Source organism: Delphinapterus leucas, chromosome 16 (assembly GCF_059928025.1).
Source record: "Delphinapterus leucas isolate spDelLeu-1000000601 "Yukka" chromosome 16, BTC_Dleu_Yukka2, whole genome shotgun sequence".
NCBI lineage: Eukaryota > Metazoa > Chordata > Mammalia > Artiodactyla > Monodontidae > Delphinapterus > Delphinapterus leucas.
This window is the reverse complement of record NC_143144.1, coordinates 18,066,901-18,138,989: the sequence shown is the minus strand read 5'-3', so window position 1 is coordinate 18,138,989 and position 72,089 is coordinate 18,066,901. Positions and strand designations below refer to the sequence as shown.

The 72,089-nt window shown below is 40.5% G+C and overlaps 1 protein-coding gene, 1 non-coding gene and 1 pseudogene across 2 annotated transcripts; 1 reads left to right on the top strand and 2 right to left on the bottom strand.

Moving 5' to 3' along the window:
• Positions 1-29,914: 29,914 nt before the first annotated feature.
• Positions 29,915-58,394, bottom strand: ZNF365 (zinc finger protein 365). Its single transcript, XM_022560632.3, has 5 exons — positions 57,883-58,394; positions 55,442-56,197; positions 42,704-42,884; positions 36,425-36,462; positions 29,915-35,689 (listed from the first exon to the last, which is right to left on the bottom strand). The coding sequence occupies exons 2-5, from the start codon at positions 56,182-56,184 to the stop codon at positions 35,425-35,427; spliced, it is 1,227 nt and encodes a 408-aa protein (XP_022416340.1). The 5' UTR covers positions 56,185-56,197; positions 57,883-58,394; the 3' UTR covers positions 29,915-35,424.
• LOC115804042 (U6 spliceosomal RNA) lies at positions 32,080-32,186 on the bottom strand. The gene has a single exon (XR_004024848.1). It is a non-coding gene; the product is annotated as a U6 spliceosomal RNA (small nuclear RNA).
• Positions 57,539-66,557, top strand: LOC149747229 (uncharacterized; annotated as a pseudogene).
• Positions 66,558-72,089: the final 5,532 nt, after the last annotated feature.

Genomic DNA, 72,089 nt, shown 5'->3' with positions numbered 1-72,089 from the left:
CAGTGAAGACTCATCAATTATAATAAATATACCACACTGGTGGAAGATTTTAATAATGAGGAGGCATGTGTAGGGGCAGGGGGTATATGGGAAATTTTTGTACCTTTTCCTCACTTTGTGAACTTAAATCTGCTCTAAAAATGTAAAATCTTAATTTTAAACAACAACAACAACAACACTGTGGGCATTCCCTGAGAAAGCATCTGAATATTTTCATTTGATAGAAAATAGGGAATCAGGAGTTGAGTCCACTACAGCCTGTCCTGGGAGTCATATTACGTGAGGCAGAGAAAAAGGTGTTTTTGCAAGGTTAAGGCACAAGAAAGCTAGGAGGATTATTTAAAAGTTGATCTTTAGGAGCCCAAAACAAAATCAATCCTCTGAATCTTTAAGGGTAATAAAAAAATAAAAAATAAAAGAAAGAATCCATCATTTCAGCACAAGAAATCAATAGCATACGCCAGTATCTCCCTCCACCCCATCTACCACCAAGTGAACACCTTTAAATATCCTTCTGATTTTGCACACAGATAATTAAAGAATGCAATTTGATTGCTCATCTCATCTGTTCTATAGTTGTGAGTCAATGTATAGAATTTACACTCCGGCTGTGGTTCATCTCTGAGCATTCATTTTGGCAGGGAAATTTTCCTTTTCTCTTTCTTCTTGGGGTACTAGCTCTTTAAATTCTATCCTTATTGGCAGGCTGTTGTCATGGAGAAAAATAACTTTAAGTAGCTCTTTGAAAAGCTTTGAGTTGCTGTTCCCTGCTATTTAAAGATCCCCCAGTAAAGTGAAAAGTGCACTCTGCTTCCATATAAGGCTCTGCCACTCCAAGGCAAGAGTGTCACCAGGGCTTGGTTCCATGTGTTCAGAGCAGAACAAGACATGTCCTGAGCATCTGGGGATCACATTTACTCAGCATGTCTACCCAGCTTAGGAAGACAAAAGAAAGTCAGGACTCTGCTATCCGAAATCTTTGTGCAACTAGGCTTCCAAGTCATTATGAGCTGAAGCAAATGAAACAAGCCACATTTTATAATTATCACCTATTTTGCCTCCCACCTGGAATGTTTGCTCTACATGGCCTTGAACCTAATTGCCATAATTCATTTCCCTGCCACCTCCTAATGAAATATTCAGTATCTAAAACTTTCTTCATTTTGCTTCACAAGCATTTGCTAGGCACTTAAAATATGTCTAGCTCCTTCCTAGCTAGACACTGTAAGGAATACTGAAGTATATAACAAGGTCTCCAAAGAGTAATATTTGAGAGATAAGACAAACAGATGAAATAGATGAAACATTAAACACAGATGAAACACCAAGTGATATAGAATATTCGTGATTCCCAACTTTGCCTGATGATTGGACCCAATCATGGAGCTATTTTTTTTTAATAAATTTATTTATTTGTTTGTTTGTTTTTGGTTGCATTGGGTCTTCGTTGCTGCATGCGGGCTTTCTCTAGTTGCAGCGAGCAGGGGCTACTCTTTGTTGTGGTGCACAGGCTTCTCATTGCCGTGGCGTCTCTTGTTGCGGAGCACGGGCTCTAGGCGCGCGGGCTTCAGTAGTTGTGGCACGCGGGCTCAGTAGTTATGGCTTGCGGGCCCTAGAGCACAGGCTCAGTAGTTGTGGCGCACGGGCTTAGTTGCTTCATGGCATGTGGGATCTTCCCGCACCAAGGCTCGAACCCATGTCCCCTGCATTGGCAGGCGGATTCTTAACCACTGCGCCACCAGGGAAGCCCCATGGAGCTATTTTAAAAATACATATTCCCAGGCCCTTGCACTTGACCTACTGAATCAGAAACTCTAGGAAGGGGCCCCAGAATCATCAAAGTTCTGCCCTATGTGCATGACTGAGTTCTGTGAGACCTCTGACAGGAACAGCCTCTTTCTGAGCCTCAATTTTCTTGTCTAGAAAAGAAGAGAGGTGATCAAGATGGCCTGTGAAGTCATTTCTCTGACACTCTATGATTTTGTTATTTAAAGTACCAATATGTATGGTTTAAATAATAATCAGTTTTAAAAAGAGGGCTTCAGGACTTCCCTGGTGGTCCAGTGGTTAAGATTCCACGCTTCCACTGCAGGGGGCGCAGGTTCAATCCCTGCTTGGGGAACTAAGTTCCCACATGCCACACAGTGTGGCAAATAAATAAATAAATAAATAGATAGATAGATAGATAGAGGGCTTCATGGACCGTGGACTTGGAGGTGCAAAAACAATTCCAATGAGTGCATAATGGCTCCAAGCATGGACTTTAGAATCAGACATCCTTGGATATGAATCTCAGTTCTGCAAACATACTGTCTGGATGACCTTAGCCAAGTAATTTAATCTCTTTGATTATCCATTACTTACCTATAAAATGAAGATAATTATAGTACCTATTTCTTGGAGTTGTTGTGAGGATTAAAGGAAACAATGTATGTAGTTACCCCATAGTTACCATATAGTTACCACTAGATTATTAGGAGCTTTAGCCTCCTTATTATTAGGAAGACGAGTGTAAGAAAGTAAGGTATTCCAGCTGGGGCAAAAGATCTTGGGCAAGACCATGGAGATTGTAAGGAACATGGGATGTTGCGCCAAGGAGAAAAAACTGGCTTGACTCTGTTAAGAGGAGAGAGATAAGTTTGGATAGCTAGGGTGGGGTTAGATCATCCAATTTGTTGTGCAAACTACTTGGCTAAAGAAGATCTCTTCACTCCCTCCAAACAGATGCTTCCTCACTTCTTTGAAACCACACACTGTTAAAACAGATTCCCCAACATCAGCTATTCAAGCAAGAGCTTTCTCACTTCCTGCATAGAAAGAATCCAGATGGTGCCTCTTTATACAGTTGATCTGGTTATCCCAGGATAGATCATATGTAGCATAACCCTATTTCCCTATTTCAGCAAAGCAGGAAAGCACAAATCTCTGTAACCATAGCTTTGAAAGAATTGGGGCTGTGTCTGTCATGGAGATGATTCAGCTTTCCACTTGGGTTGAAGAGGTGGGAACAGCCAGATTACACTTCGAAGAGGAATCTGTGCTTACCATTTTGTTCTCTATAGACATATTCTACCCCTGTCTAGAAAATGAGCTCATTCTTCAATGAACCAGTGCCAAATCAAGTTACGCCCAGGTTCTGAGGAGGAGTACATGGGGGAAAGTGTCAGAGAAGTAGACAGGAATATTTAAGGGGTTGGGGACCTAGAATGTTTTGACTTCATTTCTAAGTGCCCAAGTATTTTATTTTTTAAATTTTGTTTATTTTTGTCTGCATTGGGTCTTCATTGCTGCGTGTGGGCTTTCTCTAGTTGTGATGAATAGGGGTTACTCATCGCTGCAGTGCGCAGGCTTCTCACTGAGGTGGCTTCTCTTGTTGCGGAGCACGGGCTCTAGGCATGCGGGCTTCAGTAGCTGTGGCGCACGGGCTGAGTAGTTGTGGCTCGCAGGCTCAGTAGTGGTGGCTTGCGGGGTCTAGAGTGCAGGCTCAGTAGTTGTGGTGCACGGGCTTAGTTGCTTCGCGGCATGTGGGATCTTCCTGGACCAGGGCTTGAACCCGTGTCCCCTGCACTGGCAGGCAGATTCTTAACCACTGCACCACCAGGGAAGTTCCCCAAGTATTTTAAAAGAAATCTTATTCTTGCTTTGAAGTTATTTATATTTGAGACCAAGTGTATCATTTAATAGTTTGTCATGTTGGTTGTAAAAATATTTTGCCCACTTGCAAAAGGGACTTTTCTACTTTTTAAATGAAATATTCTGCCTCATCAAATAGATATTAGGTTTTAAAAGAATGACTTTAGAGACTATATCTGAGTTTGAGAGATTGTTCTATCTTTACATCATTCATTTATTCATTCTATTATTTACTGAATGTCTAGCATATACAAAATACCTTGCTAGGCACTAGAGCAATGATTTGCAAGTGAGCAAAATCACGGATTCCTGGATCTACCTTCAGAGATTTTTCTCTCTCGAGTTCTGGAGTGGGGCCCAGGAATGTGAATTCTAGCAAAGCTCCAGTCGGTTCTGAATAATCAGACTATACTTCCAGAGATACTAGTGTAGAAGATGCAAAGATGAATAAGGCAATATTTCTGGTTCAATGAATTTACAGTTATCTATCTCATACTCTTCAAGTAGCCAAATGCATTTTCCTGCTTCTAATTTTCTTCCCTCCTCTCTTCCCCAACTTACTCACCCATTGTCCATATATTCTCTGCAAGGCACAGGGCTGGCATTGGTATATATAAAGATGAAAAAGAAAGACCTCTGCCCTCTAGAAGCATGCATTTATGAAGTTCACAATCATTGAAATTTGCCATGGCAAAGTGAACATAAGCTACATCATGACATATATGCATCTTCTGTAACAGACCCATGTAGGGAAAGTTCCTTATTCCAATTCAGCAGTCTTTTAAATAAGAATCTGCAATTAATTTTCAAGAAGTTCTTTGGTGGGGGAGAAAGTGGTAAGAAAACAAAGAAAAAAACATGTAGATTGCATGTATTTATTTAGCTACTTCTTTGTATTACGCACTGGACCAAGTTCTCAGGAGTATCAAAATTAAAAGTGAGATGATGTTTCTGAGGGATTTTAATATTCGTACTGTGTTGGTTAGAGTCCCTTTGGCTCCCAGGAACAGTATACCAAATTAATAATGATGTAAACAATAAAGGCATTAAATTAAATTATATAATAAGAAGCTGGAGGATGGCCATTCCAGACCTAGTTCAGCAGCTCCACATTGTTAAGAGCACTGGGTTGACAACTCCAAGAGTCTCTTGGGCTTCCCATTTTGTTCACAAGATGGTTCTGCAAATCCAGATATTACATCCTTCATAACCTCATCCAAAGGAAGGGCAATAGTAGAGCCAAGGCCACAAGAGAGCCTCCACATATATCTTTTCCCTTTTGACATGGAGAATATATCTTTCTCGTAGGGTACCAGTATATTTCCCCTTACATCTCATTGGCTAGAACTGGGTCACGTGTCTCATTCCTAGCTGCAAAGGAGGCTGGCAAAGGAAGGGATCAACATTTTTTTTTCAACATAGAATGATTGAAAATAATGATTATAATAATCATTATAATAATTATTATAATAATATAATAATTATTATTATTATAATCATAATAATCCTAAGAATACATTATTTAATCAATTGCTCAATTACATTAGTGCTTCTGGAATAAGCAAAAGGAAGGAATACACGTGGTATGCAGGGATATTTAAAGAGAGAGACAGATACAGACTCATTAGAAGGTGAAAGATGAGGTAGACTTAAATTGATAGAGAATAAAGGGGGAAGGCCTTTCAAGTAAGAAAAGAAATTTCAAAATAGGAAATGACACTAGATGGTCTGTAATGACTAGAAAACATGTGCAAAAATATCAATAGCAGTAAGGTGATATTCTTACCAATATTTATATCAACATTAGGACAATTTCCTCACTTTCCATGCTAAATGACTTTAACTTTACATTAACAATATCTTTTGTGTGAAGCGTGTATATCTGTGTGTGTGTGTGATATTTCTTAAGAAGTGTTCCAACTATTTAGACAGAATGGATGCAAGCTAGTCAGTTACAGAAGTTTCCATTCTGTAATGCAGAATAGAAAGGAGACAGGCATATTGTTTCCATTTGATGACTCTCCTAAGGAAGCTTTCTAAGTATCTGGGAAAGATGTACTGATAGTGCTAGAGATCAACCATCAGTGATACTTCAGGCTTCCAAGGCACCAAAATGCTGAGTTACGAGAATTTTGCCAGAATATATGCAAGTGGAAAACAACCAAAGTAGGGCATGATGTGTCTCTGAAATCTGGTTATGTGAGAATAGCAAAGCCTTAGATAAAGTAATACTTGATCTAATGTGGTATCTCTTCTCTAACTCCAGTTAGTCTGTATCTCACCCTCACGTTGCTTTCCTTTATAGGTCTTGTTAAGGCTCACAGTTATCTTATGGATGTGTTTGTTTACCTGGTTTTTGTCATCTTTCCCCCTACAATAAAACCTCCATGAGGACAGATGTTATATTCTCGTTCACCATTGTATCCCCAGTGCCTGTCACAGGGCTTGTGAACTCTCAATATTTATCATATGAATGCATGAATAAATAAATATTCCTGTTTGTTAACTAATTTTCCAGACATTTATTTGAAATCTACAAAGCTGTCCAGCACTAGCTGTCCTTCCATCAGACCCATGTTGTGTACAACAAAAGGTGTGATACTGGGTGTGGAGCATGTTCAGCAAAGAAAATGCATCAAACCAAACATCACCAGGCAATCAGTAAAGAAGAAACATTATTGGAACACCTATAGAACAAAGCCAATAGCTTGTCTCACATTAAGAAAAGCTGATTCATTATCAGCTGTCACCCCCTAGTGGTAAAGAATGTACTTGTCAGGGCTCCACATTTCTGGTTAATTTCAAAAGAAAGGAAAGAAGCCAGAGGCCTTTTGCAGAACAGGGCTTTTGCTATCAATCTCACAGCCTTTGAAATATATATAATACATACACACACATACATATATGTAAATTTAGAATGAAAAAGGTTTATGAGTTACACCTTGCCTTAATAATCTGGCTGTTCGTTAACTTATTGGAAAACATAGCTAGAGCTGAAAATAACTTGCTTAAAATTCCCTTTGAACCTTGTCTGCTTCTATAATTTCACTTGCTTATGGAACCCGTTCCCAAGAAAGACTTAAAATAGCTATTTATTCACAAAGCCTCTTCAAGTGGAATATTGTTTTCCTGTTTAAAATTTGACATTTACTCTATGACATTAATAGGTCTTCCAGAAAGCAAGAAAACCATGACAGAGTTACCCTAAAGCTTGATATAGATCAACTTTTTTGGATGAATTTCAGCAAACTACATTTTTTTTAAAAAAATGGTTAAATTCAAGCCAAACCGGTACTTACAAATCATTAGTTGCAAAACAGCAAGTTGCTTAAGTGAATTCAGCATTTCCCTGCCTCCATTCAATCCTAGCCCCCAAAACACCCACAGACACCTATATTTGTATCCATGGGTATAGACTTGAGGAAGGCTTTTACAAAATAAAGCATCCAAAATGATCTCTAATTCTGAAAGCACTAAGAGAGCAGAGAACACGCTTTTCATCCATACAATTCAGTTTGGCATTTGATTCTCTCACTTAGCTAGAGAGAGTTTATAAGAGAGTTGGAAGTGAGACGATCATCTGCTTGTAGGTCTTGTTTGAAATGCTTGGGACGTGTGTGTGTGTGTGTGTGTGTGTGTGTACTAGCAACATTGTTTTTGAGCATCCGTTATATAGCATTCATTGAACTCAGCACATAACCTTCCTAACTAACCTATGAAATAGACACTACCATTATCACCATTTCACAAATCAGCCTACTCAGATATGCTAAATTCCTGGCAGAAGATGACCAACTGTGGGATTAGATCTTACTGGATTCCAATTAGCTATTTTTTCAGCAATGATTGGTACTACTTAGCAGGTGGGAACTGAGTAAGTACAATGGTGTTGGTCATCAAGGGTGCTAGGCAGAATTCAAAAGGCTTCAGGAAATATTTATCTCCTAATGACTAAAAACTGATTGATGAAAATCATTCTGTCTTAAGAAGCAGTGAAACTAATTAATGGCTAAAGTCTTGTAGGGCATCAAAATTATTCTTCTTAATGTTACATTTTAAGTGCCATTATTGATAACCTGAACATATTCTAGAATTTTCTCATTTAACCAAATCTCAATTATTAGTTATTTTGTTGCCAGTTACTTTTTTCCCCCTAAATACAAACCACCCTGTGGTTTCTTTTCGAATCACCAAAATAATAATAATTTAATTAAGGATTTTAGTTACTTTAGTATCAGTTAACTAAGATTTTGTTCTACTAAATTTGTATGGCCATTGGAACTTTCCCATCTATCTAGAAGAAAATTCCCAAGATCTGGAAAATTGGCTGCTGGCCTGGTAGAATTGACAAGAACATGCTAATTGTAGTATCTTCTGTGATACACCAGATGGCGATGGCTCCTTTATATGTATACAAGTGAACCTCAAAGATGTTCAGACTAGTGTGTCAATTAGACTGGTAAAGAAAGAAAAGTTACAGTCTTAAAGTATTACACTATACAAAACCAACCACCAAAGAAGTAATAATTTCCATGAGCCTCAGATATAAAATCTTACATTCTAAGTATCAAGGAAAAAGAAGTACAAGATGACAAAGGACTGTTAGAATGGGTAGCTTGTCTTGTACTAATGCTGAAAAATCACTTTTGATACAACTAATCTTTTTGGTAAATATTTCAAAAACAGCATCATATTTGAGCATAGCATTCATCCACTTGGCTTATGGGAAACAGGACAGAGTAGACTGAGTCACTATGTTTGAAAAGAAATGAGTTTCTTTGTTTTCTTGTTGTGGAAGGATTCAAGCATTGCCAGGCGTCTGGATGGAAATGTGACTATAAAGGTCCATGGTAAAAAAAATAACTTCCATACTAGTTAACCAAATGGATGAGAATTGGGACTGCTTTCATTTCTGGTGATTAAACTATTCCAGATCTTCCTTGATTGGAAACAAACCATTTTCTCATAGTCTTTGTCAGGTGAGGGAGGTTAAAATTCTATACCTCAGTATTATTGGCTTCCTGTTGTCCCTTAATCTTTTGAAAATGGGCTAAGATTCCTCAGCACTTAGGATGGAGATCTTCACACTGCTCCAGATCTCTAAACCTATTTCAGCACTTAAACCCCAGCAAGCAATAAATATAAAAGGACTCAGAGAAATATATCTAAGGTATCTGTGAGGCAAAAATAAAACCTCTTCATTGGGGGTATCATTCAGAAGAACAAGTTTATTAGAAGAAAGTTACCTCCAAACACTAGGAACCTGGGCTCTAGTCTCACCGTTCCCTTAGTCCTTTGTTCTCTCTGGACCTCTGTTATTTCACCCACCAGAAACAGAGACATATACTCATCTGGGGGTGGGTAAAAGTCATGTCTAATAGTCCTTCCCAAATCTCCTTAGCAAGGCCTACAGAGCAGGCTCCATACTTCACCCCTACAATCACTCTTTAAGACCACTTATCTGTTGTGTTTCCATCGTAACACTTATCATCCTCTAAAATGGTCTTATTTATTTGTTCACTTATTTATTGTCTATGTCCTCTTTGTAAGAGGGGGAAAAGAAACTCTTCCTCTACCCTGGGTTGTCCCTGGGGCCCTGGAAATTAAACTGACAAACGACAGATTAACAAGAGAAGAAGGTTTATTTCGTATGTATATGGAGGGCCTCAAGAAATGAAGTAAAAATCCCAAAGAAGCAGTTAGATCCAGGGGCTTATATACCATTTTAACAAAACAATAAATTTGTGGGAAAATGACAAAACAAAGGAAAAGGGGGTTAGGTGTTTAGGAGCAGTAAATTGTGAGATATATGGGGGAAACTAATGGAAGATAAGAATTATTTCAGAAAGGTTCGTTTGTGCAGGTTCATCTTGGCGCTTTCTCCATCTCAGGTGATTAAGGCTGTTTTTCTCCTCCTGGTATGGGAGAGGGGGGAGGGGACATCTTCACAAAGGGAATTTTATACTCTGCCTTTAGACAGATCGGGAGGGATAGAGAGCTTTTACCTGCATCTGCTGTTTCTTAATTCAGCACAAAATAATCTTTATGCCAAAGTGGCATATTTTGGGGTAGCGTATTCTGATCCCCTTCACCTTCTAGAATACAAGCTCTGGAACATCTAGAATACACTCAGGAACCCATCTTGTTCGCTGCTGTATTGGGAGGACATAGAACAGTGCCTGGTGCATGGGAGAACTCAATAAGTAATGTGGAATACATGAATAAATGAATTTCCTCAATAAATAACGTTGAGTACATGAAGGAATGAATGTATGACTTATGAACTTTTGCTCTTCTAAACAAGTTTGTTCCAGCGTCTCTTGTTAGCTGATGGGTTCCTGAAGAGATTAAAATTGCTCAAGGAGGCTATCCAGAGTTTGTGTTCTGCAATGGAGACACGAATTTTGTTCTGATTTCTAGTTATACTTCCTTGTGGGTGAGTCATGTCTTATTCCACCATGCTTGAACTGATGCAGACTCTCCTGCTTCATGTGGAAACAGTTCAGTACAGTTTTCTGAGTAGGTGAGGTCAGTGCCTGATTTCAGTGCTTGCCCTGCTTGCTGAGATTCTTGATGCTTCCATTCCATTGGCTTCAGATCTTATTAATATGTCAGAAAGAAAATTCAAGGAGGCTCTTGAGCTATTTAAACTCCAGGGTGAATGAATCGATCAGGCTCTTCCTGAGAGGAGGCATTAATTTAGAGCAGGAACAACATGCAGTTGATGAGTATCTAATGCTGACTGTACCCAAAACATCTTCCTATGCATTATAGTTTAGTGGCAGACCAGCCTCACCAATACCTCTCTACCTACAACGTACCTTGATTTGTTTTACATTTGATTCTTACTTCCCCAGTTTTGAGGGAGGAAAAAAAAAGTTTGGTGTTTTGAAAGATCCTTTGAGCAATCTTGGAGCTGAAAGATATCTTACTGATCAACTAATACAGTGTTTGCCAAACTTGTCCAAACATAAGAATCACCAAGGAGCTGGTTAAAATGTTAATTCTCAGGCCTCACCCTGCTGATTCAGATTCAATAGGCTTGGGTGAGGCAAGGGAATATCCGTAGTTTTAAAAAGTGCCCCAGGTGATCCTCATGTTCAAGCAAGTTTGGGAAACACAAATCTAACATACCCTTGCACTTATCAGATGAAGAAACTGAGGCTTAGAAAGGCCTGGCTGTTCATTTGGGTCACATGGCTCAAGAATCTTCATGTTCCTTGACCTGGATTCTTTGTCTTATGCCAAGCTGCCTCCACTAAATCACATCCTCCTAAAAAAACACAAAACAAACAAACAAAAAACTCTTAAAACACATGCAACAGGAGAACTGAGCACCCAAAAATGTCCTCAGTGTTTCCGATGAAAATGTTAGCTGACTTCTTTAAACATTCCCTCATTGTGAAACATCCCTCATTGTGAAACATCTTTTTTTCCAAAACTCTACTTATAATGTGTGTGTGGTCCAGATTAACATTCAGACTTTAAAAGCAAACCCTGCAAATGACATCTCAAGATGTTCTCTGAACCAGTTTTATGGCTCTTTGGAGTCAGCCATCAGTCTCTTAAATCCTTATCTGGTTTCTCATCACCTATCACTTGGTTTATCTGGTGAGTAAAGAATGTAGCAAGGTAGGTGTTCAGAGCAGGTTTTTGGGGGGTTTTTTGTTCTTTTTTTTTTTTTTATCATCAGGAACTAAAAACAATTACTAATCTGCTTTTACTAATGCAGTCCATCTGTGCATGAGAAATTTATGTGGTTTTTCCTAATAAGGACATCATATTCTCCATATATTTAAATGCTTAATATTCGCAATCAAAGAGACAGAAATATCCAACCAGACCCAATTCTTAAAAAACAGAGTTGAAAGCAGATGATTCAGCTGACTTTAGATGACTCAGCCCGCCTTGATAGCCAAAGTTGGTGAGTCATCTGTCTACTGTCTGAGGGAATTCATTTTAGGAAGCCAAATTCCAGCAAACTCCAAAAGCTCATTAAGCTCGTTAGTAACTCATTGGTTCTGTTTGAACTATCCTAGCCTTTTCCTTCACCCTGTTTTTATCCCTCCTCCGAGAAATCCAAGCTGAACTTAGCAATATCAAACAGTAGGTCCTACAAGGAACAATCTCACATCTAGGGTGAACATGTACTTTCTTCTGGTTTAATTTCCCTGGTGACCTGGGCTTTCAGGGGAAGCCCAAAGTGTGGAGTGGTTTTGCTGGGGACAGATCCTTAGATTTGCTAAACCTCATGATGAATGAAAAGTAAGTAGAAATAAATGCCTAGTTTAGGGGTACTGCGAGAGGGCTCGATGTAAACTTTAGAACTAATAATAAAATCTTCTGGGAACTGATTTTTTTTTAATACTATTTGAGATAAAGAAGTTATGTCTTCTATTTAGATTCTCTTCACTCTTACTGATATATTGGAAAGTCTTTCAGGCCTTGAACCTTATCTTGATTCACTATTGCAAAGTTGCTCAGCTTCTGTCACTATAATAGTAATAGTTACTATTGTTTCTTGAGCATTCACTTTTTACCTAGCATTGCACTAAGTTGAAAATATGGAAGTACTAATTTACTCACAGTGGTCTAAAAAGACAGTGGTCTTTAAGGAATTTTAAAATATTAATTATTTGTTTAAGTGAGGGATTTAGAAAGAGAATCCAGAAAATGTCAATGGTCAGTCTTTCTATGCTAATACTATGCTAATACCAAGGCACCCATTCAGTGAAATACTTTCTGAATATCAGACTCCAAGGTGAAAAAGACCAAAGTTGTTCAAAATATAGGAGCAACACTGACATTCTATCATCCCTAAGATTGTTTCTTACTATGGAAGATTCTGAGGGCTAAGTCAAGTAGAGTATTGGCTCAAATTCCTCCCGGAGCTGATGAACATATGTCTTGGGCCAAATCACAAAGGCAATGTGGAAAACATGAAAAACGTTCTCCTAAAATATCTTCTATTTGCCTCTCAGCATCCAGCAGTGCTAATCTGGGCAAAGGCTTACCTCCTCGTCAACAGAGCCCATGTTCAAAGGGCCATGACTTCCAGACTTGACCAGCATCTGCTCATGAACAATACTACTAGAAGCCTAAGTGGCAGTAAATCACACATAACTGTTCTAAAAGATAGTTTAAAGATCTTCCAACACTTTACAGACAGGAAGGCTGAGATCTCAAAAGGTGATTTGTCCAAGATCACAATGCCATTTGTGACCAACTGTAACATGACCTTGGGTCTCCTGTTCTTTCCTCTACATCAAATCTTCTTTTTTTTAAGTGTCATTTTTGGATCTCAATATCATTATTGGAGTCTCTGTTTGCACAGGGTACTAAGATAAAAAAGAAGCAACAACAAAAAAATAACAAATGCACTTAAGCCTCTCCAGTTAAAATGGCAGAATGGAAAATTTATCAGATGGTTCTTTTTGTGAAACCCTCTTTAAAATATTACCCATTCTTTATTCTTATATCCAGAAGCTCTTTCTCTGCTATGCTTTGTCCTTATCATTGAAAGATTATTTTGTGACACATACCCTTAGACCTATAAATTCATCATAAACATACACTCCAAAAAGTATCCTGGGATCTACAGTGTGGCAATGATTGAAACCATCAAAAACAGGATATATCCATCAGTAGGGGACCAATTTTTAAAATCACATTAGAGATATACATAGACTATGTTGCTGTTAAAAAAAAAAAAAGGAAAGGAAAGAAAAGAGAGGTTCAGGACATATTGTAAAGTGAACTAAGAACAGTATGCATGTATGTAGTCTGGATCCATGTGGGTTTGTTTTTAAGTGTTCATATACATACATATATCTTTGTTTCTGCGTAGAATATTCAGGAAGGATACCTAAGAGCAGTAGTGTTTTCCATTAGTAATACTATTAGCATCATTACTTGATAATAATTTCACAAGTAATAAGAAAGAGCAGGCAGGGGGAAGGCCATTGTGTTTTTCAAAATCTGGGGATGTTGGTCAAAATCAATAGATTTGTTGACCTGTTTGTAAAAAGTTAGTCCTCCTGGGCAGGGCGGCTGAAACTGCAACCAGGGAACATAATAGAGACAGACAGTGAAACACTTGACTTTTACCAACAGCTTTGGTTTTCCCCCTTGGCCAAACACATTAAGAGCCATTTAAAAAGGAAACACTATAATTACACCCTACATGATAAATAAAAACAGCAGCAAAATGATAGGATTAGACTCTTAATCCTTATTACCACCTACTTAGACGACGGGTGTGACAGCCACTCATTCGGGAATACACACGTAAGGCCACACCTTATTTGTCATATTACATCTTGTTTGTCAGATACCTTATGCTTGGTGTTCCAGCACAAAGGAACATAACCAGAGAAATTCCACCCAGCAAGCTCTCCAGCTTAGCTGAGTATCTGCATAGCCCCAGAAACTTTGCTGGCGCCTCTTCTTCCTTCCTATTTGGCAGCTTGCACTCTGGTGGTGAGTGATGCAGGATTGTGATGCAAGAACACTTCCTGTTCTCTCCAGAGCATTAGCTTTATGGCACATAAAGCTTAAAAGATACGAACTTCGCAAGCGTCCATTCCATTCTATTTATATTATATTAGTTATACTATATTATATATCTTAAAATAAGAAGGGCTTTCACCCTTGTTTTCTTGGGAGAATCTCATGGAAATACAATCTTTGAAAACATTTTTCAAAAGCAATTTCAGGTCTGTAAAACAAAAACCTTAAAACTGTCTTTACTTTTTTATCTAACAATTTTATGTCTATAATTCCATCTCGATCAAATCATCCAAGAGATAGACAAGATTTAGGTACAAGGATGTTCTTTAACTTTTTATTATCACAGTGAAATCATTCTTATGTTGAATAGTAAGAGTTAAATCAGCTACAGTAATTCATATGATAGAATAATATAGTGTCATTAAGAATATTAATGACAAGATTCATATAAACTATGCACAAACAATATCAGTCTAATTTTTTTATTTATAATGTTAACTGTTGCTCTTTCTGAGATTTGGCATGATTTTATGCTTTCCTGTACTTTGTAAGTTTCCTTCAATGACTATTTCTTTCATTACCAGAAAAACAAATGTAAAAATGTCACTGATCTTCATAAGAGTTTGCTCAGTTATTACCACCTGCCCTTTGAGAACTGGTGATTGGCTCCAGTCAGCCCTCACCTAAGAGTTGGCCCACACTCACCATAACCTTAGCGTCACCTCATTCTAAGCATGCCGGCAGAACTGAGCTGGAACCTGAGTAAGCCTCTATGGTAAGCAGTGCTAGTGCAAAAACACCGGCACTTTAACTTTTCCCCAGTTCCAGTTATGACTCCTAGTAGTAGGCAAAACATCCAGCTTCAAACTCTCTTAGTTTCTGATAGGCAAAAGAGAGACAACAGCCCCAAACCCATCGATAGGGAAGAAGTTCATTTCTCCCCCACATTATAAGCCAGCTAGTGAAACTTTCAGAAAGGTTAGAAGAATGGCACATTTGATGTTACAATGTCCCCAATAAATTGAACTGTGGAAAACTAAGATATGGATAACCAGGGAGTCACACACACATAAACACACACACACACACACACACACACACACACAGTTGAAGAGTAATAAATTGACTCCCAACTTGTCATTTATCTAACTAACAGTTAGATAAATTTGTTCATCTTCTAGTTTATTAAAAAGGTCAAAAGCTAGTTCTACTTGTTGTTTAGAGTAGATCCTCATTTAAGCATTTTGTAAAAGGACATCAGAAGGACTCAGAAATCCCTAAGGAAGTTTATCTTAAACAATTTATTTAAATGGCAAATATGCTTATAAGGTGTTACGGAAAGACCCAAACAAATTTTTTGCCCAACCCAATAATTCGGTTTTTAACACAAGCCACTTTGAGATCCCCAAGGCTAGGTGCTTGAGGATCAATATTTAACAGCAATCAGTATTTATTTAGTCAACACTAGCAATGTGTGAAACAGTATTTCTCAAGTGGGCCAAGGCTGAGATTGGGGCATACACTATTGGACATGCACAATAGGCAACATGATGACAAGCACTCCCACTTCTCACTCTGTGCATCCACAGGTTTACATGGAGGCTGGGGAGATTCCTGGGAGAGCTCAGTGTCCATAACTAGAGCTGACACACAGAGGCATTTCTGGTTGGAGACAGAACCAATTTCACAGAGAGACAGAGAATGCAGAAACGTGCTAGAGCCAGTTCCTACCAGTTAAAGAGAGCCCAGTGTGGGCCTCTCTTCCCAGCTCCCCATTCAGTGACTGTGCATTGGTAGTCATGAAATTGGCCATGGTGTGAGCATTTACACCAAGGAAAATGGCAAGTGCTATAAATTGGGGCCTTCCTCACCCCTACCCCCCAAGCCAGTTATAAAACATTTACTAGCACACCACTGGGAGAGCCTCTGAAAGAGAACACATCTAGGGAATGAGATTCTGGAGTGACAAGCCACATTCAGCATTACTCGAATGAGTTTCAGCCCCACCAATCCTGGAGACCACTGTGTGCTCTGGGAGGGCCCCTCTATGGGCCCCTCTAATGTTGGGCTGGAAGGAAAGGGCATGAGACCCAACATCTTTGAGTACATGTCTACATCCCATGGGTCTTTTAAAAATCTAATATTTCCAGTCTGTCAATAGTACTATCAGTGTTCTTACTAAAGAGCTGGGGTAGAAGAGGCCACATAAGGTGAATATCATAGTATCCATGTCTCAACATGTTTCCTGCTAGGTCCTGTCTCTGGAAAGACCAAGGGAATTAATCACATAGGATCAATCACAGAGCAAGCCTGGTGAGGGATAGTGTAAAAACTGGTTCTCTGCCTTAACCTGTGGTGGAAGCTACAGAGTTCCTGTACCACCCTTGATTTTCCATCACACTGACCTCTGTGATGTTCAAATAAAGTGAATGCAGAAATTTTTCATAAGTTTAAAATCATGGCTGATTTTTCAGCAACTCTGAAGACTGTTCTGCAAGAGGGAGGCTCTGATCTATAGCACTGGTACCTACCACAGCAACAGAGCCAAGGAGCTGCCTCCTAGCATCTGTAGAGTGTTAGCAGAGAGGGACGGGAGCCATTTCCCTCCTCATTTCATAGACTGAACAGGAGCAAATGCAGGGTGATTAGTGGGGGTCAGCATTCCTCTGGGGTAACACTGTGAAGTGAAATAATGCAGTACACAAATTACCAAGGCAGGATGTAAAAGGAAAATTACAAAGTGTTATGGGAGCACAGCGGGGAAATAGTGTTTCCTGCTGGGAGAAATCAGAAAACTTCCCAGGGGGAACTAATATTTGAACTGGGACTTAAAGGCTAAATACAGTTTCAATAATAGATATGGAAAAAAGGGAATGTTTGGCGAAACGTATTGTAGGTTGTGAAAACAGCATAGACAGAGTACTACTATATTGTTTATATTGTTCATTTTCTATATACTATGATGTTTGGACATCTTACAAACCTTTCTGGCTGAGTAGAGACTGCCTCTCCTGGGGCTAACCAGTAGAGATAGCAAAAGACCCAGCTGCGAGCAGGCCTTTGACATGCAAATTTACCAGTCCAGAGCCCTACCTCCTCTTCTGGCCCCTACACCCGCAGAGGCAACATTCTTCTGCTTTAATCATCTCAGGGCCAAGTGCCAGGCAACCAGGGACCACCATGAAGGCATAGAGCCTGCCAAAATTATTCAAACTAGCCAATCCTAAACTATCTCCCCTGGCCGGCCTGGCCTTTCCCAGGGAAACCCCTTAAAGGCTCTAGTTCTGGCTTTCCTCTGGCTCCTGTCATCTGCCGGCTGACCAAAACCTGGTGTTCCTCCCATGGCCCTGCCTGGTGTGGCGTGCCTCTGTCTCTAGGATCAGTCATTATAACACACTTGCTTTTCCTGAGCTTCTCCTGTGCCCCTCTTGTGGCCATACCTGACTGACCACCTCATAAAAGAACAACGAACTACTATAAAGGAAGAAAGTTCTGGATATGATTCAGTTGATCAGGAATAGATTCAATAGCAGGTTATAAATATTCCTGTAGGTATTTCTGATGTAACCAAGTCTAGGAACCACTGCTGCAGATATAAACATTGGTTACCAAGATGCCTTATGAAACAAGGGTTCTGTGGCCCAAAGTGCTCCTGTTCACAGTTAAAAAAATAATTATCCCAAGTTTATAAAACTTATTTTAACATGGAAAACATTTTTGCTGGATACCTGTAGTCATCTTGTGGTACTAGAGTGCCACAGAAGCACTTTGGGAAGTGAGATGCTAGAGAATAGCTGGTGGCGTCTGTGAAGGTTGACTTTAGTAGAATCTTTTCCAACTAATTTCAACCCAACCTTCTTGCTATATTACATTTAGAAATCCATCCTTTTGGGTCTTGGAAGTTTCTCAATTTCAAGAGTCCTTTGTTTTTTAAACTTACCCTACCTCACTTATTACAAAATAAATTTCAGATGGATCAAAGTTCTAAATGTTTATTTTTTAATCCTTAAAATTAAATGAAGAAAAAAAAGAATAATTAAAAAAATTTTTGGAGTGGAGATGGCCTTCCTACATAAGACAAAAAACCTATAAGCAATAAAGAAAGGGTTGATAAATTTATTACATAAAATTTAATACTTGTGTGCAGCAATTGTGTCTAAATATGACACAGCTTGCACAGCAGTCTAGACCAGCTGCAGAGCTTCTTTTATTCTAAGCGCATTCAAAGCGGGCAAACTTACAGGTCATCACCTGTACTGTGTCAGAACAGCACATTCAAATGTGGTGTATGTTGCCTTTAAAATCCAGAGAAACCCATCAAGCCTTCCTAGTGATAAGAGTATAAGGTATAGCAATTTGTCTTCCTTTCTTTAGGAGATAACCACATTTCCCAAGCCACTCAACTAGAAGTTTCACCAAGATGGCATACCTTGAATTTTCATGGGGTGTTTCTCCCACCTCCAGCTTGCAAGTATTTTACCAAGGCACCTAAAGTACCTGTTACTTCCTACTTACCTGGTCCAATCAGCATAAGTCATCCATGTAATGGACTAACACACTGTACTATAGAATGGTGAGACACCTTTGGTTTCTGTGGACTAGTTTATTGCAGAATGTTGACATAGCTCCAAATGAAGATGATGGAAGTATAGTGCTACCCCTGACAGATGAAAGCAAACTGCTTCTGGTGTTCTTTTGCTATTCAGAATAGAGGGGGAAAATCATTATCCAGATCAATAGCTAATACCAGCTGTTGTTCCCGCAAGGAGTCCACACCTGTAACATCTGCAGTAGTAATTGCAATAATCCACTGTCATTATTCCAGATTCATCTGTATTCTGCATGGACCATACAGATGAGTTAATGTTGATGTGAAATGAATCAATGGCCCTGCAGCTTTCGAGATTTGATAGTGGCAGTGATCTTTGCAATTACCTCAGGGATGTAGTATTAATTATTGTATACTATTTGGGGGAAGCAAATCTATGGACTTCTACTGGGCCTCTCCTATCACAAAAGCTTTACTGCAAAGGTGAGGATGCCAACGTGGGGATGTTTCCAGTAGCTGATTAAATCTATTTCAATCATACTTTCAAAGATTAGCACAGTATGGCTTTGCAGACCTCCTAGGCCAACTGCCATGTGGATTTAGGTTAAAATTCCGTTTTTCACCTCAACTCCAAAGTCCCTACTTTTACTGATAAAACTCAAGGGCCTTTTGGGTCCTTGGGGTTGTGTATCAGCTCAGAGCTCTGAGAAGTAAAAGAGACTTATTCAGAGAAGTCAGTCCTGAAGAATCTGGGTATTTTACTGTGCCTACTGTGGATTAACTCTGGTAAACAGCCACAGATTCCTGTGGGAAAGGCTAATAACAGATTTACGGTACATAATTGTGCCAGTGTTGCAGGATCCTCGATCAGGTTGACTAGATTCCCTTCCATTCACAGGGCCCTGTGAGCTGGCTCAGGTTGGAAACTGGGATGAGAACATGGTTGTCAATGACTTAGATCTCTGGTACCAAACAAAACGGCTGCCCATCTATTTCAGTCCAAGGGACATCAATAAGGTGCTACCAAAGGTGTCTGTGGGTAAAACCATTCTGATTACAGTAACCGCATATACTTTGTCTCTGGAAGTTAAGTCATCACACTCATTACTAAATTGTATTATTTTTGTCATTTGACACTAGTAATAGCAAAAAACTGAAATCAGTCCAAATGCTCATCAATAGTAGAGTGGATTTTTAAAATAGTTGTGGTGCATTCATGTAATAGAGCATCTTACAACCATGAAACTGAGTAAATGCAGCAAGTATGAATCCTAAATAAAGAAATGTTGAGAAAAGATTAATCACAAAAGATACAGTAAAACCTCATTTTTTTAAAATTTCTAAAACAAAACTAAAGAAAGTATTATTTGCAAGGACTTGAAAATTCCTTATAAATGTTCTGTATCTTGAGCTGGGTAGGAGTACCTGAGTGTTCATTTTATTATTTAAAAAAAATTATTCCCATATATTATATATACTCTTTTGTATGTATAATGTAGTTAACATTTTTAATATAAAATCTATTTATTTTTTAGTTATTTTTACTTGTTGAAGCAGTGTTTCTTTAAATAATTGCTAAAATTTATTGAGCTCTCACTATATACCTGAGATTGTGCTAAATTCTTTACGTGGATTATCTACATTAATCTTCACAGCAAGTCCTTAAGGTAGGAACCATCACTATTTGCACTTTATATATATGCAAATGAAAGCATAGAGAAATTAACTAATTTGCCCAAGGTGACATGAGTAGTAGATAGTGGATCTGAATTTAATCTGCCTATACAGCCCAAATCAGAACTAGTACATACTATCTTTAAGAATGACACAGTCTGAGATTGGCCATGAAACATATATTACACAATTTTTGAGGATAAATAGACTGCATCAAAGCAGCATACATACATTTGCTGCTGGCTTTCCTTTCATTAGAAATATTCATCAGCGTTGAGTCTTTCATCGTTATGTTTGAATATCACCACTGGAAAGTAGACCACTAAAAATCATTCCTAACTGTGATTATGTTGGTTTCTACTTTTCATTCCTTTAGTTATTTGTGAATTTTTGTCATTACTTTCAGTTTTACACGTTTAAGTTGGTTTTTTATTATGCAAAACATTTACATGATTCCAAAATCAAAATCATAAAACAAAGTAATTCAGGGAAGTCTTCATTGTATCCCTCTCCCCTCCTTCCTGTTCTCTCCCTCCCCTAAGAAAGGGAACTAATTTTTTAGTTTTTAGTTTATCTTTCCATTGTTTCCTTTTACAAATATATATTTCCTATTATTTCCTTTTTCTATTTGCACAAAGGTAGCATACAACACACAATATAAATCCTGAATCTGATTTAGGTATTTTTTTATAGAGAGATGCAGTGTAAGAGAAAAGTAAGTTTCTGAAGAAAAGTAAATTTTTTACTTGCTCTCAAGGAGCTTCAAGTTTAAGAAAATTAAGAGACTCAGATTGTCCTTCTTTCTCTGCTACTCTCTAGGTGATTCTCAGAAAGTCATGATATCAATCCATATCTCAGTTTCCCCAAGTATAAAATAGGAAGGAGACTAAAGATCTCTAAAGTCCTGTCCATCTTTAAGGTAAAAATGCCACAACAATGTCTGAGTTGTGGATGATGAAGCACATCTAGCTTAAGTTAGGTAAATAGTGTAGGGGTTCAGAATATGTCACCCCAATCTATATTGCACTTTGACATATTGATTATTTTGAGTAAAAGTACTTGAGAAACAGCTGGTGCAAAAAGGATTCTCCTACCCTTTTGTCCCCCTTAAAGATAAATCTTCCACGTCAAAGTTACACTCCCTGGGCTTCCCTGGTGGCGCAGTGGTTGAGAGTCTACCTGCCGATGCAGGGGACACGGGTTCGCGCCCCGGTCCGGGAAGATCCCACATGCCGTGGAGCGGCTGGGCCCGTGAGCCATGGCCGCTGAGCCTGCATGTCCGGAGCCTGTGCTCCGCAACGGGAGAGGCCACAACAGTGAGAGGCCCGCGTACCGCAAAAAAAAAAAAAAAAAAAAAAGGAAGAAAGTTACACTCCCTGTACCAGGAGGGTAAGAGGCATCATTGTCACCAGAGTCAGGGAATTTACGGCCAACAAGGCTGTATTAAACAAACCTTGTTACTACTTCATCATTTTACCACCCCTAGCCCAAAACCCATTGTCTTGTCAGTTCTCCACAAATTTATTGTTTCTTTGTGTGCTTTGGTCACTTCTTTGAGTCGCATATCTTTGTGGGGCTCTCATATCTATACGTAGCTGTATATGTATTTAAAATTGTTTTTCTCTTGTTAATCTGTCTTTTATTACAGGGGAGTCTCAGCCAAGAACCTAGAAGGGTAGAGGGAAAATTATTTTCCTCCCCTGCAGTAGCTCTGAAGAATATTAGCAAACGTCCCAAGGTTTTGATTGACATGAGATGATTTTAATTTTCTCTCACTTTCTATGCCAACCCTTTAAGGTAAAGGCTGCAGGAAATATCTTTAGTTGAATGAAACATGGCATTAGCAAAGAAATGAGATGGACATTTTGTTCATGTTTAGAGCAGTTTCTATTTATGAAAGACTAATGAATGTTTTATCCACTGGAATCATTACTAGTAATTTTTAAATGACTGCTATGGCACAAAGTACTAAAACAATCTACTCCAAGCTCTTCAGACAGGATGCACAGTAATAATCAGCATTAGGCTGATGTATGAATAAACATTATAATGACGCAAAATGAGGAGAAAGAATAGTATGTTTACCTCAAGTAGATTCAAGGAGTTGATGACCAATGTTGGAAATTTTTTTTTTTTTTTTTTGCGGTACGCGGGCCTCTCACCGCCGCGGCCTCTCCCGCTGCAGAGCACAGGCTCCGTATGCGCAGGCTCAGCGGCCACGGCTCACGGCACCAGCCGCTCCACGGCATGCGGGATCCTCCCGGACCGGGGCACGAACCCGCGTCCCCTGCATCGGCAGGCGGACCCTCAACCACTGCACCACCAGGGAAGCCCCCCAATGTTGGAAATTTTGAGGAACAATTTAAGTGGTCATTTGGTAAACAAAGTAAGTACATTTATTGAGGTTGATTCTCTTGAGTAGAAATACATATTTTAGGGCTTCCCTGGTGGCACAGTTGTTAAGAATCTGCCTGCCAATGCAGGGGACACGGGTTCAAGCCCTGGTCCAGGAAGATCCCTCATGCCATGGAGCAAGTAAGCCCGTGCGCCACAACTACTGAGCCTGCACTCTAGAGCCCACTGAGCCACAACTACTGAAGCCCGCGCCTAGAGCCCGTGCTCCGCAACAAGAGAAGCTACCACAATGAGAAGCCTGCGCACCGCAACGAAGAGTAGCCCCCTCTGGCCGCAACTAGAGAAAGCCTGCGTGCAGCAATGAAGACCCAACTCAGCCAGAAAAAAAAATAAAAAGAATACACATTTTAGTATTATTTCTAATAACTATTCTGCTAATAAAATAGGTCTATTAGATCTCAGATCATCTGAAATTCTCTGGATTACTGAGCTACAGAGGGACCTTGCCTTCAAGGGTTCATATAACTGGTTTGAAGAAGCACATCAGACCAGTAATAACCTCATACTGTGTGATTACTGCACATGTCTGTTCAACTTCCTTTTCTCTCTCTCCCCTTCTCTCTCTTATAAGATTTCAATGTGAATAGGAAAAGTTTATTTTGAGCTGTAAGTTGCCATCTAATATTTCAGGATCCGAGGCCTCTCAAAAATCTTTAATCCATTATTTTTCCTATTTTCTGTCATCAAGGGATTGGAAGTAATAGGCTCTATTTTCAAGATATCAGACGTTTGCTTTTTGGATTCAGTATTAGGAAAACATGGTGATATTTCAGATGAAAAGCATTCTTTAAATAATGAATATCTAGAGGAAATACTTCCTTTTCTTTTGTTAGGTGAACATTACTTATGGATACAAAAATCATTCTTCCACCAAAAGTGATTTCTTACATTTGGCTCACTCTGTGTTCAGCTTATACTGTTTTAATTTCGTAATAGTGTTTTCCTGGTAATCTTCCATCTGATCAGGTGGTAGCCTAAAACACTTGATCTGTGTTGGGAACCTCCGCTGGGGGAGGGATTGAGAGATAAGCATGGCTCAGAGCTGAGGGTGATCCAAGAAATAGCATCCAGAGTGAAACCAAAATGAAAAGCCAGAGAAATTGTGTGATCAAAGTGTCAATCCAAAAGGCGAGATAAGAATATTCAGTTCTGAGGGACTTTCCTGGTGGCACAGCAGTTAAGAATCCACCTGACAATGTAGGGGACATGGATTCAATCCCTGGTCCGGGAAGATCCCACATGCCACGGAGCATCTAAGCCCATGTACCACAACTACTGAGCCTGCGCTCTAGAGCCCGCAAGCCACAACTACTGAGCCTGCGCTCTAGAGCCTGTGCTCCACAACAAGAGAAGCCACCGCAATGAGAAGCCCGCACACCGCAACGAAGAGTAGCTCTCGCTTGCTGCAACTAGAGAAAGCCCTTGCGCAGCAACGAAGACCCAACATAGCCCAAAATTAATTAATTAATTAATTAATTAATTTGTAAGAAAAAAGAATATTCAGTTCTGGGTAGAATGGTATAATTTGAGGTTGACAAATGCTTCCTTCAAGAACAACTAGAAACACTGGATAAGATAAGGTCACCTGTTTAAAGACATCAGACAACTGCTGAATCAAAGAGGACAAGAATGGCTAAATTTCTCGGGCTTCCCTGGTGGCACAGTGGTTAAGAATCTGCCTGCCAATGCAGGGGACACGGGTTTCAGCCCTGGTCTGGGAAGATGCCATAGGGCAACTAAGCCCGTGCACCACAGCTACTGAGCCTGCTCTCTAGAGCCTGCGAGCCACAACTACTGAGTCCGCGCCACAACTACTGAAGCCTGCGTGCCTAGAGCCCGTGCTCCACAACAAGAGAAGCCACCGCAATGAGAAGCCCGCACGCCGCAACGAAGCATAGCCCCCGCTCGCCACAACTAGAGAAAGCCAGCATGCAGCAGTGAAGACCCAACACAGCCAAAAATAAAATAAATAAATTTAATTTTTTTTTAAATGGCTCAATTTCTCAAGAGGAGAGAACTTCAGCTCTCTGGCATCTGCAGTCACTTTTTCCCTTGGGGCATATGCAAATTATAAGAGATTGTCAATCTGAGATTTTTCCAGACTGCTGTGAGGAAGAAAAACCAGCAGAGATTTGAATGGTCTTGTGGGGCTATAGAGGTATAATTAAAGGCTTAAGGGACCTCAAACACAAAACCCTCAATACACCTGACATTTGCAAATTTCTGAAGTTGTGAGGGCAGGTGATTAAAAAGCTAAGCAGAAAACTTCTGAAACATTAACATGTTTTTCATAGACTTATGGTACTGGGGAAACAAGGAGTAGACTTCAGGACTTGCAGGCTATGTCAAAAACTTCTGAAAATCAGAAAGAAATTTTCTGCTGTTTCATAATGCTAAAGAGACACAAACTAGACCTGCCAGGAGAAGGGAGACCAGTGAACACACCAGACATTTACTGATAGTTGAGAAAATCCTGAAGGACAACATCTTAGTAACACAAACAAGTCAGAGGCAGGCTGAACCTTACCAAAACTAAAAGTCAGCCTCAACCGCAGTTCGTTCCCTGATTGGTTTAAGATGATCAATTTCAATTTCATCTGCCTAGCAGAGGAAAGGATAAGCCCACCATGAAGAAATAAAAAGTCATTTGGAACTATATAATTTTTACACACAATGACCAGCATTCAATAAAAAAAATTCTAGACATACTGTGATTCAGGACCATATTACTAAAAACCACAAGAAAAAACATTCAATAGGAATAGAACCACAGGTGACATACACATTGGAGTTGGCAGATAAGGACTTTAACTATGATTAATATGTTCAAGAAAACAGAACTTTAAAATGTCTATGTCTAATATGTTCAAGAAAATTGAGAAAATCAATTTTAAAATGGAGAATTTTTCAGAGAATTATAATCTCTAAATAGAATCAAATGGAGATTTTAGAATTTAAAAATATAATATATGATATTATGGGTTTAATAGAGCTTAGGAACAGAAGACAGGGGACTTCCCTGGTGGTCCAGTGGCGAAGACTCTGCACTCCCAATGCAGGGGCCCAGGTTCGACCCCTGGTCAGGGAACTAGATCCCCCATGCCGTAACTAAGAGTTCACATGCCAAAACTAAAAGATCCCGCGTGCCTCAACTAAGATCCGACACAGTCAAATAAATAAATATGGAAAAAAAAAAAAGAAACAGAAGACAGGGTTAATGAACAGCAAAAATGATCAATAGAAAATGCCTAAATTGAAGCACAAAGAAAATAGGAATGGAAAACATAGGATAAAGCACAAAAGATATGTAGGACACACTGAAAATGTGTAATACACATGAGCCCCAGAAGGACAGGAGAGGATGATGCAAAAGGAATATTTGAAGATATAATGGCCAAGAATTTTCCAGATGAAGAATGATAGCAACACACAAATTTATGAAACTCTGCTACAGATTCAAGAAGCAACCATCAGCAAAATAGATACAAAGAAAACCACACTGAGGCACATCATGATAATACTGGCTGAAAATCAAAAGGCAAGGCAAAGGAGAGAATCTAGGTTTACAGCAAAAGGCCAGAAATTGGAGAAAGGCCATAGAAACAGAAAAAAAGAAGCTGGATTACTTGGATGATCCACAGAGTGGTACAGTTGACAAAGTATTTCAGAGATAGAGGTGAAAGCTCTCAAGAATAAAGAGACAGACTAACTTTGAGTTTTACTTTTAGTTCACTTGTGCTAAGAAGCCTAAGAACAATAATGAAATCCCACGCAGTTTTTACACTAATTAATTTGAGTCACAACCAAGTTTTTTCTCTCTCTATTATATACAAATAAGTTCATTTGTATAATTTATTGTTTTCTAAACACTTTAAATTTCAGGAAGGGTTTGCTTCTTGCTGGGTTTCCTGAATCTGTGAGGACTGCTGTCCCCGACTCTCTCAGTCAGGAGCCCAGGCTTGGAAAAACGGAGCCAAAGAAAGGAAGATCCAAGACAGTATATCAGTACCAAGGGGGACTTTTCCCCCTTCTCTCCTTTTCCAAGAGTGAATCAGAAATTCTGATAGGGGATGATGAGGAAAGGGCCAGTAATTGCATATTGAATGGCTCCCCATGTATTTCTGTCTGCCTCCTCCCCACCCTTGCCCTCATTAAGAACCACTTCTCTATATTGGTTCAAATGAATCCCCCAGAGATCCTATTAAAATGCAGATTCCAACTCAGTAGCTCTGGTGTGGGGGGAGGGGATCTGGGATTCTGCATTTCCAACAAACTCCCAAGTGATGCAGGAGATTGCTTCACAGACTACTTTGAAAAGCAAGGTTTTAGGTGACCCCCAAATCATCTAAAATTGGCCACTCTGGCTGTTAAATGTGCACTGCCTTAAGACAGATCTGAAGTTCTCCCCAGAAGGTGGCTGGGGGTGGCAGCGGGGAGGCCAGCAGTCAGTGATTGCCATTTTGAAATGTTTACCGAAGTACATTCTGAACACTAACTACAGTAGTTGCAGAAGATGTCAATGCATGTTCCTGAGAGGAAATAGTTCCATGGCCAAATAAGTTTAGGAAGCATAGTACACTTTTTCCCTCTGAGAGATTCACGATGCACATTCGCATTTTAATGATTCTGAACCATCTGCAGTAGGGAAACATTTAATCTGATAATTTATTTAATTAACCATTAACACTCTGAGAACTAGTGTTCCATGGAATAAATTTTGGGATATGCAGCCATACAGAGCAGTAGCTATCAAACTTTGGTGTGTTTTGGAATTAGCTAGAGAGCTAATAGAGAACACAGATGCTGTTACTGAACCAAACTTTGGTCCACTCACCCACCATGCAGCAAAGCCAATTTACTGACACTGGGTTGTGGTAAAGTACAGTATTTATTGCAGGCACCAAGCAAGGAGAACAGGCAGCTCATGTTCAAAAGACCCAAACTCCCTGATGGCCTTCAGGGAAGGGTTTTTAAAGGCAACATTTGGGGTGAGGGCTGCAGGGTGCATGACTGTCTTCTGATTGGTTGGTAGTGAGGTAACAGGGTGGTGTTTTAAGAGTCTTAATCATCAACCTTCTGGTTCCAACCAGTCTGGGGTCTGTGTGCTTGCAGTCACCCTCCTCTACCAGGGCAGGGGTCTTAGTTTCTGCCGAACAACTCAAAGATATATATTAGATTGTTATGTATATTCCTTGAGGAGGAACTAGGATTCTGTCTTATCATTGAACTATTATCATTACTTATCTTGCTTAATTGCTTTTCCTTTGTTTCTGCATTCCCTCACTTCCCTAATTAGTAACTGCTTGTGTCTGGCTCTTTGGAACTCAGGGAAGGCCTAGGAAGCGAAAGCCTTTTTCTACAAACAAGAAATGGGGGACACGGGCCCCACAGGGTCCTGCTCAATTTCATTGCTTGGTGAAGTTGGATACATCCTAGACCTTTGTATTTTCACCAAATTCCCCAAGTGATTATTAGTCCCACCAAAGTTTTAGAATGACTGCTATAGTCATCTCAGAGGAGTTTCTGTTACCAGCTGGAGAGGTAGGGTTGCCTGTTAGCCCAGCTTCCCTTTTGCAGAAGCCTATGTTATCCCTGGGAGGACCAGCATTGGCTGCAAACTGCCTTCATCTAAGGAAGAAGAACATTTAGGCCAGGTGGGGCACCCCAAAGATTCCTCTCTATGTTCTGTTGTACATACTGCAGGGATTCCTCCAAGTCTTTTCACTGTAACCTCCCAGTCATCAGTGGCTATCCATTAGCCTTGCTCCAAATCAGAGCTCAGGAGAAGGACTTTCTCTCTAGAACCAATTCACTGATTCACTGAACAAATTTTCATCAGTCAGAATTTTGGCAGTATTCAATGAATAAGATGGACAGGCACTCCCACGAGGCAGCGGTAGGGAACAGACAATAAACAAGTAAATGAATAATTTCAGATAGTAATCAATGCTGTGAAGAAAATAATGTCACATGTTGGGAAGCGGAGATATTGAATAATATCATCTGAACTAAGATGGAACTCTGTGACTGAAAAATGAAGCAGGCAACTCCATGAAGTGCAATTATGAAGTTTATTGTGGGTAACTTACATTCAGACAGGCAGGATCAGGCAGAGAGATGATTCAGAGGCACTCGCAGCTGCACTCCGCACTGCCAAGGGGTACAGGGGGATATAAAGGGGCTAAGGATAAAAATAGAATCTGACTACCAAGTGAGAAGCATGTCCACACCAACTGGAACTGGGGGCTTTTCCTTCCCCCCGGGCGGGGGCAGGTGTCTCATGACCATTAACCATCTGCGTCAGCAAAAAGCACTCTTCAAGTTTTCTTATCAGTTGAAGGTAAGGGTAAAAGTTGATAGGGAACTCCTCTGGTTTGGTGCATTCCTTGTGAGTTAGGCTAAAGCTCAGTCACTCAGAAAAAGAGATGGGGTAGGACTGTGGGCCTAAGATGGAGCTGACAAGATGGTGCCAGTGTGGTTCAGCCACATATCATGGGACGGAGAATGACTGAGTCAGGGATTCCATTTAGATACTGTGGTCCTGTAAGACTGCAGAAGTCCTAGGGCCAGTCCGGGTAATGTAGATCCCATTCCAGAAAGGCCAACAGTGACTGGGATTGGCCTTAATGGTTCAGAAAACTTCACCAGCTACCCCAAATATATCTGGTTAGGAGGCAGCCTATATCCCTTGTACCTACTACAGTGACTGACTCATAAAGGGCCCCCAGTGAATACTGGTGAATGGTTGGCTGGCTGGCTGGCTGGATGGATGGATAAGTGGATTGTTGGATGTGTAGTTAGTTCCAGTGATTTTGACAAGATCTCTTTGGTGAGAACTTGAAGCGGGACTTGCTGAAGCTATTGGGCCAAACTGGGCATTCACTTTGATGAACAGCTCCCTTCTAAATGATAAGGCAATGGTGAGATATGCTATACCTGACCCTGAACATACGTGGTGTTCTAAGAGTTATGAGGCTGCCTTGGGGAAGTGACGACTTGAAATCTGAAGGCTGAGTAGAAATTAACCAGGAGGAGAAGAAAGAAAAAGGCATTTCAGGCAGAAGGCATAACCCAGCATAACTGTGGTGCAGCGGGAGAGCAGGATACTGGTGAGGCTCTGGAAGGAAGCTGGTCTGGAGAGGGGTGAGGAGAGGTGTGGGGCTAGAGGAGGTGGGAGAGGTAGGCCAGAGCCAGAGCCTGCAGGCAAGCTCAGGACTTTGTTCTGAGTCCCAGTAACTAACTGTGTGTCCACTCATTTGCCTTTACCCCCCTGTAAGCTCCTTTGTGTTTACGCTAGGGTGTCCCTCACCTAATAAGAAACCCAGTTCCTTCCACCAGCCCTGTGTTTAGGATTATATTAGTATAAGAAATTTCAGCTGTGGTGTCAAGTTACAGGCAGACTTAAGTAGGGATAAAAATAAAGTGGTACATTCTTGAGAATAAGGGAAATGGATGCTCCCCCTTGAACAAAGAGGAGGGATTGAGACATATAATCAGCTCTTTCTCTATGATATATCTGACCAAGGTAAATGCAGTGCCCCTCTCATCAGTCAGCAAACTACCAATTTGAAGTATCCAAAAATGTGTGCACTAAACTCTAACACACTTAGATCTGAAACTCTGGAATTCTTTGGCAATTTGGGGTGGCTCTGTTATAAAGCAGGGGCTGTGTAGAAATTACGGAGTGGTGATATTTATATCCTCCACAGTGGCTTGCATTAAGTAGGTGCAATAATTGATAATAAATACTAAGCTGAATTTTAGGACATTGAGAGCCACTGTATAATCAACAAATGCATGCATTTAGGACCATTATCTGGGACTCTTGTCAAGGAAGAGGCACAATGTTTTGAAAGAGCCCTGGCCAAGATTCATGGAGACAATATTCTGATTCTTGCTCTGGCTCTGTCATGAAGGAGCTCGTGGCCCCTGGACAACTCTTTCAAACCACCATAAGCCCCACCTTCACTGTAAAATACGGTGAAGTCATAAGTATTGTTACAAGAATGGCAAAAGTTAAGTATCATCAAAATTATCTGAAAAATGTGTGAGGAAGAAAGTGCCTGAGGAAGGCGCAGTCCTGCAACCTGACACACCACACCACCTCTTAGTAAGTCCAGCATTGCCAATTTCTCCCCCAGTGTTGGAAACAATTGCTGTTGACGCAACTGAACGCCAGATGAAGTGGTTGGCTTGCATTGAGGAGCCATGTTGTAACAAAAAATGTACCTTCTCTTTAAACACTAAAGCTACATTTCAGTGAGGTGTGATGCTTCCTGGGAAGCACCTGGTTCTGACTGAGGTAACACTGCCCACATGGATCTCTCTCATCTCCCCAGCTGCTGTTTCTGCATCTGTTAAGAGAAGAAAGTGATACCTCCTTGTCCCTACCTACCTCAAATGCATTTTATGAGGATAACTGTGGATACGTGTATAAAGTCCAAGTCAATGGGAAAAATCTCCAAAATCAATTTGTCACGTCAACGCTGTTTTATGCAGCCAACATTTACAATAATGCAGTATCACACAGGACAGAATCCCAGGGCTACAAGTGTTCTTCGAAGGATCCTCACTTTTCAACAAGGTGACCTACTCTGTGTTGCACTTAGACATTTTTCCTTTAATAACTTACCATCTGCTTCTTTAGAAATTTCACTCACTGTCTTAGTAATGTCTTTTGCAGCCATAAAAAATAAGTATTCTTGCCTGTGACAGCACTTCAGATTTTCAAGGAAAGCAGCTGTGTCTCCTCTTCTCACAGGACATGAGTACCAAAGCTTTCATTCACCATCCCAGATATATACAAAATTTATTTACCAACGTCCCTATTGCAGGGCAGACAGGAGAGCTGGGCCTGCCTATGTGTGAGGTTCCTTGAGTGGAAAAAACTCATTTCTGGTTTGGAATGATGGCTGCAAACCCAGAGTAAATGTATCATAGGGGAGGTTGAAGATCCCTTTCTTAAATGAAAATTTCAGATTTGTGCATTTTACTGATACCAAACACGGACAAAAAAAGAAAAAGAAGAAAAAAAAAATTCACCACCTTAATTCACCAAAAGGAATCCAATTTCTGAAGTCCGCCATCTTTTAAATATTTGAAATGTTTCCAGGGATTGTGTTTAGGTCATGCATGCATGCCATCTCTGGAATTCATTTTTCAAGGATCCAGGTTGAACAGAATTGAGATATGGGGATTTATTTATGTTTTCTAATGCCCAGAGATAATCAAGAATGCCACAGTTATTTCTCAAGAACAATATGACCTGGTGAACCCATTAACCTTTTTTTTTTTTTTTTTTAAATATGGAACGCTTCACAAATTTGCGTGTCATCCTTGCACAGGGGCCATGCTAATCTTCTCTGTATCGTTCCAATTTTAGTATATGTGCTGCCGAAGCGAGCACCCCATTAACTTTAACAGGAGTAGGCATTAAGAACAGACTGAGGTCATCTCCCTAACAACTCTAACAGCTTCTGAACAAATGGAATCCCATAAATTTTCCTAATTCCGTGGTTCTTAAAAGACCAATGGCTGAGTAATTCTACCAATGATATAATTCTGTTAAGTATCCTGATCACTTTCTGAGCCTTGTAATGACTAGAATGTATAGCACATATAGTCTGGGATATACACTGTGAAATCTGTTCATGGTTTTTGCTAAAAGTTGATAAGTTTAAAAATACAGTGTAGGAAAATTACTTATGGTTGTGGAGGGAGATGGGAGAAAAGTGCCAAATGAGCTTTTAATGAGGACTTCTGAGTGTGAACATATGTAAAAAGAACCTTTAGATAGAAGTATTATGATAAACAAAAAAGATCAAGCTAAGTTCTCAAGAAAATTTATAGGTACAAGATCATAGTGTTTATATGTACAATGAACAACTTATTCATGAAGAACTATTTTGTTCACTGTTAATAGACAAGCACACTTGGTTCCCTGGAAACACTTCAACTAGACAAAACATACCAACATGTTAGTCATAAATATAGCTTTATTATTATTTCATAATCTAAAAACTTTTTTTTAAAATCTGGGAACAGAACATTCCTACTTCCATACAACAGAATGACCCTGAAGAATACCGGTAACAGTGTCTACGTTATCTGAACTTTGCATTTAAGAATCTGTAACCTAGTTTGGGAAAAGAGAATGAAAGAAGGTTTGAAATAAAGATTTCTTCCTTACAAAGCAAATGATAAAATTAGATCCATTCTTCAGTTTAAACTTGAACATGTTTTCCCAGAAACTTTGGTGATTTCTTCAAAAAAGCAATTCTAAGGTTGACTGCCTATTAAGAAACAGAAAATATTTAAAAATAAGACCCAAGTTGGACATGGCACAAGACTCAGGCCAAGGCATGTAAATGGGATATCCCTTAGAATGAGGTGGCTCCCATGTCTCAAAAGCAAATTTATGTCTCTAAGGAAGCACAATATACATAATGCATCTCCTTATGTAAGAGTCAGAATTTAGTTAGAACTTAAAAAAAATTTTTTAATATAATAAACCTTAAAATCATTTCTCTTGTGTAATGTACATGGAGTAGATATGACATTATGGTGCTTTCTTAAGGTCACTGGGTACCACTGTCAAAGAGAGCTGTCATGCCCTCTAGGCATATTAAATGAAAATTGAAAATGTAAGTTACATTAAATAAAATGGGGAAAAAATCTGGCTTCTATCACCTTTAAAAGCAAACTGTTGTCATTGCACACACACATTATGGGACAAAGAGCATGCAATACAACAAACAAGTCAAGTTTTTAGTATGTAAAAGGCTAAAGTGCAATCATGGTATAAACATCAATAATAAATAAACTTGAAGGAGATTAATTCTCCAAATAAATAATTATTATAACGTTACAGTTTTTAGTGTTAGCCTAAACAGTGATATTCACAGCAATGTATTTTCCCACTTAATAGTTGCCTATACGCCACGTGAAAAGCCCACCCCCATGAGCCAAAAGTCAAGGTGAAGATTCAAAAATTAACATTTTCACTACGATAGGTTCAAAGCATTTGTATAAGTTACACTTTTCAATTTACTGGCATTTTAAGTAATTGCTTTGTTACCTATTTTTAATGCATTGCTAATCTGATGCTTATTGCAATAACAATCATAATTCTACTAATGTTAATTAGGTTACAGCTTTAATTTTTAAAATAAGAGAATTCAATTTACATGAAAATACATAGTTTAAAAACCACCCACCACAAACACACACCTTTTTCATGAGTATTTAAAAATAAATTATTAATATACTTGACATATATATTTTGTATGTGTTATGTGCTGTACATTTATACAAATAAATGTATATATTTGTGGACATAATTGTTCTTATTTCCAAAAGAATGTCAGCACTTGTAAACTCTGCAGGAGACCTGATGATATTGCTAATTTAAAAAAAAAAAAAGTAACACGGAAATTCATTCTTGAAGAAAATTGTAAAGCAGGAGGTTCGTAACAGATGGTTCTTTATGGAAACCAAGGCCATTTTAGGGAGGCAGGGCGGGGAGGACAATCTCAGATTCTGGATCCCACATGCAATGTTTATTTCAGAAATTACTTTAGAAGGCCGTATACAACAAATACATTAGATACTTGGTTGAAAGGTAAGAACATGTATTTTAGTCATAAAAGGGCACAGAAGCAGCAGGAGGTGGAAAAAGTTAGGCCAGCAAGGAGAAAGTCATGCCTACAGCTAACAGATAGGATGCTGACACCCCCCGGGAAGCAGGTCTTAGGAAAGGGCTGAGTAACATCTGTGGTGTCTCTGGGATGGCTCACAATGCACTAAATGTGCAATCCACTGGCATCCAACCATTCAGACCCTGAACTGGTGATGGGTGCCGATCAAAAGTGTTTTACTATCCTCCCCAACCATAGCAGTAGAAGCAGCTATTAAGATAGAGGCTGGCAGCTTGGTCTTAGGGTGCAGAATACTCAGCCAAAGAAGAGAACAGAGGTGCATCAAAATAAGAATAAACATGCATCCAGGGAAACAAAAACCTGCATGAAACAAACTAGAAAACAGTCTGTCGGAATGACAACTGAAGTCTGACAGAACGAGTCCTTGAAGCAGCCCAAACACTGAAATCTTGATTAATCAGAATACTCAGGGAAACAGCCTTATTTTGGAAGCTCCCAAATTAATTGAGGGTAAGGTTAAAAACAAACAAAAATATGTTTATTTCACTACTATTAACAGGACTTTACATTCCCATTCCTTGCCTCACAATTCACAGAGCAGGGGGCACAGGTTGAGTTTTTTTCCAGCGCCTGACATCTTCTTTGGCCTTGGGCCTGAGAATTAACCACTGCACAGAACTCCAGATGTGGAAATGGCTGGAGACGGGCTAACCATCTTAGAAGGTGGAGCTTCATTTTACTAAAAGTTTGGAATAAGACTGCTTGCATTGTTAAAAAATTCTTTCTGTAATTTGCCTCTTGCTTCCAAAAGGGACTTGTAAAAAATTCTGGTTCACCGAGATTTCCGTTTGTTAAATTCTGGTTAATCCAGGTGCCTGTATGGACATGAAATGTGTTTTATGATGGCTTGTGTCTAAAAGAACATTACTGACCCCTAGAACAACATTCCCAAAGCCCAGTGGTGGTTGTCCAGAGCCATCCACCCTTTTAGATGATGTTCACAATCGCTGTTGGCTTTTTTTTGGCCATTTTCGGCCTTATGTTTCCTTTCCGGGTAAATCCTAGAGGCTCCCCTTTCTTTGCTGGTCTGCAGAGTTCTCTTGCGGACTCGGCCTGTTCGTGCGTGGACTTATTAGCAGGCTGCATGCTGGCTCTGTCATCCTTGGCTTTTTTCAGGTAGCTCCTTCCCTTTGGATGGAAATGGGTCTTGAGATCAGGGTGGTTACACACAGAATGTGGGTGCCCTCGGCTTCTACAAATGGTTAGGGGGGAGGAAGGAGATGAGCAGAAAGAAAGATTTCTTTAAATCCTTAAAAGAATAAAATCTACTCATGGAACAATCACTCCTGCATGCTAAGGTGGCAATAATGCTGCCAATAAAACAAATAATATATATTGATATTTTTCTTCCAAAAATTTCTATGGCCTTCATGAAGTGATCTCATGATACTAAATTCCCAGGGAGATATTACTAGTCTTATTTACCAGTGATAAAAACTGAGGTAGAGAAAACTTAAATGACTATCCAGGGTAATACATACAGTGGTCTATGGAGAAGATGGGACCAGAACCCTTATCTCTTGACTCTTTAAGTGACTTCTAGGGGATTCAAACAAATCTGTAGTACAGCTATCATAAAGTATATGATTCACAGTATAAATTTATATATATATATATAAATTAGTGTGCACACTACATTAATAGTGCTATAGAGATATTACGACTACACTATAGCACAATAAGAGAAAGTTATATTATACAATATTTTAAAAAGACTCCTGCATTACTATCATACTGCCGTATACTCACAGACTATTAGCAGAGTTAAAAGTCACATCCACATTTTAGAAAGTTAGGTACACAAGCAGGTAAATTTTCTCCTGAAACTCTCAAATCCACTTATATTATAGATATCATATAAAGTGCAACAGGAACACATATTATGCAAACAATATCAAATAGCCTAAGTATAAAAAGATATACATACAGGCATTTGGATTTCCTATTTGAGGAGATATCTGTAAGCTGAAGGAAAACAAATAAGACAAAACATTACTTCACTTAAAGGCTGGATTCGGTTTTTAAAATCCTCGTTGCTTATATTTTTAAGAAACTGTATTCCCATTAAAGAAGCCGGTAACTGGTATCGGGATCACTGCCCATGGCACCATCCATCACCGCGGAGAACAAGAACGTTTCATGCTCAGCTCTGCTTACTCAGGAAGCCTCTGTGGCTCCCTGTTCTGAGATTTCCAAGAAGCCAGTATCAGCAGATCTCAAAAATTTCAAAAAGTTAAACAGCCCCTCAAGAGAACAACACTTGAAGAAACATGTTTTTAAAAACTGGAATGATGTGCCATTATTTCTTGATTGATTCAGGCTGTATTTGCAGCTAATTTACTACAGCTATGTCTGGTCACAGTGTATCAACTACGGGGAAAATTGGCATAAAATGTTTATTGCCTAAAATACATCATTTCTAAAATGAGAGCATACGAAGACCAACTCCACAAATGTCCTGAGGCCATCTATCTTTGAGGTTATTTTCCACTCTCAATAAAATATCTGCATGCACTTTTGTGGTTGGGCTCAGAATATCATTTGCAGAATAAATGATAATTATCATTTTGTGTTCCACATGTCACCAGACACTTTATAGGCAAGTGTATTTATAGCATATTCCCAACCTCCCTCATGCAGCCTTTACTGAAAGAAGTGGCGTCACATCTGCAAGCAGACTGACGGAAGAAGAGGACGACAAAGAGAATGTGGAGAAAGGGCCATCCTGGCGCAGCGTGGCCAAGACATGCATCCCTCTATACTCAAATCACTGGAGAAACCAAGCTCAGCATAACAGGATCTTCTTCCAGGTCTTCTGTGTGAAGCTTGAGCTTTAGTCAGGAGCAAATCAGGAAGCAGCTTTCTTCAGCAGACTTCTGAGGGTCACGTGCCTAGGAAGGTAAGATGGGACTCCTGCCTTCTGCCTTGGGACACAACTGAAAGTCAGCATTATTGCTGACCCTGTCCACGCTGGCTGGGTTTGGCATGAGAGTAGTAAACGTGAACAGAAAAAGGCACATTCCTTGCGTGAGGGTCATGAGGTCTTGCAATATACAAAGAAGGGGGAACAGATGGCTCCGGCAAACACCAGACTGGTAGTTTCCGGGAACCCCAAAGGCATCAGCATTTCTACCCTCTTTCTCCCAGTCCGCCTGCCCCCGCTCCCCATCAGCTGGGCTCCTTGAATGGGTTTTAGTGTGTATATAAACTCTAAAAACTTACAGGGTTTTCCTTCCTTTAAATACTTTCCCACTTAAAAAAAAATTATTATTATTGAGGCATGACAAAATATGTTCAACTTTATGTATGTATGCAAGCATATAGTGTAATGATGTATTGCATATGGGTACATAATTCCCTTTGGAATTTTATGCAAAAGTTGTGTGTGTGTGTGCTTCTCTCACAGGGAAAAGGCCAACAGTGATCTGCTAGATTATGAGACTTGGGGTGGAGGTGGGGCCGATATCACAGGCACCAAAGAATTTCATGTGCTCTCCTCCCTGTGAACACAAGAGGCCTCCACAGCCTCAGGCAGATGGAAATGCTCTTCCCACTTAGCCCAACTACCTACCTCCATTTTCTCCTGGTCCAGCTACTTTGTCTTCTTTTTACTTAGGGAGAGGAGGGTATGAAGATGGGGATCAAGAGAGTCCTTGGTCAAGGTTTCAGGTTGAAAAAATATAAATAACCTTGCACTGAGAGCCAATTTAAGTACTTAAAAGACAAATATGGTGTCTCAGGTTATTATAGGTTTTGGGAAACTGGACACCTAGCCCTCCTCCAACTTCCCCTCTGTTTATACTCAATTTTTGAGGCCAAAACCTTGGACTCGTTTTTGACTCCTCACTTTCCCTCGCCAGCTAAATCTAATCCTTCAGCAAGGCCAGCTGGTCTTGTCAATTTTCCTCCAAGAACATATCCGATACCCTTCACCTCTCTCTACTCGGTTCTACCCAAGCTGCCATCCCCCCTCATCTGCCACAACAGAAGAGCTTTCTAACTTGTCGCTTATTTTTGCACCCCTCCAGTCAATTCCCCACAGAGCAGCAGAGTGATTTTGCTAAAACACAGGTCACCTCCTACTTAAAACCTTCCAATGGCTTCCCCGTGTGCAGTGGAACATATGCAAACTCCTTATATGACCAAGAAGCCCCTGCCTGATCTGGATCCTTCCTACCTCTCTGACTTATCACCCACCACTCAAACATGCCAAGCTTGTTCCCTCCTGAGGCAGCTGCATTTCCTATTCCTTTGCCTAGAATATTCCACTTCCAAATTCTCACAGAGCTGCGTCCTTGTTATTCAGGTCACAGTGCAAATGTTGCCTCCTCAGCAAGGCTTTTTTTGAAAGCTTTTTGCTAAAGCTAAAGTGGCCATCTCAAACATATCATCTTACTTTTTTCTTTATAGTAGGATCTTCATTATACGAAATTATCTTCATTATCTGTTTGCTTATTGTGTGCCCCTCCTCCCTGAGACCAGGGACCTCATCGACCTCGTTCACAGCAGTTTCCTCAGCACCCAGTAAGCACTGCATCCCCAGTAAATATGTTAAATGAATTACTGCTAGTCCTAATTTAGCAACCTGCAGGAAATAAATGCAATGCTTAAAATAAGATTATCCAAGCTATTTCATGACCTTCCATTTGAGCAGTTCTGTGAGTGATTTTGGCAGATGAGATATTAGGTCACTTTGTGTCTAATTCGACAGCATGTTTCTGAGCATACAGACAAATTACCTGAGTAAGCATATTACATTTTTAGAAATCAGCCAGGTGAAAAAGAACATAAATGCTCAAGAGGATTAAGGGAAAGATACATATGCCGAAACATTATTTCAGAAAAGGCACTAAATATGAGGGGGAAGGAAATTCTTCTAGAGCACAAAAGAATCTTAAAGCTAGAAGACATCTTAGAAAGAAGCAATTTAACACGTCAATCTAGAAATGTCACTACTCTCTGGAGGTGGTAATGAGAAAAAGAGGGAAGAGGAGAGAGGGAGGGAACTGGGGGCTGGAAAAGAAGGGAGATGACAAGGCCGCACTGTTTCTGTACAGCAGCCTTGTTGGAGATGGCAAGAGCCAGCCAGGCTCCTGACAGCATTCCCCACTGTTCTGGAGGAGGGAGCGGAGGTGGGGGGAGTCAGTCAGAAAGTTCTGCTCCATCCTGGGGTGCACTGCGGCAAGGAGCTCTCCTGGGCGGGGCTGAGGCTCCAGAAGCCCAGGCTTCTTGGTGCCCTGCACTTTCATTCAGCTGGGCCAAACAGGTTACTAAAGATACGATTCAAAGGTTTTCCTGCTAAAAGAATCCAAGTTCTTCCATAGCCACAGATACCAGAGAGGCCAGACTGAGCAGTCTGATTACATCAAAGACGTGGTGAATGTATTTTATTATGATGAAACAGACTAAGTAAAAAGGTAAAATGGTCTTAGGGTTTGTAGACTGTCTCATAACGTGGTACACTATGGTCCAAAGTAGAGTTTAGAGGACTATACATGAAAACAGGGGAAACGACATCTGCCCATACTTTCAGAAATCAAACATCTCATTCTTGGTGTTCTCAGGGCAGTGTGTTCTCCCTCCAAAAGTCAGCTCACCTCACTACAGCCTGATCATGCCCTACTCACAGACAGCTCTCACTTCTAAATTCACTGCTACAATCTTAACTGCACTTTATTTGATCCGAATTAGTCAACTCTTCCTTATGTAGATCAAATCTGAAGAAGGCAGATGACGTCAGGTTTTGGGACATAGAGAACAAAAACAAATATTGATTAATTAAATGTCCTACCGTATTTGTATGTACATGTATATATATGTGTGTGTGTGTGTGTGTGTATGTATATACACATACTTATGTGTGCGTGTGTGTATATATATGTTATGTGTACACATACACACACATAATTTTATATCTATACATCTGACTAGAAGAGCTGAGATGCTGTTCAACTTTTGATTACATGATACAGCAGCATGAGAAGTAAGGACTGGCCATGTCTTTTAAAAGGTGTTCAGTTTCCAAGCTGGAAAAGTAAAGTCAGCAGAAGAAGTGAGCACAGAAATGTAAATAAAGGCGAGAACTAATGGGCTTCCTTTCTTTCTCATTGCCTTCCATTATTTTCTCTGAGACCTTCTTAGCTCTGGGTTACTAATAATTTATACATTTCTTAGTTCTGGGTTACTAATAAGACTAAATACTGAAAATATCATGGCTACATTTTAATTTTAGAATTCCTAACCACCAAAGTCAGGTGATGATCACAGAACTTAAGAGGCCAAAAGCCCTTATACAGCATCTAGTCCAACTGCTTCATTTTATAGAAGAATGATAGGCCCAGGAAGACAAACTGTCTCATCCAGTCAGAAGCAGGGTGGGAATGATCTAGAAGCCAGGCCCTCTCACCTCACATCTGGGCTCGGTGACCTCATGCCACAACCCTCCCCTGAGAGATGGCAAGGTGGAAGAAGGAGGCAGGAAAGGGCTCAGAGTGTCCCTCCAGCCGAGACTGCACTCTTGCATTTCCCAAGGAGGTGACAGGGGAATCGAGGAGGGGAATAAACGTTCCTTCTCAGGGGACCACAGACACCCACCTGGAAAATAATAAATACGTCAGGTAGCTGAAACTGCTTTGATGACAGTTACTGAAACCTCACAAACATGACACATTTACTTCCTTCCAGTCTACTTTGTTCCTGACTGGGAAGTTCTGGCGCTTGCCCAACTGTGCGGCTCGAAGGCTGAGGGAACGTTACTACAGTAGGCACCGTGTAAGATTCTTCATTTCTTTCCTTCCTCCATGTCTCTGTTCTTTCCTGCTGTCTCTCTCCCTCCGGTCTTCCTTCTTTATCCACATGCCTTTCATTTCATTCCTTCTTCGATTATTTAATCATGTATCCTGTTAATCTTGGCTTCCGGACTGCTCAACCTAAACTTTTCAATCCACCAATAGCAACCTTACTAACCTTTTGGTTAGCATAAGTGTTCCCTATTTTTCTTTTCCTCATATATATAGTCCATTTGGGGGTTAGTAAAAGAATCATCTTTAAATCTTCTGGGAAGGTGGTAATAAGCATAAATAAAATTCAATGGATAATGAAAATGTTATAAATAAACCACTTTAGGTTTTCAAAAATCCATTCTTTGGCTTTGTTGTTTATACCACCAAGGAAACTGTATAGAGGGCAAATATGGCCATCCACCTCCGACACCTACAGCATGGTTATTTGTAAACACCCCACCCTCTGAAGAGACCAGGTAATCTGGATCAAGCCACTTATGAGGGCCTTCCCTGGTGGCGCAATGGTTAAGAATCCGCCTGCCAATGCAGGGGACATGGGTTCAGTCCACATCCAGGAAGATCCCACATGCTGTGGAGCAACTAAGCCTGTGTGCGCCACAACTGCTGAGCCCACGTGCTACAACTACTGAAGCCCGCGCACCTAGAGCCCATGCTCCGCAACAAGAGAAGCCACTGCAATGAGAAGCCCGTGCACTACAACAAAGAGTAGCCCCCGCTCGCCACAACTAGAGAAAGCCCTCGCGCAGCACCGAAGACCCAATGCAGCCAAAAAAAAAGCCACTTATGAGAGTCTGGACCTTCATCCATATTCAGGGTTCTCACTTGGGCTCTAGGCGTTTTTTAAGTCCCTGAAACCATATGTAAAATTGTATGCAAAAATGTATTATAATATATCACCTGTGAATTTTTCTTAGTCTTTTTGAAAATCTACTTAAAGAATGTTTCACCTATAGAGACTACCAAATAGTGTTTTCCTTCCTATTAAAGAAAAAATGTGGTTAAATTTTGCTAACTAAGAAGCATGAAAGTTTTCAGAAGATTCCTTGAAGAGCTCCAAAACAGGATAATAACTTCCAATATACTTGACACCAAGGTAGGGACAGATGATTTCTTTGTATACTTCGAACTGTCATTCTACAATATAAAAATATTTCTACCAACTCAGCTTGGTGTGGAGCTGGAGAGTGAAGAAATGGAGACCGTGCGTCCAGGAATGTAGCTTACTTCCAAGCGTCTTGAACTCACCTGTATCACTTCCCCGACACAGGCATGGCCAGGGCAGTGCTTTCAAATGACGTCTAGAAAATTCCTGCAAATCATTCCCCAGTTCCCTTTTCTTCTGTCCTTGACCCCACCTGATATATCACAGCCCTCACACCTGGTGCGGGGCCTGCATGACTCACCACGTGCTCACTGGTGTCCCGGCAGAGGCCAGCGGCCTGCTGGCTGTGATAGTACTCCAACTGCTTTTCCGCCAGTTCTACCCGGTGCAGCAGGTTCTCAATAAAGTCCTGGAGCCGAGCTTTCCCCTGAACCTCCTTCTCAGCGGCTGCTTCCAGGAAATGGTTGAATGTAACCACTTCTCTGCAAGGCAAAAACATCAGAACACAAAATGGAGAAGCGAGACAGGAATTCATTCATTCAATACATATTTACTGAGTGCCTACTATGTGTCAGGTACTGCCCTAGGCAGTATGGCCACAGCATGATAAAAGAGATAAAATTACATTTTAAGTGATACATTTAGAGGCTACATTTTAGTAGAAGAAGATAGTCACTATAAAATATACAAATAAACATATATGTCATATGGTGATAAGTGCTAAGGAGAAACAGGGCAGGGGGACAGCGAATGATGGAGGAAGGGAAGGAGTAAGTGAAACTATAGAAAGCAAAGTCAGGACAACATTTTGGATGGGGCAGCATTTGAACAGACACCAGGAAGCAAGGAACAGCCATGCAGATAGCTGGGAAGAGCAAGCCAGGTGCTCGGTGGGAATGTGCAGAATGGCCTGAGGTACAGCAACGAGGCCTGCAAGGACAGAGCAGAGTGGGGAGGGTAGGACAGCCAGAGCAGGGACCAGGCGGGGCCTCACAGGTCAGTGTGCCAGATGTTATTATGAGATGGGAAACCACTGGCCACTTTTGAGAAAAGTTCTGACTTACATTTGAAAAGTCTGGCTATTGGGGAAGAAAAGACTACAGGGAAGGAAGTATGGAAGCAAGAGGCCACACTGAGCACCAAAGCATATAAAAGGAGTCACCATGTCCAATAGTGTGTATATATATATATATATTTTTTTTTTTTTGCGTTACGCGGGCCTCTCACTGTTGTGGCCTCTCACGTTGCGGAGCACAGGCTCCAGACGCGCAGGCTCAGCAGCCATGGCTCACGGGCCCAGCCACTCCACGGCATGTGGGATCTTCCCGGACCGGGGCACGAACCCGCGTCCCCTGCATCGGCAGGTGGACTCTCGACCACTGCGCCACCAGGGAAGCCCCAATAGTATATTTTTGAGCTAAGAATGAAACAGTCCAAGAACTGCCATCTTGAGGTAGATCCAAGGTCTGTTGGGGAAGCTACGTTAGCTGACATAGGAGAAGCAATGTTCAGGTTGCCCTTCCCTAAAAAGTTGAGCAAAATACCTTTACCTACATAATTCATTGTGATTCAGAAATCCAGAAAAATTTTAATAACTATATTACTATTTTATATCTTTTTATTTCTAATGCAAGTATGAAAATAATACTTTACTGAATTATAACTAAATAAGTTCTTTATAAAAAATTCAAACATATTAAAATATAATGAAGAAAATATCACCTGAAACCCCATTATCCTAAGACCACCACTGTTTACATTTTGGTAACCATCCTCACAAACATCTCTACATACACACACACACACACACACACACACACACAAATCAGTACTACCAATAGGTATACAGTATCACAATTCTCTCATTTGATTTGCCTCACTTAATAAGAAATCATGAAGATCTTTTTGGCCATCCCCTTTGTATGTTTTGTCACACTCACTGGAGCTACTGATTTCCATAATTTCACTACCTGTTGGATATAGTATTTCCTTTATGTGTCTTTGAACTCGCAACCTTCAGAGAGCAGTCCCTCATGTTTCTGGCCATGTTCTACTCACGCAGAACCAAGATTCTAAGGACTCTGATCATTGTTCCCCTAAACTTCATTCATTTTAGATTAAAAAATCTAAATGTTTTCTTAAATCTAACCTCATGCAGTTGTTCTAGAGAGTTCATTAAATTCATTGCCTTCTCTGAATCTTCTCAACCTCCACTTGATTTTTATTTTCTGCTAAGCTCCATAATTTCTTGAGAGTAGAACTTCAGGGCTGTTCAGCTCAGGAAGTCATAGTTTCAAAGAAGGTCTTTGCAAAACAGTTGGTGGTGGCTTCCAGATCCTTTATTCTGTACAACTGGTCAGGGAGCCACTTTTACAATTAGTCATGACTTTTCTCTCATAAATATATTACATCACACTTGGCCATACTGAAACTTTTCTGACACTTCCTACAGAGTCAAACGTCTCTGTAAAATGTTATATCATATATTTATAAAATTATATATTTATAAAAACAGAAAAGAGACTGGTTCTAACAATGATTCACTCCAAAAATTGCTCATCATACCAGTCCCCTTTTTTCTAGTTTCCTATCCAGATCAAACATAAACCCAGAGCCCATAATAATTCCATTATCTTTCAGGAGCTAAGAAGTAGTCACATATAGGAAATAAGAGTCCTTTTGGAAAGTTCTCTTTCATCACTAAGTTTCAAGTTTATTTCCAGATGTTTCCGTATGAGCCCTGCATAGAAGATGTGCACTTTCCAAGCTGTTGAAGCCACGGACACAAGCCAGTTTTCAAGCTCTGCCGTCATTTGGCTCTGACCTGCCTCCTAGGTAAGTCACAAACCCCAACCAGCAGCAAAACAGTGGAGGGTCCATCCAGGTGCCACATCCAGCCCTGTCATGGTTCTTAGTTACAACTGAGAACGCTTGGATGGGATATCTTCACACAGCTCAAAAGCACCACCGAAAACAAAGCCCAGGAAATGGCTGCTCCTTCCTCTTTCCAATATCAAGGCTTCAATTCATTTGGAGTCAAATGATGTTTAGTGGTGATGTTTGGTGACGTTTAGGATAACTGACTAATAAACCAGTCTCCAAATTGGTACTTACAGGGGAAACAACCAAAAACCCACAACCCTCTCGCCCACCAAAACCAAAAACATAGCAAAAAGAGCCAGTGTATTTTTTCAATTCATTTTGGTTTATAATATTTACTATATTTATCTCATTACAGAAATATTTCATGTTTATTATGGGAAATACAAAAAGTGACCTATGGAAGATCTAACTGAGCAGGGACTGAATCAGCTTTTTGTTCTTTGCTGTAAGCCCATCACTCAGTACAATACCTGACACATAATATTCAATAAATATTTGTTGTAGTCAATGTTTAAAAAGGACAGGGAAGAAACAAAAAATGACCCATAATCCTACCACCCAGAGGTAACTACTGTGAACATTCTGGTGTATTTTTTCCAGTCTTTTTTTTTCTCTGTGCATATTTACTATTCTTGAGCTCTCAGGCTGTTACTGTTTAGAATATAAGACAGCAATATTTGACAGCTTAATCCCACAGAATTAACATCTCAAAAGCAGGAAAACAAATCTGAATGCAATACAGCTTATGATTGTGGCTACATTTTTAAATCATGTGATGTTTTATTACCGGTTCCATATAAAAATTTTTAAAACATTAATGCCACTAGTTGATTGTGGAGTGTTATGTTGTAAAAATGAAGCATCTTTTTCTAACCTCCCTCATTCAATTATCTTGTCCCCTAAAGCTAAGAAGTTAATACCCTTTCTTCCAAACAACCTGGCACCAATGCTAACCTAATTTCAGCTTATGGATGTTTCACATCAACTAAGAAAAAAAAAAAAAAAGACATTTAAAACAGTGATGATTTAATTTTAAAAGAGAAGTTACACGAGACAAGGGCTGGAGATGTTCATACTGAGATTCTGTTTGGGTATCTGTATTAGGTAAAAACAGGAACAGAAACTAGTAATTAATTGTGGAATAGCACATGTACACAACTTCAAATCCCCCTCTCACATCCTGTTCAGTCTGGATTAACAATATCCAGAAACACGTCTTATTTTCCCAAGGAATCTTGTGAATTTCCTGAATGAAAAAGACAGAGATTTAACTACTTTGCATTTGTACTTTCTTTAATCATTATACTCCAAACAGTAAAATATCCATTCAAAGTGCAAGACAGACCAATGGATTTCAATGGAAGGGAGAAGGAAATGTTCCTTCACTGATGTGGTTTCAGATTCCACATTGCAGTTAACCTTTGAGAAGCTACCAACTGTCAAGCTCTGGCATAATATCAAAGCAGAATATCCACTATTCTCTCAAAAGGCTGTTAACATACCTCTCCATTTTCCTACCACATATCTGTGTGAGACTGGATTTCCTTCATCTACTTCAACCAAAACAACAAATTTGCAACACATTAAAGGCAGAACTAAGTTTCAGCTGCCTCCTATTAAATAAGCCAGGCATTAAAAGTATTCGCAAAACTTTGAAAACAATAGCACTCTTTTCACTAAATTGTTTTTGGGAAAATTGTTCTTTTTCACAAAAATATGTTAACAAGTAATGGATTTAATATCATTATTTTTATATGCATTAGTGTTTTTACTTTCTAAATTTTAATTTTTAATACAGTAAATATTGACAGATAAAACCCACACAGAGAAAACTTCTTGTGGTCCTCAGATTTTTTTAAGGGTGTAAGGGGAAGCAAGGCCAAGAAGTTTGAGAACTGCTGCCATGCCATGTACAGGGTGATCCTAAACCTCAGAACTCTGGTAAGGGTGGACGACGTGGGCTAGAACTCTAGTACGATGCAGCCACAATCCATACATTTATTTACTCCATTATTCAGGAACTCAACAAACATCTACTGAATGCTACAAGGTACTGGGCTTAGTGCGAGGGCATTCATGAACCGGTGGCTGTCCTCATGAAGCTTACTGTCTAACCAGGGGTCAGCCAACTTTTTCTGTAAAGGGCCAGAGAGTAAATATTTTAGGCTCTGCAGTCCATGCGGTCTCTGTTGCAACTACTCAAGTCTGCCTAGCACAAAAGAGCCACAGAGGCTGTGTAACAATAAAACTTAATTTATGGACACTGAAATTTGAATTTCATATAATTTTCATATATTATGAATTATTATTTCTCTTTTGAATTTTTTTCAAGCATTTAGAAATATAAAAACTATTCTTAGCACGGGGCTCCACAAAAACAGGTGGCAGGCTGGATCTGGCTGTCTTGCACAGACCCCTCACATAGTGGGGGAAGCAGACCTTAAAAGAAACAAATACTGAAATAAGTACAAAATTACAAAGCTGGGCTGAATGTGACTAAGAAAAAGAATAACACATGCTATCAGACAGCAGAGTAAAAGACCTGTGTGGTTTTATTTTAAGTTCTCAACCCTAACTCAGAATACAGTGTAAAGCTGGAAGGCCAGATGAGAAGATAAGGGCAAACGTGAAATTCAGTCCAGGTGTGGGTGCAGACCAGCTCTGGGGAAATTAACTGATTCTAGGCTGCTTCCAGCCCTATCTTTGACTTCTTTTTTTTTTTTTTAAAGGTTAAAAATGACTGAAATCCAGGTTTTAAGCTTCAGTGGAAAATATGCTTATTTAAAGCAATATCTGATACTAAAGGAAAAGATACCAGAATACCACTATAGTATAAGAAACTGGCCTGAAGTTCGTTATCATGCTGAATGATTTGCAGACCTAGAAATCTTTCAGTATCCTGAGATTCACAGGCATTCAGAAACAAACACAGTAGAAGGAAGCACTGAGTGAAAAAGCCCCTTCAGTACAATCAAAGTTTTATTGAGAAAAAAATATTTGTTCACTCATGCACTCATTTATTTACAGGATGGTTATAAAGGTCTAAAACATAGATAATATTTTATTTTTTACAGATTGAACCCCTTCAATTCCTTCTTCTGAGGTGGGTTAAAGATAGGTTAATTTCAAAAAAAATCGAAGATATACTATCATGTGAACAACACACTCTAGAAGCAGGTGTAGAGATAGAGGGAAATGCACGTTAATGCACTGTGGTGTTCATTGCGATTTTACATTGGCATTGAACTATGCATTGCTTTTGTTTGTTTGTTTTAAATATTTACTTATTTATTTATTTTGGCTGCGAAGGGTTTTATTTGCGGCATGCTGGATCTTCGTTGCAGCATGTGGGATCTTTAGTTGCGTCATGTGGACTTCTTAGTTGTGGCATGCAGACTCCCAGTTGCCGCATGTAGGATCTAGTTCCCCGACCAGGGATGGAACCCGGGCCCCCTGCATTGGGAGCACGGAGTCCTACCCACTGGACCACTACACCAGGGAAGTTCCAAACTATGCATTGTTAATGAGGGAGGACACACTGATCATATCACTCACTGTAATCTACTATCCACAAACCATTTATCATGTCTATCTCCCTACGTTTCCACCTTTCATGGACATCCTTTAGCCTTACAATCCCCTTGGGTCTCATCACTGCACATCACCTCCTTTCTGCTCCAGCATCAGTGAACTCCACTCAGCCTACAAGCCAGGTGCTTTCTTCTGCAGATGCTGTTCCCTCCCCCAGGGTCCCTTCCCAAGCCCCCACTCTAATGATCCCTCTAACCTGAGGGCTCCACTCGCCTAAATGTGGGCTGGGTGACCTGCTGTATTCTCCCGCAGACCATGCAGCCTATCACAGCACACACTGCAGGGACTCGTCGTGCCACTGACGCCGTCAATCACAAAATCAGTGAGTTCAGGGCCCTGGCCTGCTCCTACACTGTGATTCCCACAGCACCTAATGTTGAGCCCAGCACACAACAGAGACTCCACAAATTTCTGTTGAATGCATGAGATGTCTAACTACATCTCTAGACAAAAATCTTTCACTGACTAAAAGATACTTAGGTTTCCTTGTCTCTTTTTCCAGACAAGTATTGGGGCATAAAACCAGTAAGTAACCTACAACACAGGTACCTGCTGCAGAAATGAAGGTGGGATCTAAAATTGATGCCTCTCTCCTGTTCTTTTTTGTTTTTAAACATCCAGCACTTTTTTTTTTTTTTTTAAGATGTTGGGGGTAGGAGTCTTAGTAATTTATTTATTTATTTTTGCTGTGTTGGGTCTTCATTTCAGTGCGAGGGCTTTCTCTAGTTGTGGCAAGCGGGGGCCACTCTTCATCGCGGTGCACGGGCCTCTCACTATCGCGGCCTCTCTTGTTGCAGAGCACAAGCTCCAGACGCGCAGGCTCAGTAGTTGTGGCTCACGGGCCTAGTTGCTCCACGGCATATGGGATCTTCCCAGACCAGGGCTCAAACCCATGTCCCCTGCATTGGCAGGCAGATTCTCAACCACTGCGCCACTAGGGAAGCCCTCTCTCTCCTGTTCTTAAACAACACCTTTAACAGCTTCTTATCCCAAGGGCAAAGTTCTACCAAGTTATTTAAATTTCATTTTGCATTACTGATTTATGAACCTCTTCAGAAGTATATGAAACAGTAAAAATACCCCTGGCTAAAAATAGCCTAGCTACTGATCACAGAACACCTCAGACCGACTGTAATGTCAGCCACGAGGCAAATCATAAAGCTGGAGCCAACCACCTCCGAGCACTGGAAGCCAGGCTACACACTCAGAGCTCGGGGTCAGCTCCTGTATCCCTGGCGGGGCCCACAGGGTGGAATCGACACTTGCCCCACATCAGGAGCCATGTCACATTTCTACTCTTGTCAGCCCTTTGCCTCATCTCTCTTTTTTCACTTCCTGGAACACACCAAAAAGTGTAATATATGGTTCTAATTAAGAACTTAAAAAATAACTCTAAGGAGAAAGTCAAATTATTCTTACAAATAGATCAAAACCACATTCTAAGCCCCTCAGTCCAGACAGAAAGGGTAGTTTGGGGAGGGAGGGACAGACATGAGAGAGACAAATAGAAATTTTTTTTTGGGGGGGTCTCCAAATTTTACCAGATGCCATCTCTAAGAGGGAATATTTGACATCCAGTTTTTCCTACATTGGTTCGTAAGTCTGCATGGAACACAGCCTGGATAGAGAGGCCCCATTTACATAAATGCAGTAAAATGTGGAGCAAACAGACACCTCCCTGTCCCACTGAACTCTACATCTGACATTATTTTTCTCGGCCTGCTTCCTAGCTATGGATCAGTCTGGAGACCACGCTGTCCACGCACTGCTTTAGCTGATCAAAACCGGGAAAGACGTAATTAAGTGGCAAGAGGGTTTAGCTGTGCAAAGCAAGTTACCAAGTCAAACTTGTCCTTCAAAGGACAGCATTCTACAGCCAGCTTTGGATAGAAACCTAAATGGACATTCCTGGTTCAAGCCACCCCTCGATGTCTCTTTTAACATACCCCTAATGATGTTTAATGTCTAATTTATCTGCTTGTCTACTCCTGTCATGAAAGCAGGAACTGGACTCATTTGGTTATCACTGTATGACCAGAACCTAGAATAGTACCTGGCACTCAGCAAGCACTCAGTAAAGATTTGTCTTCTGGCTGACACCAGGCTGGGAACAAGTCAAATGATGAAGGAAGAAGGGAGAGATTCTATCTGTCATAGCTTGCAAGGGAGCAGGATGGAAATTAGAGATGGAATTACAAAGAGGTCCCTCACTGCCATCAAAGGCTGGTAGTGGCACGTACTCTACCCTGACGGGGAACAGACATCCAGAGGATCAAGTTAAAAGCCGTTGTTGGAAGTTACAAGTCCCGGGTTGGTGTTCCAGAAGCTTAATATCAACTATACTGATGATGCCACCATTTCCCCATTTCCCAACACCTTTGATGCCACCTGACATTTTCTTTAATCTCATCAGAAAAATAAATGATGTCACCATGGCAGCCCTCTCAACACAGCAGAGAAGCAAGCCATTCCAAAATGGGCCAGATTTGGTATTACCTAAGTCTTGATACTCTGGGCAAATAGCGTATTTTCAAAAGTCTGGCTGAAGCACAGTTAATTAATGGAAAAAGCACTCAGCAGAGAGATAGGGAACTTGGGTTCCTGTTTCAGCTTTGCTACTAAACTTTTGTCCTTGTCATTCTACTGTTCTGGGCTTTATTTTCCAAATCTGTAAAATGAAGGTGGGTACCTTCCAGAACTAAAATTACACAGTCTCCTCAGGGTTCGTTTACAACAGTCACCTCTCTGATATCCTTCAATGTCACTGTCCTCCAGCTACCAATGCAAATCCCGCCTTTCCTCCTCACTCCTTCAGTTTGGCCTCACCACATGGGAAAATGTGTTCTCTAATGTTCATCAACTTGAAACTGTGGCTTGTATGTAAGCACTTTTTCAAACTACCCTGAGTTTGAACATGGGTATGTTTTATTCTTCCTATGTAGCGTGTAAGTTCCTTAGGGAAAAAGACCAAGAATTTCATGTCCCCCAAACACACCTAGCACAGTGCTGGGCACATCACAGGTGCTCAGTCGGGGCCTTCCAACCTTACCAACAGATGAGTGTGCAAGTAAATTTAGGATTACTGCTATTACACTGATGTTCTCCAAAGCCCAGGTCACCAACTCAGCCAGGAATCAGCTACAATCTGTCCTTTCTTGTTAAGGGACACCTTACTGCAAGGTTGGCTGGGACTGATTTACCTGATCATGGGCAGTGCTACCCTACAAGCTCTGAATACTCCTGAACAAGTAAATACAAGTACCTGTTTCCATAGGACTTTTAAAGTTGCACAAACTTTGTGAAGACAATGAGCAGTTTCTTTCTTGGATTTGCACTCCAGAAACATAGACACCTCTCTGTGGAGGTACAATGAGACTCAGGACAAAAGTACAAAACACTGCCAGTTCAAACAGTCTCCTCTGTTACAGAGCATATGTATGACTTCTGTAATCCGAGTTGATTCAGCCTATAGATGGCCTCAAGGCAGAATCAGCCCTCAAGTCTTTTTTTTTTTTTTTCAGTATGAAAGAATTTTAAAGTTATGGGGAAAATCCATAAGCAAGAGAGCCTCATGTGAATGTCAAATACTAGGTGTTTGCTTTTTTTTAAACCAAAGCTACTATCTGTGTCTTAAAGGGTCCCCAGAGTTTAAGTCAATTTCAAATGGGACTGTAACAACCTACTTCTTCTCACAAATGGGCCTTGAGAGCTCGTTTGGAGGGGTTTAACAGGAGAGCACAACTCCTGGTATGTTCGCTGGCCAAGCAGGTCTTCCGTATATGAAAGGTCATCTCTTTGGTGGAAGCCTTAGCACTGTGAGGGAGTGGTGGAAGGAAGGAGCGTGGCCCAGCCAGGCAGATGTAGTCAAATCACCCTGGTTTCAGTAGTGTGACAGATGGGCAGCTGGCTTGCTCTGCTCCCCATTTTGGGGTGGGGGATTTAGACACTGTAGCCACTGAGGCTGTTGGCCACAGTTGCTCTCTCAGACCAAGAGCTCCACTGTCCTTCCTGGAAAGAAGACTCTTTCAGTTCTATTTTATGTACAGAAAGAGTGATTATTTGAGGCTTGAATACAGAAATTAATGGCACAGGCCAAATGAAGGCTTAACAAAATGAAGACTTTGTTTATTTTATGTTTAAAAGTTTAAGGCGGTTTCACTGAATTTTCATTTAAGGTGTTTTTTTAAATGTCATTGCTTTTTTTCCCCTGGTAGTTCAAAAATGTCATACTAAAAATCAACTCATAATGTACCCTCAGGTATACACCTAAAAACATGAATGAAGATATATGTACAAGGACGTTAACTGAGACATTATTTTTAACATCAGGAAAAATGGAACAAAACCATGTATTCATCAATAACAAACTGATTAGAATAGTATGTGTCATGATTCCACTTGGGAAAACACAGTAACTCTGTATGTGCATAAAAAGTATGTATGATTGTATGGACACAGGAAAGGTCTAGAAGGACAGTCACTGAACTAAACAGTGGCTGTCTCCAGAGGATGGGGTGGGGGATGTTTGGTGAGGAGGGAGGACTTTTAACACATACAATTTTACCCCATTAAATTTTTTTTTTTACAAGTATATTTAATTTTTTAACTGGTCCTCAGGTAACAGCACTGGATTAACCATATATAACATATTATCACTATGGATTCATGCATGGCCCACTTTTACTAAAGTTAGTTAACCAGTTATTTTTAATAATAAAGCACCCTTTGGGCTTCCCTCGTGGTGCAGTGGTTGAGAGTCCGCCTGCCGATGCAGGGGACACGGGTTCGTGCCCCGGTCTGGGAAGATCGCACACGCCGCGGAGCGGCTGGGCCCGTGAGCCATGGCCGCTGGCCCTGCGCATCCGGAGCTTGTGCTCCGCAACGGGAGAGGCCACAACAGTGAGAGGCCCGCGTACCACAAAAAAAAAAAATAATAATAATAATAAAGCACCCTTGAACACACCACCCAAAATAAAAGGTAGATCCTTGACAATAACCTACATCTAACCATATGCTCCTCCCTACCGTCACATTGTTCTCCCATACTCCAGGCAGCCACCACCCCAAATCCCATGTCCGTTATTACCTGTGTACTTAATAAATAAAACATGACAAACAAGTAAATGCACACAATTAATTTGGTTGCCTTTTAAATTCAGTGCTCATCAATCACACAGAAATATCACTAATTTAATTCTAGGCTTTTCTCTGCACATAGAGCAACCCCATGTGCCATTTTTTCAGTGGTGCAGTGTTAGTCACCCTGGGTGCTACAGCAGGTCAAGGCACTAGCTTCCCACCAGGGAACATCAAGAACCAAAAGAGAAACATTTTTCAATGGAGATCATCTCCCTAGGAGCAGGGTATCAGTAAATCAATGGCTGATTCAAATCCGTCCTCACTACATGATTTTAAAATCATCTAGTTGAGCAGAGCAGGCTTTCCCTCTAGGTAGGCAGTAAGCATTTAGTAATAGCAAGTGATGATCTCTTTAATATATAGAGTTTCTCAGCCTCTTACCAAGTAGAGAAGCTTTAATTTACTACATTTTAAGAGAGAACACAAAATAGAAGAGTGCCACAGGGCAAAGAAAGCATGAAATTAAGACAATCTGTATAATAGAACTCAACTTATTTGAAAACCTGCCTTTTAGGCTGTTTCAGTCAATCAATTTTTACGTCCTTTGGTTCTGTGAATTCTGAGCCCCCATTTAAAATTAAATCCAACATTAAGCATTTGGGAAATAACACTGCATTGTTACATATACTTTTCTAGTTTGGGTTGAATCCATACTCATTGATAAGGAAATGCTTTTCCAAGTGTGATAATTTTTAAAGTAATAGCTTCTCTGATCACCTATAACTTGTAAAAACCCGTGTGAACTCTTTGCAAGCAGGCATGACTTAGTCTAGTATTTTACAAAAAGAAAATTCTCAAACTTAAATCAGAAGAGTATGGAAATCTCAGAAGCTTCCTCTGGGTATCCTAATGTCTGCTTCTTCAAAATAAAAATTATAATTAACAGATTCTCTGCTATTGACATGTAATTAATATAGACAGGTAATCCAAAATGGCAAAGAAGCCAAAATTATTTATATTTAGAGTATACTTGAACAAGACAGCCTCTCATGTTCTTGATTTTATTGCCTGGAGACCGTCAGTGAGACGGAAAGGGTCCCCTAGTACTCCCTTTCTGCCTTCCCTCTCAGCTCCCTCCCACCCCCCCCTCCCCACCCCACCCACGACCACGGCCAGGAAAGGGTCCCATGAACAGACTGCACTACTCCTCTCTCTAAAAAAATTATTTGTAGTGGTTTACAGTTTCCAAAGTGAGAAGGAATTCGATATTTCGACTTTCATGTTGCTGAGCTGGAGACCACAGTGGAGAGGGTAAATAGTGTTAAAAGCCTTATGCCTCCTACATTCAACTATATCAATGGGAGATGTAGCCAAGGTACCTGCAAGTGATTAAAACCAAACCTTCCTTAACATTCGAGTGTAACTTGTGAGGGGGTGGGAAGGGCCTAAAGCAACGGGGTTAGCATCCTGTTTCAACACCACTTACTCTTCTTTCCTGAGAAGCTCCTCTTCAGATTCCGTCAGGCGTTGCCTCAGCGCTGCGATCATCTCCACGGCCACATCCACCTGTCTGTTCAGGGCCCGCTCTCGTCTCTGCACTTCCTGCTTTTTCTGAGTCAGCTGCACAAAAGCTGCCCGAACTTCCAACAGTTCAGCCGTTTTCTGGGCCAGCTCTTTGGTGAGTTTATCGATTCTCTTCTCAATGGTCCTGTCCACAGCCTCGACCATCCGATTGAATTTTTCTCTGACATGTGCCTCGAAAGCTGCTTTGGTGTCTGAGGTGGGGAGGCCAGGACTGGACCTCAGGCCATCCAGCGAGTCTGCACGTAGGTCTACCGTAGTGTAGGTCTGCACATAGGACACAGGCCTCTCTGCCACCACCTCGAATGGCTTCCTGTCCTTGCCGTGTTCATGCGAAATGCTACACAAGTTAACATAGCTCGGTTTCTGCTTCACTATGTTGCCACAGCTCTGCAATTTTCCCTGTTTCAGGGGTTCTGAGGAACTGACTAGGTCTGTGTCTTTGAGGGACGGAAAGAGGCTGCATTTTGTCAAGAGGGTTCTCTCCTGGTAGCTGTGACTGAATTCCAGATGGGCCCTCAATGAGGACAGGCTTCTAAATCTGGTATGGTCCCCACACCTCGGGCAGCGGAATGGCAGGCACACAGCGACATTCTCAAAGGACTCCTGCCAGGGGTATCTGCTTTCCTCAAAAGCCTTCTGTTGCATTACTCTCAAAGTCCTGGGCAGGGGAGAATAAAACAGGTAATTGGCACGTCTGTTTAAAAAATGCTACTGAAACGATTGTTGCTGATCATCTCCATGAGGACAGAGGCTTTTAAATTCCAAATGACTTTTGCATTTAATATCTTATTACTAAAATTAAAAACCTACAATCCATGGGCCAAATCCAGCCACATTCCACTCATTTGCATATTGTCTACTGCTGCTTTTGCACTAAACGATAGAGGTGAGTAGTTGAGACAGAGGCTCTACAGCAGGCTAAGTCAAAACTACTTACTACTTGGCCTTTATAGACAAAGTCTGCCAAACCCTGCTTAGGATAAAAAAGGTGGGTAACATTCCCTTTCCACAGATGAGAAGACTGGAGCAAGGAGGTAAAGTAATTAATCCAAGGTCAAATGGACAGTGTCAGATTCCGACGTGGAATTCAAGTTTCCTGCCCTCCTGAACTTAGTACAGTAACTGCAAAAAAGTGTCCTATTTTACTGATGACACTGATAAGCATGAATACAAAAAAAAATGAGAAAAACTCACATGAATTGCCAAAACAGGTCCTAAGACAGCAAGCTCAGCAGTCTTTCCTCAAGTCAAGGAAAGGTTATCACTCAAACTAGGTGCAGTGGCATTAAGCACACAATCAGCTGAAAAATTTTCAACCTGAGATTTTTGCCTTTAATTTTTTTTAAATTATTGCCATGATGATTTAAATCAAAGTGTTATCGTAATAATGATGCCCCCCCAATACTCCAGATTTACTGAAATCTGGATACCCAATATGTCAAATACTATTGAACGTTAAGTGGGGCCACAGACAAGATTTTATTAAAACAGTGTCCTGGTTGGATTTGTCCTGTCTGTTTTAACACGAAAACCTCTAGGATGGCAAAAGTTTGAACCAGGTGGGTATCAGCATAACTCTTTTAATAACGGGAAGTTCTTATTTCCTTGCAGACATTTATTATCTTAGCCCTAGCAACAGATGACTGCTAGCAACCCGATTCCACAAGCAGCGGCTATCTATTCCCTCCAGGAAGGGTTTCTTCTTAAATGTAACAAGCGCTGGGCCCCAAACAGAGGTCTAGACTGAGAAGCGTTGTTCCTAGGCCCCTCAGCCTCTTCAGAAGTAGAGACACCAACGGTCCCCACACAGCTAGGCAAAGCTTCCAGGTTAATAAGCCTCTGGCCCCCAAAGAGGGGACCCTCTTCCTGTGCTACACCAGGCTGTTGGACCACGGGTTTTCTGGAGACAGGATGCCAACCCTGGCCGGAAACTCAGGCCAGAGGTGAAGAAGGGGAACTCGGGATTCTAGGGAGCAAGGGGAAGGGGTGGAATCCCTGCATGGGGAAATGGGTAATCACGCACTCCGGGAGTACGCAAGGTTTCAATGGCCCAGAGGAAGCTCCAGTTCACAGGGTGGGCGGACAAGCCCGAATTTCCTCTGCCTACGACAGGGCAAGCTGGAAATGACTGTGCCTCGGGGGTCCCGGCTCTCCCCGCCCCTGCCCCGCAGCGTGCCAGCCCGTCGGTGCCAGAGTGGATACATGCGCACACGAGTTCCCGCAGGCGGGGGCCGAGAAGCCCAACTCCCCGCCGTGGTACGGGGACGGGACCTACTGCCTAGCCCGGACGGCCCCCTCTGCCGCGCCCCCTGGGCCGGGCCGCGGGCGCAGATGCCCACTTACCCGACTTGTTGCTGCCCCTGCAGCTGCTGCTGCCGCTGCCGCCGCCTCGCTTCTACTGCTGCGGGTGCGAAGCGGTTTTCAGCAGAGCCGTAAATCAGGCTGAGCTGGTCCGCTCCCACCCCCCGCGCACCCCCGCTCCGGGACGAGCGGCGTCCAGGGCGGAGCGTGGCGCGGGCCAGCGGGGGCGGCGTGCGCGGTCGCCGGGGTCCCGCGCGCTGAGAGAGCTTATGCCCTGGGGGTCCCGGACTGCCGTGGTCTCGCAGGGGACACCCCTGCTCTGCTCAGCTGCCGAGAGCACCGTCCGCCCTCCCCCAGCCGTGGAGCGGGATCCGGCTCAGGATTCCACTGACATCACCGGGAGCGGTGCTGGGATCGCTCCCCTGGAGAGGAAGGAGGAAAGCGTGCCAGCCTCGGAAGCGCTGCGCTTTCCGCAGGCCCTGGCAGGGTTTTTTCGCACTTCACAGTTATTGGGGAGCGGGAGAGTGTGCATCAGGATGAAGCACGGCTGGGCATCTTCTTTGAAAATCTGCCAGCAGGAAGATCCGGGTGTATATGTTAGGACCTCTTCATCCTAACATCCCCAAATAACTAACCTAGAGAGTCTACCCTAACCTTCCTGGCAAGTGTCCTCCTGCTAAGTTAACTGGCAGGACTAAATCTAGAAAAGTACAGGGTTGTGAATAGAGAAACGAGACCCGCAGCATTCGCACCCCCATCTCTGAGGGGCACCCTCCCCCCCAGCAAAAGTGAAGATTTATCACCCTAAAGGGAGGTTTCTTTCCTTCTAAAGGACACTGATGACTCAGCTTTTTTTTTTTTTTAAACCTCTTGGAATATTCCTAGTCTAACTGTTGAAATACGAAACCAGAATAAAAGTTACCATTGGGTTTTCTTGTCAAAAGGAGAGGTTTTGTTCATCTGCGGACACTTACTCTAATGAATCTTCTTGACTCCATAGGGTGTCTCTCTTCTCAGAACTTACTCATTTCAACCTTGATTTTATTTTAACTGTAAATATCTCAGTAATTGTCTTATTTTGTTTGTTTGTTTTTTGGTTTGTTTTGTTTTGCAAATGAATCATCACATCAATGTAATTAAGAGTCCAAACTCTGGAGTTAGGCTTGATTCAAATCCTAGTTCTAGAATTGAAATGTATTTTACAATATATTAAATATGGTGATTACATTAACCAAAAATTGACCTTAGAAGAACCGAACAGGAACCTTCTCAGATGTGAATACGCTCCTGAGAAGGGAACCCAGCTCAGTTCCTATACCTTCTCCATGTCTGCAACACTCATGTGTGTGCAGAGTCCCCTGCGTTGCAGAGCCCATAAGTGGCCTGAAGATCAGAGGCAGTCCTTTGGAATCAGACAAATCATTTCACACACCGAGTGTCAGGTAATTATGAAAATCCAGAGGTTATGAATGAACCTGCTCCAGACTGACTGTAAGGATTAAGTAGCATCTGCTGCTACATCTTCATCTCCCTAATGCAACTAATTGCATTCATGTTTTCTGTTTTTCAACCAGTGTAATTGTGTACCTACCACCTACCAGTACTAATCAGCTGCATCATTTAAGCCTCAGAGTCAGAGGTGTAATCTGGCTTTCAAGCCTCCACCAGAATAATCTACTAGAAAACTCTATTTCTGTTAAATTTCGTTGGCATGGCAACCACCACGCAACACCATGCCTTAAATCCCACAGCAGTCTGTTAGCCAGAGTGAGTCTGCAGAGAGCAGGCCGTATACAGAGGCTAAAAATAGACAATTTTACAGCGCGGTTTCCCCTCCCCCACTAGGAGGAGTGTGACTTACTTGCTCCCTTTGGTGAGGTCAAACGTGAGCCAGTTGAGAGAATGGGCTAATCTTCCAGTTTACAGATTTCTCCGCCCCAGTGCCTGGACTAGGAATGTGGAGACCCAAGGTCTAATACCAACTTCACTCCCTAATTAGCTGTGTGAGATTCAATGCAAGAGGGGCAACATCTCTGGGCTTCAGTGCCATCATTTGTAAAAGGCAGGAGCTGGAATGGACTAAGGATTTTCCAGTGCCACAGTCCTAGCTGCTAGTTCAGTTAATGTGTTTGTCATTTCCCTGCTAGTGTGGATGGGGTGGCTCGCAGAGAGGACATGGCAGGCAGGCGTGGTGCTGGTGAAGTTTGTCGTTTGTCAACAAGTGATTTGGCAGAAATCATTAGGTGTGATCTCTGGTAATTATAGCTGATGTACAGAGTGCTTATCACATGCCAAGGACGGTGCTAAGTGATTTTCACATAATATGCCATTTAACTTTCCTAATAAGGCCAAGAGAGAGAGATTACTAGTATCCCTATTTCATACATGAGTAAACTGAGTCATAAAAATAGTAGAATTAATAGATCGTTTTTACATAGGTAGTAAATTATATAGCTGAAATTTGAACCCAGGCTACCTAAATTCAGAACCTGCATGCTTGACCATTATTCCATTGTATCTCCAGTGCCCAGATCATTGCCTGCTCCCCTAAGGGCCCTCAAAAACTAATTGTTGAATGAGCAGTGAATGACCACTATGCTAGAAGGTTCTCAGTGCATATTATTCACAAAGCTTCAAAGCCCTTTCCTTTCTCAGTAGTTTATAATGTGAAGAGAAACCTTTGCGACATCCACCCTAAGCTAAATGGTTGTAGAGGAGGTAGAAAACTCGTTACTCTGGAATAAAATATACAGAAAAAGATACAGTTAAAATATGAGTATTGGTAGGTAATGAGTCTGAATCATGTAATTATGTGAAAAATGAATTGTGGAACTGATGCTCTGTCAAAATAGGGCCTGTTTCCTAGGACCTAGAATACATAAGCAATTTTCTCCTACTATTTTAGGCAAAAGTTATATTTGTTTTTAGAAGCAGAGAGGAAAAAGAGGGCACTTAGGACTATGGGCAAGCGAGAACTGAACTTGCGAATAACATATAGGCTATAGAAATAAATCTGATTGGGAAGAAGGATTCCCACCACCTCCCCTGTCTCAGCCTCCCACAGCAGGTCCTAGGTTCTGCTAAGACCATAAGATGAGATGAAAAGATAACTTCTTTGGAACAGTAGTATTATAAGGTGAAAATTAGTAGTGTTCTTCAGTCTCTACCTTCTAGTCTAACGTCTCGCTAAAAATGAGTTGTTAGCGTACTTTAAACTTTTTATTGGAGACGAATATACCTATACTAGTTTTTCATATCGTAAGGGAAAGCCCTAATGAATTTTCACAACTGGAAGCATTCGTGTGAGCAGCATCCAGATCAAGAGACAGCAGTTCCCTGCCTCAGAATACTCCTTGGTGTTCCTAGCAAGCACCTGTGCCCTCCTCCACGAGGGCAACCATCATCCCGACCTCTAACAGCACGGCACACGCCTGCCTCTGTATGCTTCATGTCAATAAAATCCTGTTAGGGCTTCCCTGGTGGCGCAGTGGTTGAGAGTCCGCCTGCCGGTGCAGGGGACACGGGTTCGCGCCCCGGTCTGGGAGGATCCCACTATGCCGCGGAGCGGCTGGGCCCGTGAGCCACGGCCGCTGAGCCTGCGCGTCCGGAGCCTGTGTTCCGCAACGGGAGAGGCTACACCAGTGAGAGGCCCGCGTACCGCAAAAACAAAACAAAAACAAAAACAAAAACAAAAAATAGTGTTTGGGTCCATTTTAGGTCATGGTTTCTTCATATAAAGTTTTAAATGGAGAATATCCTATCAATATCTTTGACATCTCCACATTATTGGATCTTCCAATCTTTTAATATAGTGTAAATCTCTAATTTGTCTTTACACCTTTTATTTAGTTTTAGTTTTTTCTCCTTAAAGGAGTTGCTTTGGGGGGGGTTAGTTTTATGCCTAGGAACCTTATATTTTAGAATAACTTTTTTGGTAAATTTTCATACATGTACAGAAAGGGTATGTCATAAATTTGTGGCTTGATGAATTTACACAAAGTGAATATACTCATGTAAATACTAACCAAATCAAGAATAGAACATTACCAGGCCCATCCCTTAAGAAGTTTCCTTTGTATTCCTTCTAAGTCACTACCTCTACCCTCTTCCCAAAAGAAACTACTCATTTAATTTGTCATTTTAATGTAGTTCAGTTTTACAATGTTTCCCTTATAATTAGTGCTTTTTGTTCCCAGTTTAAGAAATCTCCTTCCTAAGTTTATTAAAGTATTCTCCCTTGTTTTACTCCAGATGCTTCCACTGTGACACCTTTGGCTCAGAAGTTATGTAACTGTATGTGATTGATCTCCAGCAGTTGGGGTTATTTTCTAATTTTCTTTTTATTATTGATTTCTAGTTTAATCCCAACATGATCAAAGAGCATATTCTGTATGTTTTGAGTCTTGTCAAATTTGTAGAGGCTTGCTTTATTGCCCAGCATGGGATTAATTAAGGTTTGTTCCATGTACACCTGGAAGAATGTGAATTCTTTCACAGTTGGGTAGAGTTTTCTGCATATGTCATTTATGTCAAGTCTGTTAATCCTCTTATTCAAATCTTCTTTACCTTTAATGATATTTTCACCTTAAAAAAATTTTTTTTTTTTTGGTGAGAATGCTGAAGATCTACACTCTTAGCAAATTTCAAGTATATAATACAGTGTTGTTAACTATAGTCACTATGCTGTGTATTAGAGCCTCAGAATTTATCTTATAACTGAACATTTGTACCCTTTGATTAACATCTCCTCCCCCACCCCCAGCTCCTGGCGACCACCATTCTACTCTCTGTTTCTGTAAGTTTGATTTTTTTAGATTCCACATATAAAGTGATACCATATATTATTTGTCTTCCTCTGTCTGGCTTATTTCACTTAGCAAAATGCTGTCCAGACTCATCCAGGTTATCACAAATGGTAGGATTTCCTCCTTTCTCATGGATGAATAATATTCTGTTGTATATATATACATCTTCTTTATCCATTCATTCATTGATGGAGACTTAGGTTGTTTTCATATCTTGGCTATTGTGAGTAATGCTGCAATGAACATGGAAGTGCAGGTATCTCTTGTGATTTCACTTCTTTTGAATATATACTCAAGAGTGGAATTGCTGGATCATTTGGTAGTTCTATTATTAATTCTTTGAGGAACTATTTTCCATCATGGCTGTAGCAATTTATATTCCCACCAACATTATCAAGGATGAATTTTTGACTGCTTGTTTTATCACCTAGTGAAAAAGTATGTAAATTCTCCCACTATTCTTGTAGACTTGGATATTCCTATTTTTAGGTCTTAAGTTTTGCTTTATATATTTAAGAGACTTATAGCCAAATGTAATATGCAGAACTTGTTTGTAATGTGATTGAAAAATGTATTTTAAGACACCAGGGACATTTGAACATAGGCTGTACATTGGATGATATTTAGGAATCATTGCTAAATTTGTTAGATGTGGTGATATCTACTAGAGATAGAGACTAAAAGGTTTATGGGTTAAATTTTACAACATTTTATAGAATTTGCTCACAGAGTAAATTGAAAAGATTAAGCAATATATTTCCTTTAATATTTTTATACTAAATGCCTCTTCCTACACACAAAGATATTATAGAGAAATGATTGATAAAGATATGATTTATCACATGCTAAATAAATAAAGCTGCCTCATTTCCCATGGAAAGCTGGCTTGGAATTTTGTGAGAGGCCTTGGTCAAACATAGACAAATACTCCATTTTTTTAAACCACTAATAGATGATTCTTCTTTCTTTTTCTAAATGTGAGCAAAAAATATTTTGGGAAAAAAATAATATAGTATATGCAGTTGTGGATGGCTGGGAATATTTTCAGAGTGAAATCAGAAAACTCATGGGATTGTTAATTTTATGTGTCCACCTGACTGGGCTGAGATGCCCATGTAGCTGGTAAAACATTATCCCTGAGTGTGTCTGTGAAGGTGTTTCTGGAAGAGATTAGCATTCGATTCAGTAGACTGAGTACAGAAGATCTACCCTCACCAATTGTGGATGACCATCATCCAATCCATTGAGGGCATGACTAGAACAAAATGGAGGAGGATAAGTGAATTCCCTCTTTCTCTTCTTGAGCTTGGACATCCATCTATCCTGCTCTTGGACATCAGAGCTCCTGGTTCTCTGGCCTTTGGAGTCTGGGACTTACACCAGTGGCCCTCTGGTTTTCAGGCCTTCAGCTTTGGACTGGGAGTTACGCCATGGGCTCCCCTGGTTCTCAGGTTTTCTGACCTGGACTGAATTATACCTGCAACTTTTCTGGTTCTCCAGCTTGCAGGTGGCAGATTGTGGGATGTCTTGGCCTCCATAACTGCATAAGCCAATTCCTATTACAAATTTCCTCACATATGTGCATATGTATCCTATTGGCTCTGCTTCTCTAGAGGCTCCTGACTAATAAAACCCATAAGAAAAAATTGTATTTAAAAAAATATTTCTTAAACATGGTCTAAGGGGAGATTTTGAACTAAGATAAGTTCACTAAGATGTACACTGTCATTAGTACCCAGATATGTGAGCCAGTAGTCTTCAGCACAGGAATCGACTCACAAGGCTGTGAGCAACAAAATAAGGGAATACCATTGGGAAGGTATTCAACTAGAATGGTCTTTTGTAGGCTGATTATGAAGTGGATTTAATGGAAACTAATATTTTTTTCCTTTATGAGTTGGAAATCACCGGTAAGTAGCTCTTAGGAAATTTGTACAGATATTAAAAATACAATTTGCTGATTGCCTGAGCTCATCTCTCTGTAGCCCATATAATGGGTACTAATTTTTCTTGTTTGCAGATGTAGAAACTGAAGTTGAGACTTAGATCCAGACAGCCTGCATATAGTGTAACGACAGCAGCAACCCTTACTGAGCAAATACTGTGGCACAGGCAGTATGCCATGTATTTTACCAACATAATTTTCCTTGTCAGGAAGGTATGATTATATTCATTTGATGAATGTGAAAACTGAGTTTCTAAAAGTGAAAGTGACCTTCCCAAAGCTCTACTCTAAGTACTGGGTACCTGGAATTTAATCCTGGATTTGTCTGGCTCCAAACCCTGTATTCTTTCTTGTGTATCATAAAACTATTGACCGCCATGTGCTTCAGATTAAAATGATCATTTAACTACATTATATGGGATTGTTTTAGAACACGTTACTTAAAATTTTTCTTTTTCCTTTTCCTTGCCAGTTATTTTATTTCTTCACCATTTAATTCGTTTTTAAAAGTTATGAAAGTATGCTCGCTTGTGTTTTTTTTTAAGATCAAATAATAAGAAGGTATAGTTAATTCCCCTGTTTACATCCCATGCCCTTCCTATAGATGACCACTGTTAAATTTCTTACATAGTCCTTTTCAGAAATTTTCTGTCTATTCAAACACATACACACACATTTTTTTACTTAGATGAATGTATATTTTATTTTGCATATTGTTCTGTACCTTTTTTCACTTAACATATCTTGCACATCTTTCCACAGAAATATATAGAGAGAGCTCTACATTTTCATTTTAATGGCTATGTATATCGGCATTCCATTGTATGGATGTACATCATCCAGGTAAGCAGTTCCTATTAGGATTGCTTCCCTTTTTTTTTTTTTTTTTTTTTTCTGCGGTACGTGGGCCTCTCACTGTTGTGGCCTCTCCCGTTGCGGAGCACAGGCTCCGGACGCGCAAGCTCAGCGGCCATGGCTCACAGGCCCAGCAGCTCCACGGCATGTGGGATCTTCCCGGACCGGGGCACAAACCCGTGTCCCCTGCATCGGCAGGCAGACTCTCAACCACTGCGCCACCAGGGAAGCCCACTTCCCTTTTTTTAATTGCAAACCGTACTGCAATGATCAGTCCTATATGGATATCTTTGCATACTTATGTGAGTATCTGTCAGATTGAATTAGGTGCTTGAAAACCAAGGATTACCTTCTAAGCAAGTTCTAATTTTGGTTCTAATAAGTAATGGGGCATAAATTTCAAGGGACCCAAGAGACCCAGAAGCCAGCTAAAAAGAGTTATTATATAGCACCTTTATTCTCTACTCAAAGCAACTTTATTCAATATTCAGATATTACCACATTGGCTTCCTTCTGCTGCTGGTGAGCAGAATTCTTTCAAATATCTGAGCTGTCTGCACTCTCTGTGTTTTACCAGGATGATCATGGAAGGTTCTGCCTACAGGTGAATGACATCTTCAAAGGGCAAATAAGCTTTGATTCTTTCAATTACCTTCCTTGAGGTAGAAATCCACTGGGACGTGCCAAGTCTCTCATCCTAATTGTTAAAGTAATATTACACAGCATTCTGGATCAGTTTATTGAACAGACATTTTCCATAAACTCTGCAATCTTTACACATCCAATTTGTGGCAATAATGTGAAGCTGGTTTTACTAAGAAAAGAGCATTCCCATCCTGATATATCTTACTTGTGAACAACTGTTATCTCTCAATTTGATATTTCTTTTTCTTCAAAAGACAAAAAGGTCATTAAATATATGGAGTGTGTTAAGAGAGGGATTTGACTAAGGATTTATTGGAATGAGGATAAATTCCTATAAGTAGAAATGCTGACTTAAATGGCATGGTTTTTAAATTTTGATAAATATTGTTAAAATGCCATTCAAAATTGTTTAAATGTATATTCTCACAAGCTTACAGTACTCTGAACCCCTACACACACATCTTCATCTCCACACACACATTTTCATCTTGGAAATTGCTAATGTTCTAATTATGGAAAATATTATTTGTAAAACATGTTATCTTGTTTTTCAGTTGCATCTTTAAATTATGAATGCATTTTAACATCACATATTTCTTTTACTTATGACTGAACTGCCCAGCTAGAATTTATTTTAAGCATCTCAAAGAAAAGTGGGGAGATCATCTCATGATGGGTAAATATGAAGGGAGACATGTCCAAATTCCCTTGGGAAAACTGCTTGTCTTCTGCAGGCTTGCTGAGATTCTTTAGTACAGTCATGGCCACTGTGATTCTCTAAGAGAAAGGGTGGAAGAGGGGTTTGAAGGAGAATCATTGCACACTCCTCCCCACCCCCAGCCTTTCTTACCACAGCAGTTCTGATGACGCCACCTCTGGCTCCTAAATGCTGTGGGAATTTTATGTACGAGTATATATTTCTGCATGTAAAAACTGTAAAGTAAAAGTTTATTTGTTGTTATTCATTATTCAGTTCTGTTATATACTTATTTTCAAGAATGTCTTATGTAACGATCAAAAAGGGGGTTAGATAGTATAATAGATCGTCTGCAAAGATAACTGTGCCTCCCATCAAGCAGTGAAAACTGTTTCCCCTCCCCTTGACTCCAATTGGCCTTGTGTCTTGCTATGACCTATAGAATGTGATAGAAGCATTGTTGGGCAAGTTCTAGGCCCTGCCCTTCAGAGGTCTGGCAGCTTCTGCTTTCACTCTTTTGTTTATAGAGTAAAACAAGAGTTGAACCATAATTGTAAGAGAGAGAATGAGAGACCAGCCAGCTCCCAGCCATTCCAGTCACCCTTGCAGAGATGCCCGGCATGTAGATGAAATCATCTTTGACATTCCAGGTTCATGTGAAGTGTCCAGCTGACTGCAGTCACGCAAGAGATTCTAGTGAAGAGGAAGAACCATGTGAAGAGGAAGAGCCACCAACTGAGCCTGGCTAACTCTCAGAATCATGAAAATAAAATAAATAACTGAAACACTAAGGTAGGTACTAAAATAGTACCTAGGGAGAAAATCTTGTGAAATATAAAATAAAAACCAGTTGTCAAGACAAAGGAGATCAGTGTAGATGGATAGAGAAGGCCCCAGACAAACAGGAGAGTACAAAATTCTTATCTTGAGTTAGGGTTCAATGGCTGGGACTAGTATTCTAGACCTGTGTTTCCAGTATAACTTTTTTCGATGATGGAAATATTCACCTGTGACTATTGAGAACTTGAAATGTGACTAGTGCATGTGTGGAGCTGAGTTTTAATTTTTATTGAATTTTAATTAATTACATTTAAATTTAAATAGCTCCATGTGGCTAGTGACCACCATATTGGACAGTGTAGCCACTATATCACATGTCACACTTCATCCTGATGAAGGGATAAAAATCAACAACTCAACCCCAAATTGTGTCTTTTCACCTGTACTCCTCCTTAGAATTCTGAGAGGAACTTCATTATACTCAGACCTTCATCTGCTTTGGAGTCTCAGCTGAGAATAACCATATCATCTGTCAACTTCTGCATTTGGAGAACCAAGAGTTAGAAGTGGGCTCCCCCTTGTTATGGTCTCTGAGTAAATAGAGAATAAATAGGGGCTGAGAATAACTTTTTTTAAAAAAATCTGTCTTTGCCTTTTATTCTATGTCTATAAATAGTCTTGAAGTAAAAGCACTTGTTATAAAGGAAATTGTTAAGAGCTTTATTTAGGGTATTGAATGCAAACCCAAACATATATAGGTATGTGGTGTTTCCCAAACTTCCTTCAATATAGAAATATTTTGTGTGTGACTTCTATTAATCTCTTACAGCAGCAATAGGACACATTTGGGGAATGCTCTCCTACAAAACTGCAGAATTTTTATTAAACTGGGTTAAATGTCATAATGAAATATTGAACACTTCAACCATGAATACTACATGGTAACTTTCCAAAATCAATTCCATTTCCTTAATTAGAAAATTAATCATTTGAGATTATTAAACAAATATGAAGCAAGATTAAAATGATGATTTTCATTTCCTTATGGGTTAATTTTTAAATAATTTAACAAAAACAGAATAATACTTTTCTCAGAGAGGGCAAGATTATAGCTGAGATTTCATTATATGGTAACTAGACTCCAAAATTTTCAAACACTATTTTTAACATTCCTACCTCCTAAAGGCAATATTGACATTCACATGAATAAAATCATTCCTCTTCTATACCCATCTGGCAGTAAACCATGATTTTCCAAAGAGCCAAGGACAAATAATTATTCCAAGGACTCTTTTTTGCTGGAAAGACATTCTTACTTTCTTAGGAGAATGTAATTCGTTCTGCTTCATTGTTGGATTTAACCCCAGTGAAATTGAAAATATATTATTCCTACTGCCTATGAGTCCTCAAAAGACTCTCCTACCCTCCAGAGTTTGTTCCAACCGGTTTGTCAAATTAAGGTAAACAAGCAAATTATTCCAGTCACTTAAAGATCTGGTTAAAATGTGAGAAAATATCTCTTCTCCCCAAATTCCTATTCATGGACTTTTATGGTTGATAGCAATCCTCAAAGGTCATCTTCCTCCACCTTCTCGTGTTGGCTGCATATTAGGATGAGGTGGGGGTGCTTTTAACAATGCAGGTCCCTGGGCCCCACTCCAGACTATCTCAGCAGGGGAACGGGAAGCAGGCACAGACATCCTTAAAGCCACTTTGGAGACTCTAATGCCAGTTACGCCTTTGAGCCAGTCCATCCTGCTCACTTTACAGACGTGTAGACTGAGGATCAGCCGGCTAAGTGCGTCACTATTTTGTTTCTTATTTATGAGGCCATCAAAACTAGAACAGTCTGAACAAGTGGTGGTTTTCCAGCTCGTACACAGTCACTAGGATTACAAGTGTGTGTGTGTGTGTGTGTGTGTGTGTGTGGAGGGGGGTGTCTCTAGGACCACCTCAGGGTGAAAGGGGACAGTGAGGAAGGGAGAGACTCTAATCTCCCATCAGAACACCCCACCTAGCTGTTTGTATATCAAGGTACTTCATATTTCATTTGAAGAGAGGGTTCCACTGCTAAAAGTATGCCAAGTCTGAAGAATAACAAGGTGAACATCACGAGTCGATTTCTGAGATGTTTATCAAAGTTGACACTGGTTCAACTATTCATGAAATGTAAAAACATTTAAAAGAACAGAGGAGTGTTTATTCTTAAATCACATGTTTTTTTTCCAGGTGTTTGATGAGCTCCAAGGGACTATCTAAGCTCAAATATTTGCACCTATGAAAAGTATGTGTAGCAGGTAAGAATCTCAGGCCACAAGTGCAAGCTTTTAAAATGTATTTCATTTTTCTTCAACTGACTTAATTTCTATTTTCATGTTCTATTACCCTGATATCTGATGTACTTTGACTCAGGGTATGTAGGTTATTGCAAGGCATCAGGGTGGGTCTCTGGTCCCTGATCCTGTCTGCCCTCAATGGCATCCTCTGAAATATCCTCTTTCCCACCTGGCCTCAGGTCATGGGTACATATGGATCCTGTTTACTCCTGACCACAGAGTCTCTTAAGTCCTCTCTATTGGACTTGTGCCCATCGCTTGGTCTCTCAGGAAAGCATTCAGCTGCTTCCAGCCCACCTGGGTTTGGGGGACCATGTGAGGGTGTCTCAGGCTCCCCTGGGCAGACAGTCCTCCACTATATCTATTGCTTCCCCACCATGCTGCTGAGGGGAGGCCCATAAAGCTTGCTGTCTCTCCAAGTTCCACTCAGGAAGTGAGGCACAGCTCTTCTTTGTCACTGGAGCCCCAAAACTTTTCAAGGGCATGCCCCAGCAGTGGGCACCAAGGCAGAGGACCCTCTCCAGAAAACAGTATCTGAGTGTGCTCTGATTCTTCTCTCTTATGGATATCATAGTTGAGAGGATAGGGAAACTGTCTTGAACTGAGAATATTTTCTTCAAAAACCATTATTCTGTTCTAAAGCCTTCAGAATCCAGGCTCTTGCAACTCATAACACCTTTTATCTCAAGGCAGTTGTTTCTGCTATCATTCCAAAGGCCTATTTTAATACTCAGAGAATTGCCTACTTATCTTCCCAGAAGCCATCCCAGTGGAGGTAAGGAAATTGATAAGAGACAAAGGTGGACAGGGGGAAAAATGCGTCAGTTAATACATCAGTATCATATCTTTCTACACAAGCATAAGGGGAAATACCGATCAGGTTCTGATCAATTTCTTGACATCTCTTCAATGCTCATCACTGTTTCATCCCTTTCTCCTTGTTATATATACTCTCTAACCAGGACCATCTACATAATTTGAGGAGCCCAGCACAAAATAAAAATGCAAGGCCCCTTGTTCAGAAATTACTGCTAATTTCAAGACAGCTGTAGCAGAACATTAAACCAAGCACAGGGCCCTTTTGAACACAATGGCCTGGGTCACACCCATGAAGCCAGCCCTGTTTCTAACCCTCAAAGCACCTCTTTCTTTGATTTTTAGTGGAGTGTTGTTTGTATTGTCGAAAGAAAAGTCAGAGAACTTTACTTGATATGAATAATTTATTGAATGAGAAACAAGAACGGGGAGATTTCAAACCCAAAACTTGTGTAAAGTTCAGAGGCATGGCATTACAGGATAGCTTCTAAAGTGAAAAGGAGGATGTTGTTTAGCCTTTACAATGATTAGTTATTACATTGGGGGTTTCCAGACTGCAGGAGGTTGGTGAAAAGTGATTATCTTATACCATTTGGGGAAGATGACTTAAGTTTTATGATTATCAAAGACATTGACAAGAAATAACCTAAATTACATTTCACTTACCTTCATGAAATGAACCGCTTAGTTTTGCATAAGTGGCTTAAATGGTTTTTGTCAGCTTGAGGGATTTTTAAACCTGGCTTCATTTCATTTTATTTTAAAAGAATTATCAAAATAGCTTAAGACAATCTAAATGTCCAGTAATAGGAATTCATAATATAAATTACAGAATTTCCATATGATAGACGACTATGAAGTTATTTATAATCATGTGGGGATATTAAACAACATGGAAAAATGTTACCATGATTCTATATATTGGAAATGTTAACACACCTGCCCTGACCACACCCCATTGTGAGGGAAACAGCCCCACCCATTCCTCTTGCAGCCAGGCAGGGGGGCCTTGCTTTACCATGTTTCCTCCTTCCACTATTGTTGATTGGCTCAGGAGAGTAACAGATCCAAGGGTAGCCAATTAGTAGACTTGCCAGCAACCTATTGTCTGTATGTGCTGGATGAAACACAGCAGGGCAAAGTTTGAAATTTGTACTAAAAACCCAGAAATCATGAGACAATAAGAGTGAGAGCTCAGTTAAAAGGCAATAAGGAAAAAAAAAAAGCAATAAGGTAGATTAAAGATTGAGAAACTGCTGTAAGAAGTAGTAAACTGAAACTATGAGGGAACAAAAATTAAGAATAGTAGACAGAGCAATTGAAGGCGGGGCAAACAGGCAGATGGAGGGCAGCCAACGATGCTGTCAACG

Coding starts and splice junctions, on each gene's coding strand:
- ZNF365 (XM_022560632.3), bottom strand. CDS start 56,184: ATGCAACAGAAGGCTTTTGAGGAAAGCAGATACCCCTGGCAGGAGTCC. Junction 42,885..55,441: donor GAGCTTCTCAGGAAAGAAGA/GTAAGTGGTGTT, acceptor TTTGCCTTGCAG/AGAAGTGGTTACATTCAACC. Junction 36,463..42,703: donor GGGACACCAGTGAGCACGTG/GTGAGTCATGCA, acceptor GTTTTCCTTCAG/CTTACAGATATCTCCTCAAA.